Raw genomic sequence first — 72,089 nt, 5'->3', positions numbered from 1 at the left:
TTGCAAGCATTTCATGTCTATTCCAATAAAACCCTCAAAAAATATTTTTGTGAAATCCCAAATCCCAAATGCAAACCTTAAACTCTAAATCCAAACCTTAAAGCCCAAATCTAAACTCTAAACCTAAACCTAAACCCAATCCTTAAACCTTAAACCTTAAACGTAAACCCAAACGCTAATCCTAACCTTAAATCCTAAACCTAAACCCTAATCTTAAACCCTAACCCTACAACCTAACCTTAAATCATAAACACTAAAATCCAAACTCTAACCTAGACCCTAAATCATTCATGAATTTGCATTCCATTTTATCTTGTCATCACATGCATTTTTATATGATCATGCATTCATACTTTATTCATATTATATTGTCATGCATTTATCACATGCTATAATATTCATGCATCTCATGCATTTTTTTTTTTTAATTTAGTTTTCAAAGTAAAAATGTTTTAAAATAAAATAATATCTTAAGTAAATATGATCATCAAGATCTTACCTAAAATATGGGAAGACTCTTAATAATAGTTATTTAATTTTGAAGATCTACATAATTATAGGAGAGTAAAAAAAGTATTTTGATATTTAAAATATTTTCATCTTAATCCAAAAATTAAAAAAAAAAACTTGTTTTTTTTAAATTTGTTTTGTTTTTGTTTAGCAAAAAAGAAAAAAGAAAGAAAAAAATGAATTAATTTTAAACATTAAGTAAAATAATACCATTTTAATTAAAATTAAAAGAATAATATGTAATAAATTGGTACTGTCTTCGAAGGACACTGTAGGGTTGCTAATCTTTTTCCCCTCATAATCGACTTTTGGACTCAACTCTGATTTCACAAACCGTAAATTTGTTTTTTTTTTTACTTTTTAATCCTGCTTTAAAATGTTTACTAAAATGATAAAAATTTTTGGATAGTCAATTACACTCTAAAAAAGATTAGTGGCAACTCCTTATTTAGTTGTTTTTATTGAAAATATTTTAAGCCCTATTTTTCCAAAATTTTCCTATTTGTCCAGCTTTTGGGTTAGCTTGCCTCTAAATCTCAAAACATCTTGATAGACAACATGATTGTCAAATTCCATGAAGAAAAAGATCATGTGGCTAATATGAAAAAGTTATTAGAGAGATTAAGAAAATTTCAACTTAAGCTTAACCTTGCTAAATGCACTTTTAATGTAACTTCAGAAAAAACTACTAGGATTTATCGTTAGTAAAAGAGGAATTGAAATAGATCTGGATAAAGTATGTGCTATTTAGGTGCTACCACCTCTGCGTATGCAAAAAAAAAGTGAGGGGATTCTTAGGTAGGTTGAAATTTATTGCTCATTTCATTTCTCAACTTATTGCCAAATGTGACCTTATATTCAAGATCCTCCAAAAACATGGGTCAGGGGAATGGGATACTTATCAAACTTGCTAGTATTAATGTTGCTTGTCTTTGGAAGACTTTTTATCTTCTACTAAATAGTGCATGAAAAATTCATGGGATACATGTTGGGGCAACATGATGAAACAAGAAGGAAAAAAACAAACTATTTATTACCTAAGCAAAAAGTTCACCAACCACAAGCCTAAATATTCATCGTTAAAAAAAATGTGTTGTGCATGAGTTTAGACAACTCAACATCTAAGATAATACATGTTATTCCAGACCACTTGGCTTATTAAGAAGTTGGATCCAATTAAGTATATATTTAAAAAACCCTAATTGTTAGGAAGAATAGTAAGATGATAAGTGTTACTTTCTTAATATGACATTTTGTATGTGTCCTAGAAAGCAATCAAAGGAAGTATTATTACTGAATTTCTTATAGAACAAACCTATAAAAATTACGTACTAGTGACATTCAATTTCCTATATGAAGACTTAATGTTTGTATTGCTCATAGATGAGGATGAGTCTAATGAAAATGCATGGAAGATATATTTTGATGGCAAATCAAACACTTTGGAGCATGATATTAGAGTAGTCTTGATATCTCTGAAAGGAGATTACTACCAAATCACTGCAAAACTATGTTTCGATTGCATCAACAATGTGGCAAAATATGAAGCATGTGTTATGGATCTTTAAGCTGCTTTAGAAAAGAAAGCCTATACATTAAAAGTTTATGGAGACTTTACCTTAGTCATATTCCAATTGCAATGAGAATGTGGAACCAAAGATTCAAAACTAGTTCTATACCCAAACTATCTATCAAGGTTAATTAAATAATTTGAGAATATATGTTTTAATCATTTGCCTCGATAAGAGAATCAGATGGCTAATGTTTCAGCTACATTGGCTGCAATGTTTAAGTTAAATGAAAATGCCAAAGTCTAACCTATCAAGTTGAGCTTATGGGAGTTACTACCTTTACTATTAAATGTTGAGGAAGAAGTTAATGAAAAATCATGGTATTTTGATAAATTACAACATGTCAAGTATCAGTAATATCCAGAGCACATATAAGAGAATAACAAGAGAACCTTAAAAAAACTGGTGATGAGTTTCTTCTTGGATAAAGAAATATTATATAAAAAAAGGTCGAGACCAAATACTATGGGATGTATGGATGCCACTAAAGCTAAAAAGCTATTTGAAAAAATCCGTCAAGATGTTTGTGAAAATCATGCAAATGGCCACATGATGACTAAATAAATTATGAGGACAAGATACTATTGGTTGATAATAGAGAAAGATTACATCGAATATACTAGAAAGTGTCACAAATATCAAATTTATGTAGATAAGATGCAAGTTCCTCTTATATCCTTACATGTTATGTCAATACTATAGCTTTTCTTTATGTATGGTTGAAGAGATATCTAATCAAATTGATTTAGATATTTAATTTTTTATCTAATCTGACCTATGCCAATATTTTATTTATTATCTATATCCAATCTATATAAGAAGAATATATGGATAAAACTGATCCGTATGAATTCATATCAATTCAAATTAATTATTTGAATATGTGTACATTAAAGTCAACTTACAAGGAAACCAAAGGGCAAAGGAGATTGGAAATAAGGAAAAAGATATCAGAAACAAGGCAAAAATTAGGAAACAGGGAAAAAATAGGGAAACTAAAGGGCAAATAGCAATGAACCATGTTCAGATAAAGAAACCAAATGAGTGAAAAATGTATAATAAGGTGACACAAAGCCTATCTAACCTAGCAGTGATTGTAACAATAAAGAGAAAAAATTGATAACTTTTATGAAGAAAAAAAAACCCAATGTGGAGCAATTAGTGCAATGAAAATGGTACAAAATTAAATTATATAAGCAACTATCAATTAAGAACAAAAAAAAATTAAAAGTTAAGAATGAATTTTGCCTGTATTTTAAATAGACTACATAAGTAAACTCTTTTGATGCATGGGCAAATGTTGCACATATTAACCTAAACTTAATCAAAATGCAAAAAAAAGCTATAATGATCATCTCATTTAGGTAAAATGATTTCTGTCGTATAGTAGAGAGATTGATTATGCAATTTTGCTCAAATTTATGCCTGTTCATAAACACCACCAACCAACCTAAGGAAACATGCATAACCCAACTTTTACTAATTGAGAAAGAAATGGGGGAGACCTAATCAGTATAAATAATTCACACAACCAAACAAGAATTAGGACCATGAAAGTTAAATAACTTATCTTCATAAAACTCATGTAGAAAAAAATAGGATGCCAACCATTATCTACAAGACAACAATAATATTCTGTTGGAAATTGAAATGAAAAGCCAAAAGATATCTTACAATAAGAAAAAAGGCTTAGATGAGTACTTATTTTGAGATAAGATTTACGCTTACTGTTACAAATATAAGCAATTCAATCACATGCATAAATATCAACAGAAATGTTAGAACCCTGTGTTAATCATGGTGTTAAAGCTACACTATAACAATTTGAGAAAAGCAGATCCAACCATAATTGAAGATTGAAGGAATAATGATGCATTATGATAACATGAAATTGCTACCACTTCACTCTAGCAATTACAAGATGACTATGGACAACAAGTACGTAGAAAATTCAAATAAACAACACCACACAAATTTGTGTCCATTAGAGAATAATGTACTAATAGATAAAAATAACTAGTGATGAATACAACTGCAAAGCAATTAACTCATCATGCATTATACATTAGCATTGTTTTCTAATAAATAAGCATAAATGACCATATGCTTACTCATGCAAACACATGAATTAAGTATTGAAGTATGTCAAGAATGAGACACTGTAAGTTTAGACATATGATTTAATGTGTTTTACATGTATCACCATTTACCTACAAGTATCTTTGTAGCTTCTTCAGATAAAACTACCAAAACAGAGCAAAGCTTTTTCAAATCCTACTTTTGAAAGATGTCTACTATTAGAGACCCTTTATTAAAATGCATAAGTTAGTTTCCTAAAAAAGAGATGAATACCTATAAAAACACTTCATTTACCTATATGTGAATTTTAATGGGCCTACTCCAACAGTTGAACCAACATAATAAACAGGCATAGAAGATAAGAAAAATGAAAGTGCAGAACATCTAATATGGTTTGCTTGATTAACATATAATATAAGAAGCAAATGTAAAAGATGAGCATAAAACAAAAGGAATGATGATAAAGCCTTTATGGTGACAAATGAAGTACAAATCAATTGTTAAGTAACAAAATAATGAGAATGAAAAAATTAAATTCACTAGCTGAGCATACATTCTTTTCTTTTAGAACAAAAGTAGTACTAACCTAAGACAAAGTAAAGTGTAATTGAAATAAAATTCATAAAATTTCTTTAAAGATAATTGTAAATAAATATGCATACACATGTATACCTTTACAAATTGTCCAAGCCTATGAATAGATGGATCCTTGGCAATTAACCTAAACAATTATTCTTGACCCTTTCTTTTCTTATATACTAAAGCAAATGCATAACGAAAAACCAATAGCTCCAGTTATTGTAACATTTGTTGCTTGTTGAATATAAGCAATATTATTGGCAAGGTCACTATGAAATATAGCCTGTCTCTCTTCACTTCCTTTAAAATTTTTATAGTCCATACATTTGAAATTTTTAAAGCAAAAAAGTCAGCTTGAAAACACTTACATTACTTTTTAAGGCACTACTTCATCCCAACGTAAGCTTGCTTTGCACAAGCAACACAAGATAAGAAAACAGACTCATTTGAGTGTCAATTTACGTTTAACTACTTTCAACTATATTTTTTAAATGGATATCCTTATCATAGAGAACAACAACTCCCATTTCTTCTATTATGATTGGCCCTGGTTTAATACCTTCTTTTAAACTAGGAAACTCATACCTTAGCCGTGGTGGGATAACTTGCAAAGGCATCTTTTGTTGTGCTTTCCCAACATTAAAACTTTCTCTGCCTCTTCTTAAAAATAATTCAAAACTAATCTATATAAAAACATCAATTGTAGCAAGCTATATGAAATTACAAAGACATTCAAGTTATACTTTGAATTTTATAATTTTCCATCAAATACTCAACCCAAGCCCTTTTTCATAAGATCATTTACTAAGAGTCTAACTTGATAGAATTCAAAAAAGTTGATATCAACCATGTGCTAGAATCATATGTATGGTCATACATTTAAATAGAAAGGTATCAACTTAAAAGATTCTATATATTCCAACAAACACATCAATGAGTAAAGGCAACAAAACATGTAACCCTACTAGACATGTTAATGGAGCCTTATGAATATTAGTATCTCCAATGATTAACCAAAAAATTTTGTGGCCTTTTGTTGAATTTATGCGCAAAATCTGCAAGGTAAAAAAAAAATAGGTTTGACCACTTACTATACTATTTTATACATTTAAATAGAAGGGTATCAACTTAAAAGATTCTATATATTCCAACAAACACATTAATGAGTAAAGGCAACAAAACATGTAACCTTACTAGACATGTTAATGAAGCTTTATGAATATTTGTATCTCCAATGATTAACCAAAAAATTTTATGGCTTTTTGTTGAATTTATGCGTAAAATCTGCAAGGTAAAAAAAAATTAGGTTTGACCACTTACTATACTATCTCATACACCATATGGACTATTAGCAATTTTTTGATTGAATGCATTTGGATTACACTCCAAAGTTGCTTCAACATCTTGTCTCGTAGCTTCATTCTCAACATTATTATAATAATTAAAATAGTTGCACCCATCACAATATATGCCAGATACAAAGCACTTACAATACTTGATCAAAGTAATGTGAAGTACATAATTGTATACAATTGTATAATATGAAGTACTTGACAACACAATGTAAAGTAAACAATTTTAAAAAGATGTCTGTCTATTGCCTTGATAGTGTAGCCACGTTGGAGTAATAGCTTAACAAGCCATGAAGCAATGAAATCAAATGCTTTGATTACACACACCACATTTTCTACTGCACTTAGTGATCTCTCCTTAACCTAAAGTTAAAATGTTAGAGCTGCAACTACAAGGTTGACCATTGCAATTAAAACTACCTTGCAACTAAAAGGTTGTAACACATTATATATAAAGTTCATCACCAAGGCACTAAACAATTTATACAACAAGCAATTTTAATAGAGTACTTTTTTCTCCACAGTCATCATACAATTACCTCTGAGTTGTGCTAAATATTTGTATCACCCAGTAGTTTTATGCTCATGAGGGACTTAACCCTTATAGTATTCAAGAATGGTTTTCCAACCAATAATATATTTGATTAAATATACTATTATAAACAAATAATTTAAAAAGCAATCCAATAATGAAAATAAACACCATAACAAACATTTAATCTACCACAAAAAATATAAACTAAAAAGTTTCCAAATAAGATAGCAAAACACAATGCAATAGTCTATAGGTATTAATAATTACATTAAGACACCAAATAACCCCATTCCACTTGAACCAAACCATATCAACTTACTAGGATACTAGAAAGCAAGTTCAAAATAAAATAATTATGCAAAAAATATAACTACAACTTTCAATGATATGAAATTAAGAATAATAAGCTGTAAAATTGAATTTCATATTCAGTAGAATTGTTGTTGTTAAATTCTTTCCATCTTCAATTTTATAAAAATAAAATAACAAGAATATCAATAATAAAATAGAAAAAAATTAACTTATAATGAAATGAACTAAAAATGTAATCAAAAGATTACGTTCTACTTTAAAGTCAATCATCTGTGAAAAAGCATATATAAAATTCGTTAAATTATTAAAGGAATGATAGATGATGAGCAAACAACATAAATATATCTAATTAAGTTATAAATAATTAAGTACTTACCGAGTTCAATGTCTTCCTAAACATCTAATTTTTCTCATTTTCAACCAAAACATGAGTAGATTTTAACCAATTATGTGCGCATATAAGGGTTTTAACCATTTTTGGAGTTAAAAAACTATGAAATGGATCAACATGCCCTCCAGTGCTAAAAGCAAATTCAGAAGCTACAATAAACATAAGAATGGCTAATACATCTTGCACCAGTATAGCAAGTATTAAGTATTTGCAACCATTTACCTTCTACCAAAGTAAAACATCAAAGTTCTTATCTTTCAAATTCTAACTTCCCTTTTTTGTATTGTGACTTTACCCTTTTCTTTTTGTGTTTTGACAAGGCATATGCCTCTAAATCATTAACATCAACATTCTTGTCTAATTACATTAGTGTTTGGGAACCAAAACTTGCTCCTTCATTAAAGCTACCAATAACTGAAGCATAATGCTCAAACAATGCATTTAATGTAACCTTTACTGGATTACCCAACTTCATGACCTTATTGTCATCATAAACCCATCAATGACAAACATTGTATAATCCATCTTGCATTTAGGGTATAAAATGACAACAATGAAAAATAAAGGATTGAGGTTCTTTACATTTTCTCAATATTTCTCAAACTTTTAATTCATTCGAGAAGCTGCCAATTGAATACTTGAACTTGGATGATGGAATTTGTCATTAAGTTGCATTTTAACACCAAACACCACCTAAAAGTAATTATTACTTGTGACATACAAAGAACCAAAGACACAAAGTGGAATCATGAAAGTTTTTCAGAAAAATCAACAATCCGCAAACATAATTCTAATCATTTTCAATAGGCAAGCCCCTATTTTTTTCTACCCTAAGCTCTGCTCTATATTTGTCATCTTATTCTTCCAACTTATCGAAAGCTTTTTGAAACTTCAAAGCAGCTTCCAACATTAAGAAAGTTGAATTTCACTTAGTCTTAACATCTAAACAAGTAAGACTTTTACTTGTTTTTTTCTATTACTCTACACTCAAATATTTGCAACCTTGCAGAGGATGACCTTACATATCTCACAAGAGAACATATTCGAAAGATTGAATCACCCAAATCTTTCAAACCCCTTTTCAAGGTAAGATTAAAAATATGTGCACAACACCTTAATGCCAATGCCCATTCTTTAAAATACTTTTCTTTCAATTATTAAGTCTTTTTTTACATATTAGATACCTCTATCATTAACACTTGCACTTTCTACCGTGATAATGAGTACTTTATCCATTCCACATTCAAGTAAATATTTCTCAATGCATTTTTCAATAACATCACTGGAATGATTAGTAATTAGAGTGAAACTCAAGATGCATTTATGTAATTTTCACTTTTGATCAATGAAATGAATCGTAAGATACATATAAATAAGATTTTACCTAAAAGTCTAAATATCAATAGCAAGATAAACGTTTAGTTTTGATTCTTTTGAAATACATGAAAAACTTCTCTTTCCCACTTAAGAAAAGGTCATTGCAATCCTTAGTCATAGTGAACTTCAAAAGAACTTGAAATCAAGGTTACATAACACTACAAAACATGAAATCCATCATGCTCAACAATCCTAAAATGTAAGTCATCTGAAATGATCATTCTAACACAATATTTTTTACATGTTTCTTTATCAAATTTCCATATAACAAGTGATGAACCATTACTATTTCTTGTGTCATCCTCAGATAGATTTTTAAACATAAAGGTCTTTTGGTTCTCATCAAATTTATTCAAAAAATTTATTTAATGATTTTTTTAGCATTTATTCATGTGGTTACACAATACAGTAGTTCTATTTATGCTAAAGCCTTTTACGATTTTACCATAATAGTTGCAATAGGCTTTCTGACTAGCTCTATCATTACAAGGCAACTTGGTAAAATGTTCCCATACCTTGAACATTAAGCATCCCAATTTACCACTTCGTGGTTTTTTTAGCATTTGTTGAAACAAGGGCAGTGGCATTTCTTAGAACATTTTTTGTTGTTACTCCTCTAGTAAGAAGGGCTTTAAGCAATAGTGGTAGGTTTTAAGTAACATGTAACTCATCACAAGCATTTTGAGTCAAAGCTTTACTAGGATTGCTTGATGCTGTTGAATCCATCCAAGTATTTAGATGATATAAAATAAAAAGAAAACTAGAATCATGAAAAAAAATGTAAAGCAGTAAAGGACTTCATAAACATAATAATTACTCATTCTTTGAGGCTTTAAATAATATCTACATATATAAAAATACTCAAATAATATCTTCAAGTTAGGCTAATTTAAGTGTATAACAAAGCAAAATAATGGTTTCAGTGAATGCATTGATAGCATAATACAAGCTACAAAACAAACAAAGATTTTCAAATAGAATCATGCAATATATAGTAGCAACGACGGTAAAAATAGAATCTTTTAAAAAATAAGGAAAATCAAGAAAAAAAAAAAAGATAACTAAAAATCAAAACATCAAAGAAACACTAGAACATCCACCAAGTTCCCACAAACTTATATAAGATAACATCACACAAAAATTGGGTTTTCATTTTCCTTTGACATATTATTATTAAAAATTACAATTGTTTTAAAGCATCTTAACTAAACATAGACTTACCTTAAAGATTCATGATGTTCTTTGAAGTTGGAGCTAGATTGTAAAAGTAAAAGGTATCGTGACTCAATGTGAAACAAAACATGAAGCTAAGAGAAAGTGAGAAACTAAGTCTAAAAAAGATTAAAGGTGACAATGTGCTATGTGAAAGCCTGGAAGGGAAGTGCCTAAAAAGAGCTTTTTAGAGTAGATAAAGAGTGAAAGATTGAAAGAAAATGAAATCACTTAGACTTAAAGCAATGTTGACAACACATGGGATAAAAGAATTAGAAATGACTTAAAAATTACAATTAATTTTTAATGAATAATTGAATTACCGAAAAGGCAAATGGGTAAAAAAGTTAAATGCTTTTTAGATAGGCTTTATAACCTTTAAATTTGAATTGAATTTTTAGGCCACTATTTGCTTTTAAACTATTTGGATTTTAATCAAGTTAATTTCAGTTTTCAAAAATTCAAATAAAAAAAAAACTAAATCAATCCAAATTTTTATAGTTTGATAACATAATTTATCCAAATTCGAATTGAATTATTTAAAATATGAATTGAACTAATTCAAACACCTCGGTTAAAGTTAGTTTTTTATTTTTTTTAATTTTTTTGCTCACCCCTAATGTTGAGAATGGATGTAATATAGCCCATTACGCTAAAAGCTTTTAACAGACATTGATTCATTTTAGTGGTAATCGACTACTTGACAAAATAGGTAGAGGTAATTTTATATGCTAATGTGACAACAACAATAGTTTAAATGTTCATTAAAAAAGATATCATATGTTGATATGAACTTTCAGAAAGAATAATTTCAGATAATGCTCTTAATTTGAAAAACAAAATGATGAATGAAGTTTATACTTAATTCAAAATTAAACACCACAATTTGGTACCTTATCATTCGAAAATCAATAGGGCTATTAAAACTGCTAATAAGAATATAAAAAGAATTATTAAATAGATGACAAACGTGTATAAAAACAAGAATGAAAAGTTGTCGTTTACATTACATGTTTATCAAACTTTGATTCATACATTCACAAGAACTACACCATTTACATTAGTTTAAGGGATAGAGGCAGTATTATCTATTAAGGTTGAAATTTCTTCCTTGCATGTTATCATGAAAGTTGAGTTAGAAGAAGTTGGGTAGGTCTACACTTGGTATGAATAATTGAATCTCATTAAAAAGAAAAGGCTAATTGCACTTTGCCATGATCAACTATATCAAAGAAGAATAATATGAGCTCGTGATAAGAAAGTTTACCTTTGATAGTTTTGAGAAAAAAAATTGATTTTGAAAATGATTCTTTTTATCCAGTAGGATCCTCATAAAAAATAGATTTTTTGTTAAGAAGGCCCATATGTGGTAAAAAAAGCTTTTTCTAGTAAAGCATTAATCTTGGCAAAAATGGATAGGGATAATTTGCTAAATTCAATCAATGTTAATGGAGTGAAAAATTATTATGCATAAAAATAAAAAAAGGCACATGGTGAAAACTGAAAAAGATAATATGACCTAAAGGGGTATCTAAGTTAAAAATTTGAAAAGGCGATTTAGATAAAAAAAAATTAAATAAAGTGGGGTAATCATCAACATTCACCAAAAAAAAATGTTTAATTGGTTTTAGGAAAGCTTGGTAAGCTATATTCATAGAAAATCAAAGGCATCAATTGAAGGGTTTTCATAAAAGAATCCTTGAAGAATTGATTCATGGTTCTCTAAGTGTTTGTTATGTGATTACTTGTTCTCTTTGTTATATCTTTTCTGGATAATGCATGAAACACTTCTTTCTTATTAAAAAAAAAATACATCTTTGTTTATCCTTTCCTTTTGTCTCTTCATTGAAAAAGAAATATGTGATGTATTATAATTGGCATAAGATTTATAAGATGAATAGTGAATGATAATGATCATGAAAGACACAAGCATTATTTTGAAAGAAATTTTAATGATGACCAAAAAAGTAAAGAGTAAGGGTCGATGAGAAAAAAAGCTTATAAGGTTATAAAAGCGAATAAACATCAAACATGATAAATCATGGTCATCAGTTAAGAGAAGCCTTACTTAAAATATATCATATGTTGGAATGTAAAATTGAAAAATCAACATTGAAAAATTTTGAAGACTAAAGTAAAATGACATAAAATGATAAAAAGAAAAAAGTGGTCTTTTTATATGCATCATAAGTTACATCTGTATCATGATCATCATTGATTGCATGACATCGTAAGAACATAAGAATGTTATTTATGCAGGTATAGAAGTACCACATAAAAAGAACATAAATCTAGAACAATCTAGGACTATCAAAAGAAAGTAAGTCAAAATAAAAAAAAATGTTTTTTAAGTTAATTACCTTTGGTTAGAAGAATCTTTAGCTTTTAGTTATATAAGTTTTTTAGGTACCATTACCATTGGTTAGAGGAATTTTTTTTTAAGCATCATAGTCTCTAATTAAAGTAGTTTTTTTTTTGTTAAATGTAAAAGCCTCTAAATAGAGGACTCTTTCAAAATTATGGATAATTTATAAAATCAATAGGCATAATTTATAAAACCTTTGAGAATTGTTTAATTACAAGTGCCTTTGCCTCTGGTTAGAGGAGTTTTTTAAATGTCATAGCCTCTGACTAGAAAATTTTTTTAAAGTATCATAACTTTTGGTTAGAAGAGTTTTTAAACTATCATAACCTTAAGTTAGAGGAGTTTTAAAGTATTGCATCCTCTGATTATAGGAATATTTTAAAGTACCATAGCCTCTATTTAAATTTTTTTTTTAAAATGCCATAGCTTCTGGTTATAGGAGTTTTTAAAGTATTATAACCTTTAGTTAGATGAACTTTTAAAGTTAATTACCTCTAGTTAGAGGAAATTTTTAAAATCAGGCTTCATTTATAAGACCTTGGAGGCATAATCTATAAGATCTTTAAATTTTAAATTCAAAATGGTGAAGCCTTTGGTTGAAGAGATTTTTAAATTTTAAAGTTGTAAAGCATCTGGTTAGAAGGGTTTTCACAAATATTTTACAAAATTATTTTCAGTTCATGGTGAAAAAAAAAAGAAGAAAGGTGTCCATGTTTATAACGTCATTTTGGTCTTTTAATTATGTTCATCCAAATAAATTTATTGTCATTTGGTCTTTGCCCTATACCTGATTCTTATCAATGTGTAAAAAAATGTAGTTATAAAAACCATTTTATTTGAAAAAATCAAATATTGTGTTGAAATATATCCAAATCAATTTTCAATTTCATTCGGGTCCGTTCGAGTCTCTTAATTGAGTTTATCAGAATTTTTTTCATATCGGGTCATTTTAAATTTTATTAAACTTTAACATTGTTTTTATTTCATTTTCATTTTCTTTTGCATCATCATCATCATCATCATCATCATCATTATTATTATTATAGCTATTACTACTACTTTTGACTTTTTCTTTTCTTTGTTTCTTTTGTCTTCTTTTTTTTTCCTTTCTTTTCTACCCCAAAGTCTATGTACATTCAATGCATCGAATACCACCTACCACTACCATCTTCCAAACTTTGTAGCAAAATTTCATACAATCTCAAAGTCTTCCAATAATCCCTTTAAATCTAAGATCTAATCGACAATTTGGCTTTATAAGTTGAGAGCCAATTCACAGAAAACATAAATAAAGAAGAATTAACAAAAATATCACACTACAATTTTGCAAAAAAAAAAAAAAGAAAAACTATCCAATTGCACCACCACTACCTCAATCTTCCTAAACTACACACCAAAAAAAAAAAAAAAAGAACAAAAAATCTAACACATCCCCTTTTAGAGAACTAGTTATAACAAAAAATATTTCAAACCCAAAATGAAAATATTGATCTAGACTACTTTAGTTTTTTTTTTTTTTTGGAAAAACTAGTTAGGGAATTAAGTTCAGGGGGCTAAAAAGATTTGCAAAGAGTTGTTTAGGATTTTTTTAAAATTTTTTTATTTTGGTGGAATTTGTAAAACTTTGTATATTTTGGGACCAGTTAAATTTTTTGACCATCAAAATCTAGAAAATCAATTGAAATCTAGAAAAATTTTAAATTTTCTAGCATCCATTAAAGTTTTCAATAATGGCACAATGATGACTAGCTAGAAACTAGGTTCACAGTGGTTGGCGAGAGATTTTAAAGAAAAAAGGTTTGAAGGAGAAAGAAAAAGAGAGAGAGAGAGAGAGAGAAACAGATTTAGTCATTTTATAAGTAGTTTAAAACAATGTCGTTTATGCATGCCTAACCTGCGAGTTAACCTATTAGTCCCAAATGTCGACTTGTGCTCTAATCTAACCTGTTTGTATTTTTTCTTTTTCATTTTTGATTTCATTTTATTTATTTTATTTCATTTTTTTGTTTTTTATTATTCATTTTTGTAATTATTTTTAAAATTTTAAAAAATAAATATTATTATGAGTAATAATTTTAATAAAAATAAAAAATAAAAAATAAATAGTAATTTTTTTAAAATAAAAAAATTAATAACAAAATAAGTATTAAAGAAAATTGAAATTTTTTAATTTCTTCTTTAATTTTTATAGGTAAGAAATATTTTTTGAATTTCACCTAAGCATTGGTATAATTCAAAAAATTATTTTTTATTATTTTTTTACTAAGAATAAAAATTTTATAGATAATGAATGAATTAAAACTAATGGATTATTTCAATAAATCTTTTGAAATGTAATTTTTAAGGGACATTGAAAGAGTTCAATTTTTTTAATTATTGTAATTAAAAATATTTTTTGAATTTTATTAGAGAATTGGGATATTTTAACAATTACTTTTAATAAATACAGGATTAGTCAATAACCCAAAAATAAAAACAAAATTATAAATAAGTGTTATTTTTTAAAATCTATTTGAAATGAAAAATTTTAAACATAATTAGAAGAATTATTACCAAGAAAAATCAATGTTTGGGATTTTACCAAAAAGTTGAAATAATCCTAAAATCAATTTTACAGATGAAAGTTTTATTTAATAATCAAATAATAAATAAATAATAATTTATAATAATAAAATAATCTTAATCAATCCTTTAAATCATACATGTAATTTGTAATAAATAAATAAATAAATATGTATATCTCATGATGAAATCTAGGAAATTTTGTGAATGATCAATTTTTTTTAAAATATTTTGAATGAAAATATTTTCTATAAAATTTTCCAAAGTGTAGAATTTATAAAGTGCATAGATAATAAATTTTATAAAAAAAACTTTTCCCATAAATAAATTTTTAGAGAATTAAGTCTAAATATAAAAAAAAGATCATATCATCAAAATTAAAAGATAACATAAGTCTAATTGGTACTATTTTTTGAATAAGCGATATGAGAGTACTAATACCTTTCTCATTTGTAACCAGACTCCTGGATCCAAAGCTGATTTCACATGCCAAAACATCTTTTAAGTAAATCTTAATTAATCTTAAGATTTTTATTAAAAGATGATATTTTAGATAACCAATCACACCTAGTTACAAAATATTTGTGGTAACTCTTGTAAATTTTTTCCAAATCTAGCAATTGAGTTAGACCTAATAATTCATGTCATTGTATCGAGTTTGGAATCAAACACAATTTCATACATGACACAAATAATCTTGAGATGAACACGACATAAATACATAAATGACACAAATAACTTAAACATGAACATGACATATTTATTAGACGTATTACACACGATATGATACAATTAATATATTTAAAATTAATTTATATTCAACTAACATAACACAATTAATACGATTATATATAAATAACATGATTAAACACAATTAAATACCTAAATGGCATGACATGACACAACATGATTAACACAATTATATATGAATAACATGATTAGACATGATTAATCCATTTATTTAAACAAAAATATCATTTAAATTAATATTTAAACAAAAAACTATTAAAAAATTAAATATTTATAATCTATTTAAACACCAAAAATGATATGATAATATGATTATTAATTTATTTTTAAATAAATTAAAATAATTTTCCAAATTTGTTTATGTTATGAACAATATTATGTCTTAAGCGAGTCATTACTATCTGACACATACACAACACAAATAATGTCATGTCTTAACCATATCAACACGATTAAGATATGAAATACGTTTACCCTAAACTCATATATGATTTTTTTCATATCGTTTTCATGCTATATCATCATGTCGTGTTTAAAATTACTAGGTGTAAATCAAATACACCAAATGAAAAATCGTTACAACAATAAGTAGTGGCTATTGGTAGGTATCTTAGTGGGATAACCTAAGGCTTTCTTTTCCATGTAGTTATTCCATTCACAATCTCTTTAGTTTGGAGTTCATTATCATTTGGAGAAGATGCGTAAAGCTTAGTGATGATCTACCTCTAATTGTTCCTTTGTAACTTTTATTATCTTGAACTTCATCCTTCAATACTCTTATTTTGATCAGGTTGACACAAAGATTAAACCTTAGCTGAACATCTGCATTCTTTTCTATACTTTAGTGTGGTGTCGAACAATTGGTAATCCTTAAGAGAAATTTCAAGGATGGTCCATAAAAGCAATTAACCTTGGTTTCCGGTTTATGGAAATAATTATTGGGGCATTGGTCCAGCAATGATAAATTGAAAATTGCCCTTAGTTTCTGTAATTGTTTGATTGGGATACATGAACATTTATTTTCATCATGGATAATATTACAAATCACTTCTAAAATATAATGAAATATTTAACGTGGTATTTGAATTTTTAAAATTTTTTAATATAATACTTGAACTATAAATCTATTAACTACTATAGTACTTGAAATATTATTTGTTAATCATGTGTCATTATTAGGAGCTAACAATGTTAGAGATAAGTACTATATTAGTTAATAGATTCATAATCTATGTATCATAATAGTGGTTTTTAAAATTTTGATACCATATTATATATTTTACTGTAGTTCAAAGACCATTTGTGACACTAATACTTAAAAAAAAAAATGGTTTCATTTGTAAAAAACAAAATACCAATATTGTGTGTTTCAATGAAACTTTTTTATACCAAATTTCTTCAAAGCAACAAATTTTTATTTTTTTTTTAGAGGATAAATTTTGATTTTCAACAAAATCAAAGGAAAAAATGATTTTTTTCATAAATCAGAATATTGATATCATGTCTAAAAAAAATCTTTTATTTTTCTCATTTATTATGAAAAAATTTGAATTGTGTACAATAGATGAACTTTGATTTTATTTTAAAGATGAATTTTGACTCCATGAAATAAAAAAATGAATAGGTTTTTTTGTAAATTAAAGTGTGTTTCAATAAATTTTTTTACTGTTCTTGATTTGCCATGAAAAAAAAAAAGCTTTTTTTTTTTTTTTTTAACTTTGGTTCATTTCAAGTATGAACTTTGATTCCAAAAAAATGAATAATTTCATCATAAATCAAAGTACCAATATCACATGTTAATTTTATATTTTACTTAGATTCTCATAAAAAAAATAAAGTTTATCTTACAAAATTATGAATTTTGATTCCTTAAAAAATAAAAAAAGAAATGCTTTTATTCATGAATTAAGGTGCTAAAATCACAAGTCACACTAAATGTTTAATTTTGCTTAGTTTATGGCAAAAAAGAAAAAAAGGTCAAAATATGATAATGGTTCATGTACTCTAGTGAAAGATAATTTAGTCATTTTACTATAATTCATAAAAATATAATTCTCCTATTAGTTTGATTTAAAAAAGAAAACAAGGTCAAAATATGATAATGGTTCATGTACTCTAATGAAAGATAATTTAGTCATTTTACTATAATTCATAAAAATATAATTCTCCTATTAGTTTGATTTAATAATCTTAATCCAATCATTAACATCATTAAATTTTTGTTGTTAAAAATACCAACACGGTTGTTGACTTAATGACATAGGCACTCATCTTACTGATATGGTATTAACTTTGCTAAAGTCACATCATAGATGAAAGAAATTAGTTGTCGAAATGTGCAAATGATCTCTGTATTCATATAAAATTTGAATTTTAATATCTTAAATATAATTTATAAAAATCGCATCTCTGTATAAATTGAATTTAATAATATTGATTTAATTACTAATATGATTTACTACTTTCCATTAACTTTGTTAACATAACCATTGTATTTTTTTTTACAAAAACAAATGAATTTAAAAATTTTCAAAATAAAATATTTGAAAACTTAAAAAATGATTAAAAAAAAGGTAAAAAAGTTTTTTTTTATGCTTTTTCATATTTTTTTAAAAACATTGAATTAATTTTTTAAATATTTTAATTTTGTTTAAAAAACATTTCTTGAATTCTTTTACGAAAAATAAGGTTTTAATTTAAAAAATTAAAATTTTTGAATGATTTAGAATTTGTCTTTATTTTAAAATATTAAATTTAATTTTTTTCCCATATTTTAATTTGGAAAGAATTTTATTTATTTTATTTTTTAATAATAATTTCAAATTTTAGAATTTATCAAAATTTTTAAAATAATAAATTTATTTTTTCCAATACCTTAATTTTATTAAAAATTCAAAAATACTATTTTTAAGAAAATAAAATATTGGTATATATTTAAAGTATTCAAAAAAATAAAAAATATTTTTTAAAAAATGAATTCTAATTTTTATTATAATACAAGCAATATTATTTTTTCAAATTTAAAATATTGAAAGAAATAAATTAATATTTTTAACAAAAATTCTAAATAATTCAAATTTTTTATTTTCTTAAAATTAAAACCTTATTGTTAAAGAAATTCAAGAAATATGATTTTTTAAAAAAATTAAAGTATTTGAAAAAAAATTAAATTTAAAGACTTTCAAAAAATTCAAAAAGAAAAAATAGATTTTTTTTTTATTTTTTAGGTTTTTTAAATTTTCAAATTTTAAAAATCTTTTTAGGATTTTTTAAACTTTCAAATGGTGCTATAAAAAGATAATAATCATGTCAGCAAAGTTAATGAAAAATAATTGATTACATTAGTAATTAAACTAATATCGTCAAATTTAACTTATACGACGATACTATTTACACAATTTGGCAATTGATTTTATTAATTTATATTGCTATTTTAGCAATGTCATCACCACATTAACAAAAATTAGTGCCATGTTCGCAAGATAAATGCTTATGTCATCAAATCAACAATCAAATTAGCACTTTTAAAGGTAAAAATTTGATGGAATTAGCAATTAAACCAAAATTATCAAATTGGAATAATATGAGGATTGCATTTATTTACATTATAATAAAAAGATTAAATTTTAAATTTTGTTAAAGTACAAAATTATTATCATAATTAACCAAAAAATTTGAGATTTTTAAGAAGGACTAAATTTAATTTATTTGCAACAAAATTGCTATGTTTTGAAAGGTACTAGTATTTTGTATTTTAAAAGTATAAATAAATAAACTTTTATATTTAATAAATTTAAAAAATAATTATTTTAAATTATAAATATTTGCAAAAATAATATTTATTCTAAATTTTCTTTTTTTTTTTTTTCTTTTTATGGTGTTTTCATTTTTTTTTCTTTCATTTAAAACTCAAAACTTTCTTTATTTTTAATATATGAGGTAATTATAATTTGAATCCCAATCAATAGTACTAAAAGTTTAGTACCCTGATTCAATGATTATTGACACTTAACTTTTTTCACTTTATTTTAAAATATAAATGTATATAAGTAATATATATATATATATATATTAGATAACAAATTTTGTTTTACATAGAAAAATAATTTTTTTTGTTAAAAAATTTAAGAATAAAACAGAAACAATAACAAAACATGAAATCCATAAAAAAAAAAAAAACTTAAAAGCTATTTTTATACATAAAAAACCTAAATTTATATTAACCCAATAAATTAATTTTATTTACTAAAAATTAAAATACCTAAAACCTATTATCCCTAAGCCCAAATGACTAAAACTTAAACCCTCATAAAAAAAAGTCAACTGGTGATTTTTTATGCAAAACTAGCCACAGTATATAGTATTCGTATATATATTAATAAAAATTTAGAAAATGACTAAATATACCATTGATTTTTCATTTTACACTTAGCTTTTTAAAAAAAAAAAAAATTTGTAAGTGAAATTACTTAAATACCATTCTCATAAGTCCTCGAGATGTCTATATTTTATAAATTTTATAATTTTTTTGAAATTCATTTCTAAAAAATCATAACATTTTTTTAAAATCTATTTTCAATAGTGTTAAGAGTGAAAGTATATGAAAAATTACAAAAAAGAAAATTTTGTTAAATTTTTTTATGAATTAGTGTAATAAAAAGTTATTATTAGAAAAAAAATCATAAATTTTAAATTATTAAAGAAGTTACTTTTATTATTTCGAATTTAGAAAAAGAATAAAATCTTATGAGGCCTGATATATTGATTAGACCTGATAGTTTTTTCATCATCCTTTGTAACATCAAAAGATGAAACTCTTTAAAATTGTATAAGTAATACTATTGAATACTATATAATTTTATCAAACTCTAATATATTAATTAGAGAAACCAATCATGATAAGTAGTTGGAGAGACTTCTCTAAAAAGTTAAGTTTAGTTAGAGCTATTATACAATTTTAATAACTGATATAAAATAATATTTATTAAAAAATGATAAATTTTTAAATTTATAAAAAAAATTTGCATTTACTATTTTATCTTTAATTTAATTAAGGTTTCATAATATTGCATTTTTCCTTAAGACCAAAATAATAAAAGTAACTTTTTTATTAATTTTAATTTTTTTCTAATAGTAATTTTTTATTACACTAATTCATAAAAAATTTTAACAAAATTTCATTTTTTATAAGTTTTCATAAATTTTCACTATTGACACTTTCGAAATGTATTTTTAAAAAGTGTCATAACTTTTCATAAATCCATTTATGAGAAGTCTTAAACTTTACTAGATATGGTTATTTGAACACTTATGAGAAAGGTATTTAAATAATTTCATTTATAAAAAATTAAAAAAAAAGTGCGATGCAAAGAAAAAAAGGGAGTGCATTTAGATTTTTCTTAAAAATTTAAGACAACTAAAAGAAAAAGACAAACGTTGGTGGGAAATCTGCTCTAGCCTCTAAGTGAAATTGAGCGATCACAAAAATACCAAGACAATTGTTATTTGCACCCCCAATATCTTTTTAATACACCTCCTACTTTTAACACCCCATTTTTTATTCAACACACCCCAAACCCAAAACCTAAATTTACTAAAAACCTAAACACCCTATCTCCTTTCCCTTACACCTTATCTTTTTTCTCTCTCTTTTTAACTGAAAACCTTAAAGGTTAAGCCCCAATTAAGCCACATTCAAAGGAAATTTTACCCATTTGAAGTTAGAAAGCTTAAAATCAGAGGTAAATCATTTGTTCTTTATGCCTTTTCATTTGATTTTGTTTTCAGTTTCATAGGATTTAGGATTTTCATTTTTGGTGTGATTCGAAAATTTCAAAAATAAAATTTTAGAAGTTCTTTAAGGTTTTCAAAAATTGTTGTTCGAAAGTATTTAAGAACTTACAAAAATTCATTTCTAGAATCCCTTAAAGGCTTTCGGACATCCATTTCCAAAACCCTTTAAGAACTTTTGGATGTGGATTTTTGAAATTTCTTAATAGTTTTTTAAAATGGATTTTCAAAAGTTTTTGAAGGCTTTCAAACATCCATTTTCAGAAACCATTAAAAAATTTTAGAATCCTCGTCCAAAAGTTCTTAGAGGTTTTTGGAAATGGATGTCCAAAAGCCTTCAAGAACTTTTAAAAATCTATTTTCAAAAATCTTTTACAAATGTCTGAAAACCCATAATACTTTGATATTCCATGTATGTGTTATTTATATGCTCATTGAGTCATGTATATTTGCTTTAAGCACTAACATTTTATCATTTAATATTTGTAAAAATAGATATGGCATGAACGAGAGAAGTGGGCATTAGTCGAGGTAGTGGATGTGCTACAGTCGACATTCAACTGACTCTGAGAGGAGGTGACAAGTTGATGATCATGTACATGCTCTAGTTGTTGATCCAATAAAATAGTCAAATGTTGATTTAATATAGTAGCCCGAAGAGTAGCCAAATGTTTATCTCACAGATCAAATTGTTTACCTCTAAAGCTATTTTCTGAAATGCTAGTAAATACTTTTTTGCTTTCGAACTTCAATAATTATATTGCAGCACAAACATGGAATGGCCAAGTAATAAATTAAATGAGATTGATTGTTGATGCTTACTTTTATTACTTACTTAATGTACATAACATTATTAATTAGTTTCTATTTGTTGTTTTTATAAGAGTGAACTATCTTAAAAACAATCAATCATGGGCTAAAGTTATAGCATTAGCCTCTAGATTCTTCTCAACAGTGTATTTGTCATCATGTTGTTCAGTCAAGATTACCATTTTAATTGCTGCACCAATTGTATGTCCAACAATACAATAGTATCAACATTGGATGAATGATGGCACTAGAAGATAAATACCTTTCACTTACCATTTGGTGAAATGACGATCATGTTGGATGATGTATACGTGATTCTTCATATAACATTGAAGGCAATGATAATAGTTCAAAAATTGACGACGGATGAGGTGAAGGCATTGTTTGTGAGATTGCTCGAAGTTTCAGATGATGTGGCATCCATTGAGATAAAGATTTTTTTTGCTTAATTTGTTAGGCTGCAATGGCCATAAGATGCATTTAGAGGTGTTATCGATAGCATTTTTAATCGAGATATGAAGTGGGCTACTTGAGCTTTCTTACTCCATCTTTTAGGATGTACACTTTTTGTCAATCATTGTGGAAATAAAGTATTGGTAGGGTACTTATATTTATTCAGCAACTTGAGTACCATCAATAAGTATGCTTAGAGGCATCTTGCTTGACATATTTATACAGGTAGATTAGCATAACGAGGAGAGCTTAGGTTCATCAGATTACTAGTTATATCGCACTTGTTCAAGTATATTAATTACATTAATTTAATGATTTATATATTAGTTATATTTGTTTATATTACATTTCTTCATGTATTTAAATTATATAATTTATTTTTTTAATAAATTTAGGTTAGGATTTATGAGCACTTTCCTATGTTTGGTCCAGTAGCCAACATGAGGTATTTTGATTATCAACCTCATGCTCAGCGGTGGAAGTCCCGTATGTATTTCGATTCACTACAATAACTACTAGAATAGTTGGATGACTTACCATCAACTCAAGTGTGTTAGAGCCTTTATAAGACACAACAACAACATCACTTTTTACCAAAAATTTCTTAATTTTTAGGTGTATAATGTGTGGGGCTATGGTTGGACATATCATCTAGAAAGGGTGTTACGATAGTTTGGTTATGTACAGACCATTTCTATGACCCCTCTTACACCGTATCTAGTTGACCGTGGCGTATCCTCTAATACATACTAGGTGGCATATAACTCTTTACATTAGTTATAGGATTGATAGGGTATGCATGTTCTACCTATCGATCACCTAGGGCATAGATCTATTACATCGGATGAGTCTTCACTAGATTATGATACTTGGTATCCATCAATTTCTCATCAGCACATTTAGAATCTGGAACATAGATATGAATTTTAGTTTGTCCCAATCACCTTGTTTGTTAGTAGGACTACCAAGGATACAATAAGTTATAATTTTAATACTAATTACTTATACAATATATCCAATTATATGTTTTGGACATTGATTTTTCTTATTAATTTTTTTTATAAAGAGATGTGGTTTTTAGAGCACATGACATCTTGTTTGGGTTACATACATCGATTCGCAAACCATCTTTGATTCCAATGCCTGATCTCACTCGTTCCTAACCTTTAGCCCTAATAGCAGCACCGTCTGTTTCCCCACACATCTCATTTCTACCATCGATGGGAGCACTGCTTAATTTCTCGTACTTCTTACATGCAACATCGATAGCAACATCGCTCGATCGCTTAGCATTAGATTCAACCTCTCTTAGTCCATCTTCTTCATCATATCATATATATGTTCGAACTAAGAGACCTAAGGTTTAGGGAGTATGAATATATTATTGTAAACCTCAAACGTACATTATGTTATTGTAATTATCTTTTCATATGATTACTTTTCATACTTTTATTGCTAATTTATGTTGACATATATGATATTTTATATATAACATATGCATTAAAAAAGTTGCTAAATATAAAAATATAAGACATCAAATAAAACATCTTAATAAATACAAAATATCCATCTAAAATCATCAATCAATTTTAATTGTTTCTTCGATGGCTACATTAAAGTTTTTGCTAAATTATAACTTAAAATCATTTATGTGTGCTACATATAGAGCCTCTCATCCTCAAGCACACTTATATCGAGGCCTTCGTTAATTGCATGTAATTGAAGGTATTGGTGAGAATGACTTCATGAACACCTACACAAAATAAATAGATATGATATGCATCAATTATATGTGATTATAAATAATAGAAACAATAAATATCAAATCTAATAAATGGTACCTATACAAAATGATAATAATTTATAAATTCAATTGTAATGACTCTATGCTCCAATTGTGCAGGTAGTACTAAGGACGACAATCAACCCCGTCCCCGACGGGTTCCGGCCCAACCCGACCCCATAGGGTCGGGTTTTTTTTTTGAATTTCAGTTTTTGGGTCGGGTAGGGTTGGGTATAGTTAGGGAATAATCGGGGTCGGATCGGGTTCGGATATACCTAAAACCCGACCCGACCCGACATTATATAAAAAATTATTTTTTAATTAATTATTTAATTATTTATATATATTTATATAATGATATTTTTAAATATTTATATTTAAAAAATAATATTTTATATTTTAAAAAATAATATTTTATTAATTTCGGATCGAGTTGGGTACTGTTTACATAGTGTAGGGTCGGGTTCGGGTATAAAAAATCGGGTATGATCAGGTTCAGGTATGTTAAAGCATAAAATCGGGTCGGGTTCGGGGCGAGCAAAACTCGCCCTGAACTCGACCCGATGCCATCCCTAGGTAGTACATGTCTAATTAAAAGATAAGTCAAGCACTATCTCAAACTAATGTGGACGAGCATGACATTATATCATAAAGCAATCAAATGAACCATAGTGGGTAAGGTCATCCATTTAATGTATAAGGCACAAGTACATAACATGATAATGTTTCTACAAATTCCTCAACATGCTTAATGGATTCATATAATGTGACATATTTGCCTCAATATTGAAACGGCTCATCATTTAAATCTTGTCACACTTATACTCAATCATTTATACCTAATCCAAATAATCTAGCAATAGAGTGAAAACTATAATATCCATCTACCTCAACATCAATGATGGTTTATATATATATGGATGTAACTCCACTAGAAAATAGATAAACATTGCATTTTTTATTTACCACGGGAATGCTTAATAGGAAATTTATTAATCCATGTCATCATTTTCATTGAATTAGTAATGGTTAATGGTGATGTGCTATCTTGTGTGGAAACACATTATCCCATTGTAATGGGTCACATCGTATAAATTTATTTACTTCAATTGCTCTACGACCTTTTGTCTTAGTAATTTCTAATGATGGAATCAAAACAGTTATTGATGGATCACCTAGTTCTCGCACCTTTCTTTTCGTGGATAATTTTTCAAATTCATTACACTCGTTGAAGTGTTGTATGATTCGATAAACCTTTGACACAATGGTTAACTTTTTTTGTATGACATCCACTTGTTTCTTCATTAAATCCAACTTTTTTCAATAAGGATACCCTTTAGATAAAGAATTTCCCACCTTTATGAGCTCTACAATCTTATCAAAATGAGATAATCAATGTGTGCATTGGATAACACAACTATAATATTACTTATTAATCCTAACCTGATTTGCTATTGAGTGCACTTTTAGAAACCAAACCTCACAATTCTTTAAACAAAGAAAACTTGTAAGTATACTTGACAATTGTAACATTTTTATCAAATGAATCCTTTATCTTTGTATGTTGCAACTCAATAAAATCGTTGATTATACTCCATGATGATTCGAAATCTTTTTAAGATAATCCAATGTGTTTTTCCATTTTTGAACGTCCGCTCTTGGATTTAAACGAATTAATAAAGGTATATTACAATGAAGGTCTTGTTATAAATTATGCAAATCCAAATAAACTTAATAAAAAATTATATGAAATCATACATATTTGTTGTAATATTCCAAAGTGCATTATTTTATCCATTTAAGTAGCAATAAATCCTTTTTTATGTTTTGTCAACCATTGCATTTTGACATATTTAACTGCATTTAGATAAGTTTGTTTATCAATTTTCAATGAACTTAAATGACTTTCATACTTATCACGAGTAGAAAAGAACATAAAGATACTCTAACTTAACATGAATGTCTCCCACATCTTATTTCGCTAAAAAAAACTTCTTAAAGTTCGCAAGCATGTTTCTTGAGATATGAAATCTGTATAAAAGATTTGTTGTGCTCGAAAACACAATATGTATTGCATTCATCAATGCTAAATCTTTATCAGTAATAATGACATTAGGAAATGTATTAGGAAGCATCAAACTTTTTAACCTCAACAATGCCCAATTGTAGTTATCATAGCGCTCGACCTTCATGTACATAAATGCAAAAGGAAATGTCATATTAATGAAAGTCACACCAATAACCTCTAGCAAATGGAGGTAGTATCTTATTGTTTTATAGGTGCAATCCATAATCAGGACACTTGAAAAAGGCATGCAACAAATCTATACTAATAAGGTGAGCCTAAAACAAGTCTCTTATACAGTCGCTTGACTCTTTAGTCTTATGCCACTCCACATATTTATAATCAAATAATTTTTTTATGAGTTATTGCATTTATGATCTACCAATTTTCCCAACATATTTGTTTATCTTATATTCATTGTATATAGTCTTTATAGTGGTGACAGTCTTCTCATCACGTTGTTTTATAATCAATAGTATGCTTTTTGGTCTTATCATATTGTTTGATGCATTAGCCATTATTTTTTTTTGTCAGATAATCAACCCACAAATAAATGTTCCTCTAATTGTTTTCCTAGTAGATAATTATGAAACCCACATACTACCTTCACACCCCACTCATCATCACTTGCCAATTTAAACTTACATAATTGAAATAGACAATCACACTTTTTTTTCTTGTTCCCTTACGTTGTATTTCTTCTACATTTTTCTTATTCTTTTGCTGCCTTATTTTCCACTAAATTCACATGCAAATCTAATTCTAGATTTTCTGCTTAGACCTCCTAAGTTAAATTTTTTAATAATTACCACAAAACTAATATCTTTTCTCACCTGTCTTGCTCAAGAAATCAATATTTTCTTATTACAAAACAATCGCACAACAATATAAATTGTCACATTTTGAATCTATATAAACCAACATTAAATTATAAATCTGTATACTTTCCAAAGTTTACTTTATAAACATAATCTTACCTCTTTAGTAGTAATTGAAGAACTACAATCATAGTTGGTGTTTAAATTCTCTGGTTCATGCCACTCTATCAGTGTATTTTAAGAATTATTTTGTATGTTAAACAAAATTAAAATTTTAAATAAACTTACTTTCGAAAATGTATTTCCAGATCATTGCATTACCTTTCGATAAAGGCATTTTTGATAAATTAAAGAAGTTTATGGAAATGAATTTTCAATAACTTTTATTTATTTCCAAAAATCAATTTTCGATAAATAGCTTGCTTTTTTAGAAATGAATTTTTGGTAAATACAAAGCCATTCCGGCTATGTATGTATGGCCACATTCATATTATTCTAAAAATTATTTTTGGTAAAACCTATCCGAAAACATAACGATAATTTCAAAAATTAATTTTTGAAAACTTAATGTATTTTCTGAAAAGCATTTCTATGAAGTTCAAAATTTCAAATTTAGGGATAAAATCAACTTACTAGATCATCATCCCCCAATCTTCATTACTGTAGTTGTTTCTCTTAAGTTCATTTTTCATTTTGACAGTATACAAGATATTATAAATTTTGATTGTGAATTTTGACAATAATATTATTACTTGCTAGGAAGAAGAAAAAAAGAAGAAAGTTATGTTGAGGAGAAGAGAAAAAAAAAAGAAAAAAGGGTGCAAGAAAGGCAAAAATGTAATTGATTAATGAATATTTAAATCATTTCATTAAAGGTTAAATTTGAAATATAATTTTTGAGGGGTTTCTAAATACACCACAAAAAAATCTTTTTACACCTTAACTTTTTTTTTCCCAAAAATATCCTTATATAAAATACTAATGTTATCCTTTAGTAAATAACAAATTTTCCATATTTACACTCCAACTTTAAAGTTTTCGAAAATGAATTTTCGAGAGCTTTAAAAGGCTATCAAAAATATATTTTCAAGAAGGTTTTAAAGCTTTCAAAAATGGATTTTCGAGTAAGCTTTCGGAAATCTATTTTCGAAAGCTTTAAAAGGCATTAAAAAATCTATTTAAATAAAATGAAAACATAGCAAATACACCACAAAATCTTCTTTATATGCCTCTTAAATTTTCTTTCAAAAATATCCACATAGCAAATACCAATTTTAGCATTTACTAAATGACAAAAATGCCATTTTCCACATACACTGAACCCTAAAATCTTAGAAATGGATTTTTGAGAATTGTATTAAATTTTTGAAAATGGATTTTCGAGAATATAATATAACTCTAAAAAATCCATTTCTAAGAATGTAATAAAATTCTTGAAAAAATTTGGAGGATTTTTGAAAATACATAATTTTTTGTTTAAATATATATTTAATTATAAAACTTTTTATAATGTTTAATTTTAATTTGAATAAAATAAATACATTTAATCTTAAACTAAATAATACTAAAAAAATTTAATCTTAAATTAAGTATTTAAACCATACAAATATTCTCTTATCCTTTCAAACAAAACCAATAATTTTAAAGTAAAAACCAAAGGAAAGAGAGTATATTCAATTTCTTTGTTGCATTAGGTATGAGAAAGTAGATTTCAATCTCTTGGCACCATAAGAGACATTGACCCTGATAATGTCCTTGCTAGGATCTCTAAACGGGTCTCTAATAATTTCTCTGAGATGTAACTGTTTAAATCTAGATTTGTCTCTTAGGTATGACTATTTAAACCCAGATTTGTTAGTCTACGGTTGACATTGTCATGGTCAATGTTTCTTACGGTGTTAAGTTATTGTGCCAGGTAGAAACTACCATGTCTCTTCTATCAATACACATGATCAAGTAAATGGATCCATAAGCACATATATTTTTGATTAAGTCATTCTTAATTGAGTTTCTCGAAAATAGATATCCATAAAACTTTAATGTTTCTTGAAAATGAATATCCAAGAAGTTTTAAGTTTTCTCGAAAATGAGTTTTTGAAAAGACTTGAGGTTTCTCGAAAATAAATTTCTGAGAAATTTTAAAGCTTCTCGAAATGATAATCCAAAAAGCTTAAAGGCTCACCAGAAATGGATATCTGAAAATTTTAAACTTATGGCTAATCAGAAATGGATAGTTTTCAAATATCCATTTTCAAAGAACTCTATTTCACATAAATTTTACTGTAAACCCTAAGTCAAAAACACAATTGAACCAAAATCAATAAAAAATAAGATAGGAATTTACCTTTAATCATTGAAAAACTAAAAAACACAAGTGATTTAGGTTAATTTGATGGACTTAGGGTTTTTTTTATTGAAAAATGAAAAGAAAAGAGGAGAGAAAGGATAGAAATGGAAAATGAAAAGTGAATGATTAGGGTATATCTAGTGGAATAGGAAATTGAGTTTTGAAATTGGGGTGTATTTAGAAGTAGCATGAATATAGTAATAAATGGGGTGTAAATAAAATTCACTTAACATTTTTCTTCCAAATATATCCATATATAAAATATCAATTTTATCCTTTAGTAAATAATAATTTTACCTTTTTTATACTCCAACTTTAAAGTTTTTGAAAATCTATTCCTAAAAAATCTTTAAAACTTTCATAAATAGATTTTTAAAAGTTTTAAAATTTCGAAAGTTTTTAAAATCCTCGAAAATATAATTTCACGAGCTTTAAAAGTTTCTCAAAAATTTATTTTAAAGAACTTTAAAGATTTCTCAAAAATTCATTTTGGTCAAAAAGCTTGAATTCAACAAAATGTTATCATAAATATAGATAATTTTTGCACAAATTTAAACCAACTTAATCAACAAATATATCAAAATCTTATCTGTAATTAATGAAATACTCAAATAAATTGTGATTTAGGCATTAGTTTGATAGTTTTAGGATTAAGTTTGAATTGAATTTGGATTAAGAGTGAGATAATGAAGATGAAACTTAAAAAGAGTATGAAAGCAAATATATTTTATTAGATACGATGTATTTAAAAAAAATAAAAATTTTTATTTAAAAGATTAAATGTATTTAGTAATAGAATATAAAAAAATTTTTGTGGGTATAAATAGAATGCCCCTTATTGGGGTGGACTGAGAAAAGTTGGGTCGCAAATAGTATCTCACCCAAATACAGCCGGTTACTAAATCGACATTGTAATTCCTTCCACCGCCCCCGCCAAAAAAAAAAAAAAAAAAAAACCCTCAAAGAAGCTTCCTTCCGCTTTTCCTCGATTAAATTCTGTCGTCTCCTCGAAATCTCTTCATCTCTTCTCCAAAATCCCAGAAAAAGAAAGTAAAAGTGCAAATCAGATCTGAAAAGTTATAGCAACCAATCGAGATCAGCTCATTCAAAAAGAATTAGAAATAGTGTAAGATCCAGTCAATATTGAAACCCAAAAAAAAAAATGGCGAGAACATTTGAGTACTTCGTGGTATGCGGGCTTGGTCCCGAGATTCGAACACTGGACGGGACAAAAGGGTACCATGGAACAGAGTTTATGTATTTGCCATCTCTCCTTGACCAGTATCCGCCTCTCAATCATTCGCTCTATCCGCCGCCTCCTCCTCAACTCTCAACGGTAATTCCCCAACTTTCCAAGTTATAAAATGCTTTTCCTAATTCTTGCGGTTTGTTTGTTGAAATCTTATAGTTGCATTTTGCAGTGCGTGTTGCCTGCTGGCATAGAGTTTTATTCATCAGGCTTTGATTCTAATGATCCCTCAACTTATCCACGAAGCTATCCCATTGTTTTGACCGGTATGATACTCTATCCTCCCTTGGCTTTACCTAATAATTTTTAGTTTTTAGTGTTGCAATGAAGATGATTTTGTTGTCATGAATCTGATTTCTATATAATGAAAATTTCTTGAGTTTAACGTAGTTTTTGCATGATTGGAACTTCCCCATTAGGATCATATCTATGATTTGATCTCATCAAATGGTGTTGGATTCTTTTAATTGGAGGGTTGGCTAGGGTTATGCTTACTTTTTTAGTAAGCTTGAATTTCTATAGAATGTAATAATTGCAACTTGGAGAGATTTTTGAAACTACTTATGTAAAATAGAGTAATGCAACAACTACGGACAAATGCTTGATAGAAATCAATGGTTCAAATGACATGTTGTCTCTTATGACTATAATCCCTTGTTTAGTTCTCTTCTTGTGTTGTTCTGCGTTGTTGCATGGTTAACTAGCCAGTCTAACAATAAAAAATTATGTCACAACTCAAAAGCTCATAATGAAGTGAAGGAACATAAATGATTTATAGCTCCTAAATTTTGGTATGTAGAGGGGCAGAAAGGAAGATGTGTGGAAGAAATCAAGTCCCAGTTTAGCAACAGAGAGTTATTGGAAGAAAGGTGGAAACTGGAAAGATAGTTTGCTTGATGAATAAGTTTTATTTCCATAAATATTTTGCATTGTGACATTCAGGTGATCCATTCTTTGAACCTAGTCAACTGTGACTATTTGGTCAGCATTTACTTAGTTATAGCATTATCTTTTTTTTTTTTAAATAAAATGGTGAGTCTCTTGTTGCAATGCTGTACTTTATCTTGAATTTTTTCACCTTATTGTAGATGGTGGATGAAACAGTTTTCAAGCTAACTTAATAAGTTAATACCGTGAATGCTTTAGGCCTTCTGTGAAAGTGAACACATAATTTACCTTCTGATGCTAGATAGCCCTTGAATTTTCAAATTCGGGAATTTCAGTTGGGTATTAGGGTTAGGTTTGGGAAAATATGTATTGGTCAGAGTAAATATTGGTGATGAAGGCTGGGTTCACTTCAGTTTTATTTGCGCTTTTCTGCTTGCTCTGAATTTGATCGTTTTGACTTTCAAGAAACTAAGAAACTCAGAGGAAAGGAGTTGGTAAAAGAAAAAAGTGGCAATATGAATTATAAAAGATACAGGATGAAGAGAAATCTGAACAAGTTTGCCTTCAATGATAGTTCACAGCATGAACATGAGTCTTTGTAATAATTTCCTTTTATCTCAAATTGAGGATTCAACAATTTTCTAGATTTACAACCATTGGCAATTTTAAAATCCCATCCATGCATGTATAAACATTAGATCACACTTGCCAGTTAAACCCGAAAAAGAGGTGAAACATTCCTGGATATTTTCAGTTAAATGAGAGAGTGAAGCTGTTATTGTTCACCTCTATGGCTCTACTTGATTTTGAGAATGATTCCTAGGTGTAGAGCCTAACATATAATGAATCAAAATGTCCTATTAGTACACATTTTCATGGACTGAAAATATTCTTTATTGGTGTTTAGTGTTTAATTCTGGAGGGGATTTTATTTCTCTGACCATTTAGGAGTTAGGTATTGGCTGTCATCTTGTTCATAAGACTCAATCTTGTGAGTGTTTGGAGCCCGTAATTAGTCTAACCTTACTCCAAAATCTAGTAACCAAATACTAAGTGCTCTTTCATTAATCTGCATCTGTCCCACGAGTAAATCATAATATTTTTTGGTAATGGGAATTCTAGAATAATGCTTCTTTCTTTCATCTACCGTTTTGCCATTGAAACTCCATGAATTGCAAATCCAAGTTCGTCTATTAATGCAAATCTGTTTATAATATAACGGTAAATCATAAATAATCCTTTTTGCCTCCTTTAATCCACCAAAAAAACCAGATATGTTTCTCAAGTGTGCCCTATATCAATAAACCTTTCTTGCTTGAAGTTGCCAAGAATTTATTGAAGGTAAATTGGATGTGTTTCTTAAAGTGCTTCTTCTCCAGTTTAATTTAATCTAAATGAGCTCAAAATGCATCTACTATATGTTAACTGCAAGTAGCTAAATGACAACAAATTTGTATTTGAAGATTGCCTATGCATAAAAGTTAGGACGTGCTTGTCCCATCAACAATTTGACCAAGTAGAGAGATTTCAGAGCTGACTCATGTGCTTCTAACTGGTATATTATCTTTCCAACATTGGCATGTTAAGTTGAATTGCGTACTACTGTTTGGAGCAATTGTCAAAATTCAGTCATTGATTTCTTCTCTTCCCTTGTTTTTGGAATTCCAAATCCATGGTTTTGTAATTTTGGTTGTTTTCTTCTACATATATTTCTTGTTCTGTTGAAGTCGACCTTCATAAGGTGCAGAACTCTACTTTTTTCAGATCATACAAATGAAAACAACTCCCCAGACTATGCACCCTTTCTTTAGAAATTTTAAATTTCTATTTCCAGAAGATCAAAAAGGTTCTAGGTTTGACATCTTTGCGTCCTGAAATTCTAGTTGTTTTCATGGAGGATATTGTGATCGGATTGAAGCTGCTATCAGTATCAAGGAAAGATTCTGGTTTTATTAGTTGGGGTGGAGTGAGGGGTGGCTTCAGCCTGATTTAGAGGACTTCAGCGCTTGAATTATTGATGTTTCTGCAGTCTTTTTACCCAGTTAGCAGCTAACTGCTGACAACTTCTATAACATTCTCTTCTCATTAAATGTAAATCTATTACTTGCTATACACATTTAAATGCCTCATGGTATCTGGGGAAAGCTTTAAATATTGAGTTTGGCATCAATCTTCTTTGTGATCGACTATGAATTTTATTGAATGATTGGTTTGGCAAGGGAAATAAAGTATTTTATGGAGGATCAGGTAGATTGTTCACACTCAAGGACTAAATTGATAGGGAACTGCACTTGTGGCTTCACAATCAGGCAACAGTTGAATTGTTTACTGTTTCTGCAGCCATTTCTGTTTTATTTTGCTTTTTCTAGATGGTAGCTTACAATATCTCCAACTTTCTTTATCACATTTTTGCACTTTTCACTTAGGGTCTCGTGGTTCTTAGAGATGTTGAACCAGGCATCTATTGTCATTGCAATTGATGATGGATATATTAGCAAAAGGGTTGTAGTTGGATTTTTTGCACTCCAGCACCAAGTGGACAATAGCACCTATAATGTTCAAATTACCTATAATGTTCAAATTATCTTCCAACAATTAGGAATGATAAAGGAATTAGTTCTATCATTTGGTGTGGGAAACATTAAGGATAACTAGGGATATTGAGGGTTTATTTTTGATCAGGCAGTCCCTAGACAAACATTTCTTAGCTGGTTTAGAGATTTTTCTTGGTCAATGACATGTTTCATGACATCAGATTAAGGATTTGCTCATTTTAGTTTTAGTTATCATTTATTATTACAATTCCTTTTCATGTGAATATGCTATAAAGATCAATTGCTATTGGTTATTGTTTTGCCCCCATAAAACCATTTACTTCATCAGTTTTTTTGAATTATTTTCTGCAGAAGGAGATGGGTCAAAAATTTATGTCAGTTGCATCGCATTTAGGGATCCAGTTAGTGAGGACATTGCGGAAGCTTATCGTATACAGACAAACTCATTTGCTGACAAATGTATCTGTCTTGTTTCACGTTCACCTTGTTTTCATGTCCTTCGGGATGCACTAGAAGAGCTATTTGCACTTTGCTTTTCCCCTAGTGGTTGTAGGTGAGTGTTCATTTTTCATAAATACTAAATAGCTTGTGGGACTCAAAACATTTTGTTTTGGAAACTCTAATTGTTTCCTTTCATTTTCTTTTCCTTAGTTTGGTTGAATAGGTTCCCATATCATGCCTTGTATGGTGCCTATGTGTAAACAAAAATTAATCATGATTTGCTACATATGTTGGATTGGTTATATAACAATAAGAAGACTCTTAAACAACTTACAATATTGAGTTTTTTTATTTTTGTCATATAGTGATGGTTAATTATAACTTTAAATTAAGAAGATATAAAGTTTAAGGCCAATCTGATTTTATTATCTTGATTTATAATAAATAGAATAAAGTTATGAATCTTTTTGCCATCTAGGCACCAACACAGCACATGCATCATAGGGTTGTTTAAGTTTGTGCCACCTAAGTGCCAGTAAAGACCAACTACAGGGTTTAAGTTTATGAATCCTTAATTAACCCAAAATTATAGTAGAAGGGGCGAGGGCCCAACCGTATGCAAGTAACAGATCAGTTGCAGAATCCTGGATAGTACCGTGCTTATTTTGGGTTTTTTGTTTTTCAAGATGATATCGATATTTTATATTCATCTTTCTTTTTTTTCTTATTGATTTTACATACTTGAATAACCTTACATGATCAATGAAGGTATAGAAATCTTGTTATCCTTCGGTGTATTTAATTTTGTCAGCTCTTTAACAATTTCAGCAAGCCATTGTGGGATGTTATTGCATACATGGTCTCGAATGTACCTTTGCCTACACCTGGGAAAGATCGGGTCTTATTTGCTATTGACAGTTGCTTGCTTTCTTTGGAGTCCCCTCCAAAAGATGGTCTACCTCATGCAGATGTATGAGTCGTTATTTCTTCTCTTATATGTTAACTGCATGATCCTTTTTCTTTTTCGCTGATTTTATCAGTAAGTAATTATTTATGAACAGCAGAACATAAATGATAAAATAGCTGACATCTATTTCAACTGCTGCAGGTATCATTTCAGCCTTTGGTACAGTGCTTGGATGTTGACAACTTGATTAAATTTTTTACAGCTGTGTTACTTGAACGGAGGATTTTGCTTCGATCAAACAAGTAATTTTCTAAATCTAGGGAAAAGGCAATTCTTTTGAGTTCCTACCAAGTTGTAAATGTTGGCACTTGTGATGGAATGTTAATGAGCTGTTGCAACAACTGTTATATGAAACTGTCTACATTGCTGATGACTTTTTAAAAGAAAAATATAAGTTCTGTTAACCTTTTCAGTTTCTTGAATCTTTTGTAATATTTATTTTATTTCCATTGGATGTTGTGTTTTTCTACAGTTTTTCTCTATCTAATTTATAATGTTAAATACACACGCTTTGATGCAGTTTTCATTGTGTTTATGAATTATGATTATTGTGCGCTTCTTCTTGAGAGTGTTTGACCAATTGCATACTAGAGATTGGGTTTTTGAAGGAACATACTTTCTACTCATAGCACATGGTAGAGCACCTCGAGAGACCTTTTATTCCATATGAAAGCACTTTCAAAATTTTCTTTGAAATTTACTTATTTATTTCCTGTTTAAACTTGGTTAAGTGAAAATGTGAAATCCTGAAAAGAAAAAGGAAAAGACAAAAAACTCCTTGGTCAAGTGATTAGTAACTCAAATCATGTTGTCCAAGAAACTGTCTGGTAGGCCCCATTTTTTTGATGTGGTCTTAGGTTAATCAGCTAATTAGATTACTTGCATCTAGGACTGATGTGGTTGCTGTGATAAAATGCATTTAATGCTTCCAAGAGATCTAATTGAATCCATATTGTCAGTATCTTCTTTGATGTTGATTTTGAGTCACCATTTTCATCATAATTCTTTAGGTAGTTATTGCCCTATTAATGAGTTTACCTTGCTTTATTTCATTTGTGGCAGGTATTCACTTTTAACTCTAGTATCAGAGGCCATATGCCATTTGATTTATCCATTTCGGTGGCAGGTAAGTTTATGTATTTGACTAACTGCTCTTTTAGTCAATTTAAAACTGGTTGGAACTATTTGTTGTATGATGGGTAAATCTGCATCTAAGCTTTCGTCCTTTCCCTTTTCATATATTTAGGTAAGCAACCAGCAACACCGAATGTATTTCCTTGTATGAATGATTTGCAAACCATAATCTAATCCTTGAACCTTTTTTTTTTTTTGGGTGCTGAAGCATGTCTACATTCCATTACTGTTTTTCAGTGGAGTAGACTACATTGATGCTCCTACACCATATATGATGGGTCTCCATTCAGGTGTTGATACATCAAATCTTGTTATGGATGGTGTAAGTAGTTTGCATGAACTTAAGTATTGAATATGTCTGTATGTTCTTTTCCTCAGTTTTCAGTTTGTTTCTGTAGTATTTGTATATTATTTTAATGCATTCTGCACTCAATAATTATTGTTGGTTCACAATTTTTCCTCTCTTAACTCATTTTGTAAATGACTTTCCCAAAGCCACTGTGGGGTGGGGCTTGGGTTGAGATCCTAGGTCCGAACCATGGCGCTCTCCCTTGTACAAAAAAAGTAAAATGACTTTGTAAAACACTTTGAAATTCATTTTATTTCTGCTTGTTGCATGGGCCGGAGGTATCTAAGACTTTTAATCATTGTGAAAACAACTAGCAGAGTACTCAATTCACAACTTTTACTTTATTAGATTCACAGCATTGAACAAGTCCATGATTTGGAACTAAGAAACAAGTATCATTCTGTGTTTCTGGCTCTGGCTTCTTTTTTGTCAAAAATTACCTTATCTATTTTTGAAAATAAATAAGGCAAGTAACTGCTTTAAAAGAATTTGGATGTCAAGCTAAATATCTGAATCATGGGTTCTCTTCATTTAGTTGTAATATTTATAGTTGAATGGATACTTAAATTCTTTCATTAAAGTAATTCTTCTTGTATATAATTGGTTAACTGATTTATTGGAAAAGATATTTCATTATATAACCTAGGATGGCTCTTATATGCTTATACATGTTCAGGTTACATGAAGTGAAGTTAGTTATCTAAAGATCAATCCCTATTCACTTGCAATAAGTTAAGGTGGCCAATTTACTAGAAGCATAATCTAGGAACTTAATGTTTTTACCGAAAGCATGGGGTGGTGAATGTTGGATGTCTTATGCCTAAGAATGTTTAGTACTTCATTTATCTTTCTGTTCTGGTAGATTCTTTTTTTTTTCCTAATATAGCATAAATGGGAACTTAGAATTTTAGACACTTTCCCAACTTTATTCCTTTTTCTAGGATCTTTTCAAGATCTTCCAATGCCATACCTTTCCATTTTTATTACTAAAAATGGGGAAATCAGCAAATGGAGTAATGAGGCTCGGTCCTTGTGGGACTTTGGTTCCAGGTCCTTTTTCTGGGATTTTTTGTCAGCATTACTTATTCATAGTATCATGTTTTGCTCTCTATCCACCAGAGAGAAAATAAATCCTGTGAATTGGAATATCTCAAGCATGTGATTTTCCATATGATTGTTCAGCTTAAACATTTTCTACCTAATATATAGTAACTGATTGTTGTGTAATTTTATCTTCTTCACATTGAAACTTTTACTTGATTTTTGAAGTTGCAATTTCCCTTGACTTCTGTTATAGGTAGTTGTTGTGGATCTTGAGTTCAACCAAATCACCACAACAGAAGAAATACCGTTGATTCCAGAACCAGAATTAAGTTTGTTGCGTGGTGAAATAGTGAAATTATTGTATCCAAATGTGGTGGGAATAGATCAGATGAAGGCAGATTTAGTTGGTTCATCTGATCAAAATTTTAAAATCTGCTATAAGCCTTGGGGAGAAGATCATGACCTTCAGCTTAGGTGATACTTGGACGCCATTTGCAATGTTTATGAAGTACATTTTACATTACTATTGCAAGTATTCCATATTAGTTTCATTGACATAAATTATTCCAAAAGATTTGCAGTTTTTCTTCTTTACAAGATTGTCATTCGTTTCTATACAATTTTTCTGTTTTAAACTGCATTGTCCTGTTTTATGCCATATGGTTTAGATTGTTGCTGTTACGATGTGGATTGCATACGTTCATATTTCATTCTCATTTTACTTGTAGAGGAGAAAATGGGGCACTAGGGGATTTTTTTTTTTTTTTGCCAGTATAAAGAGATTTATCAAATTAGGCAATTATCTTGGAAAGTTAACCTATGCTGGTTATGCTTCATTTATTATCTGACCTTTGATGGATGTCAATCCCAGACTGCATTACTGACGTTTAAATTATCATCTCTCTCTCTATAGAAGTAATATGTGAATGACCGCCATATATGTACTTAATTAGCTATTCCTTTAGTGATGCACATGATTTTTGCATGTGGCTTAAACTCTGCCTTCATAATTTTGAGACAAAAACTGAATTGATTGCTTTTTTACAATGATTTCAGATAATTGAAAAAAAAAGAAAGATTTGCTGTGGCTATTTATGTTTAAATCAATATGATTTAAGGAATACTTTTATGGCCTGCAACTTAAAGCGATTGCTTGAATAACATTATGTTTGCCTTGTATAAATCTTCAAGAGTTGTTCCATTCGCTGTACTGGGAACAATTATCTTTTGGAAGATTATTTTATCGCTTGAGCTATTCTTGTTTTACCTGCCCAGTGGAATGTAAGCACAGAGTTAACAGAAATAATTGCTAATGGTATTTTTTCTGATGCGTCAAAACTATTTGTAGTTTATTTCTCTTTGTGGAGGACTGTCTTTTACAGATATTTTAGGGTCTATTTTAAGCAGGAATATTTGGGAGTTGGCTTTGTCTTAGGGTTTTATGGCTTGGATCTCTGAATATTTCGGGTTTTTTTTTATTTTTTTGGGGAACTGGTATTACGAATTATTGAGATTTGAATAGTTTGAGTGCAGAGATTTTCCCTCTTGATTTTATGCCCTTCCCGAACTGCCTCTATCTCTCTTTATGCTTCTTGTGATTCTTACCATGTTTTTCCTTTATTTTCTCTCTCTTCTCTGTTCTATATTTGAAACTAAGCTGTAAATATGCATTTGATTAACCTTTTATAAAAACTTTTTTGTGAATGCTTATCTTGTATATTGTGCACATTCAGCATGTGATTTAAGGCTTCTTACTTATACATCTGATTAATGTGGAAAATTTATTGTATTTTGCAAATTTTTTGTATGTGCAGGTTGATATTTCTAAAGTTCTTTGCTTCAATTTTAGGTGGCTACCGCAATTTCATAGTATGAAAATTTCTCACCAATCTTATATAAGTTGGTTTTTTTGCTTTTGAACCAATCTAACCTGAGTATCTTGGCTGAAATGATTTGTGTTAGGAAAACAATGCCACTCAAGCCTTCAACACTCAAGCATTTTTGAAGAAGCGATCTCGGTCAACCAATCAGCCACCAGAGCCTATGGTGATGCTATGCCTACTTGCTTACTTATCTTTCATAAATGAATTTGTTCGTGATGATTTAGTTGTGAAGTTTATTGTAATAGAAATGTTTTGTTTGCCAATTTAAAAAGCATGTTCCCTTCTTTTTACTTCATTATTCTACACTGGTAGTACAATTATCATTTTGGGATTCTGGAAACAAAGTTAATGCTCTTGATGTACAATAGTTTTGAGAAGTTTGCTTACTTAGGGTTCAAAAAGGGTAGGTTAGACATTTGGATTTTAAGATTATAGATGGGACATAAAATAATTGTTAACACTTTGTTTATGAAGAAATTCAAGAGACTTTTATTTATGAATTCTAAAGAAACTTTCCAGAGTACAAGAGTATATATATAGCTAAAACATCAAATCTGGCAAATCTCATGATATCCTAGGGATAATAACAAATCACCTAAAAATCCTTTAACAATAAATGGAAACTACCAAGTAGGAATTGGTGAAGGAACCAAATCCCTTTTATTTAGGAAACAACCAAAATACTAAATGAATGACACCTAATCAAATCTGGTTAGGAATCGGTTTTCCACACTGCCCCTTAAGTTGGGTGGTAGATATCAATTATACCTAACTTGGACTTCAAATTCTTGAAATTGCCACGATGAAGAGCTTTGGTGAGGATGTCGGTTGTTTAATGTTTTGTTGGAGTATAGACCAGTTTGACTACGTCATTTTCAATATTTTCTTTGATGAAGTGGCGATCAATCTCTACATGTTTTGTTCGATCATGATGAACAGGGTTCTTGGCAATGTTAATAGCTGCATTATTATCACAAAACAGTTTCATTGAATTCCCAACTGACTTCTTCAGTTCTTGTAACATTCTCTCAAGCCAAATTCCTTCCCAAATCCCATGAGACATAGCCCTAAATTCAGTTTCAGCACTACTTTGAGCTACCACTACTTGTTTCTTGCTCCTCTAGGTGACCAAGTTGCCCTATACCCTGTAGTTGACTTTCAGTATGTCATAGAATCAACTCAATCTGCATCTGAGAAAATCTCCACATCTCTATTTAGTGTTTTTCTGAAGTGCAACTTTTTGCCCGGATTTCTGGAGCTTACACACCTTGCCGATGTTGTCCTGGTTGTCAAACCTTAGAGGAATCTTCATTTTGACCTCTTCCACTAGATCACCATTCAAAAATGTATTTTTGATTTCGAGTTGGTGAGGAGGCCAATCTAGGTTTGTAGCAAGTGATAGTAACACATGGACAGAATTCAATTTTGCTATAGGAGTAAACGTCTCCTCATAATCAATCTCGTAAGATTGAGTGAACCCCTTAGCCATAAGACGAACTTTGAATCTATTCACACTTCCGTTTGTATTATGTTTAATAGTAAAAATACACTTACATCCCATGGGCTCTTTCCTCTAGAAGATCAGTAATTTTCCTTGTGCCATTCTTTTCTAGTGCTTGTATTTCTTCTATTACTGTAGCCTTCCACTTTGGTTGGTCAAGCGCTTCTTGGATGGTGTTCGGTATATGAGCGCTTCTTGGATGGTGTTCGGTATATGAACATCAATTAATGATGTAACCAGTGCTTGGTAAATAGGAAACAACCCTTCATAGGAAACAAAGTTACTAATAGGGTGCTGAGTACATGATCTCACACTTTTTCTTGGATGGTGTTTGGTATATGAACATCAATTAATGATGTAACCAGTGCTCGGTAAATAGGAAACAACCCTTCATAGGAAACAAAGTTACTAATAGGGTGCTGAGTACATGAATCATTAGAGATTGGTTCACCTATATTAATTTCAAAAGTCTTTGGATTTGGTTCAGAATCTTGGTTCTGTGTTGGAGATATACAGCTCTCTATCTCCTTTTGAGATTTCGGTCTCGTTAAGTATACAATCATTTCCTTAGCTTTTGTTTCTTGCATGATTTCAAGAGATTTTGGAGACTCAAGATGACTAGTTGACTCAGAAGAAGAAGAATTATTTGGAATGGGAATTTGAATTGGCAGACAAGTACAGGAAGGATAAGATGATGGCTCAATCTCCCAAAGTTGATATTCCCTAGAACTCTCCCGTTGAATATCGGCTTTGGGATAGAATGGCTTATTCTCAAAGAAGGTGACATCCATAAGGAAATGATTTGTACATGAGGGTAGGTTTTGAGAAGTGTTTGACAGGGGGTTTGGAGTTTTAGTACTTGAGAAGGCATCCTATTGATAAGAAAGACTATTGTCAGGATTGCCTCTCCCTAGAAATGTTTCGAGACATGAGAGGCTCGCATTTTAGATCTTGCAACTTCTATTAGGCGTCTGTTCTTTCGCTCAGCAACTTTGTTTTGTTAAGGAGTTTCAATATATCAGCTCTGATGAATGATTCCTTGATCTAACAAGTAAGATGCAAGAATTGAGTGATAGTATTGCTGTCCATTATCTGTTTTGAGCACTTGAATTTTTGCTTGAAATTGAGTTTGCACCATCTTGTTAAAATTTTGAAATATTGAAATAGCCTTTGACTTGTCTTTCATGCGAAATAGCCATGTAACTCTGGTATGATCATCAATTAAGGTAACAAACCATCTAGAGCTTGTAATATTGTTAACCCTTGATGGTCCTTAAACATCACTATGGATCATAGCAAAAGGATTAGTTGATTTGTATGGTTGACTTGGATATGAATTGCGACTGTGTTTGGAAAACTAACAAATTTCACATCGATAAAACTAGGAACCTTTATTGAATAAATTAGGGAACAACTTTTTGAGGAACAAGAAATTTGGATGTCCTAAACGATAATGCCATAACGTGATTGTATTTTCTTTACTCTTACTACAAGATGAAATCGAACAAGCACTCTTACATGATTGTCTCTTAGATTCTTCATATCTAAGGAGATAGAGTCTAGCACATATCTTAGCATTGCCAATCTTTTTCCTCGAATCGAAGCCCTGAAATTCACACATGTTAGAAAGAAATATAGTAACATAATTAAGATCTCTCGTAATTTTACTAATAGACAGAAGGTTGCAATCTAAATTAGGGACATGAAGAATAGAGTCAAGTGTTATGTCCTTTGAAATACTGATTGAACTTGTCCCGACTACTCGGGAGAGTGACCCATCTGCTATTCGAACTCTAAGGTTTTCAAAACATGGGGTGTATTCATAGAACAACTATGCATACCAATCATGTAGTCTGATGCGCCTGAATAAAAAATTCAAGATCTTGATTTTCCACTTTGCACAAGTAGAACATTGAGAGAGTTACCTTTTTGTGCAACAAACGCTGTGCTTACAATTGACACAGTGTTCTAAAGAGATTGTTGAACAATTTTGTGAAGGAGTTCCAATTGCTCTTTACTGAACGGGCTGGATTTTGGGGGTGTTGGAGTTGTCTCAGTGGGGGCAGAATTTTCATGACTCTCAATTTCGAGTAGAACATGGTTTGTAGTTAGCAGGTTTCTCATGGATTTGCCAATAAATTTCCCGTGTCTTGTGTTCTGACAGTGGTCACACCAAGGTCTATTATCTTTCTTCTGTCGATTTTCCCTACCTTGGTAGGATTTTGGTCCTCGTGCAGCAAAGGCTGAATTTTCTGTTTCTTGTGGATTGTATGATGTCTCTAGCATTACTTTCCTTTTACTCTCTTCTCGGCAGACCTCAGAGAAAACTTCTCGAATGCTAGGTAATGGCTTGATGCTAAGAATTTTCCCACGAACATCATCACGGCTCTTGTTTAGACCAAGTAGAAAGTTATAAACTTGGTCCTTCTTCACTATTTTTTGATGTTGTTGGCTATCGTCAGGGCACTTCCATGCTATTTCTTCAAAGATATCTAATTGCTCCCAATAACGAGTTAAGGAATTAAAATATTCCATGATAGAGGAGTTTCCTTGCCGCAAGTCATGTAGAGTGGTTTTGATCTCGAATATTGCAAACATATTGTCTACGTTGGAGTAGGTTTCTTCTACAACATCCCAAATCTCTTTGGCAGTTTTTTAGTACATGAAATTCTCACCAATCTCGTTGGTCATAGAATTGATCAACCATGACATTACCTTGCTATTCTCCAACTTCTAGGGTTGGTACTTCGGGTCATTCTTGTTGGGTGAAACAGCTATTCCCGTGAGATAATCCTCCTTTTTTCACAAACAAATAGCATCACTAATTGAGACCATTGGATGAAGTTTTGTCCATTGAGCTTGTCATCAGTGATAGGCAAAATAGGGGGCTCGGACACATCTGTACTGCTGGCCATGGCGTAGATAGAAAGAAAGAAAAAAAAAATATATATATATATATATATATAGGTTTTGATGATTCAAGATGAATGCTTTGATACCATGAAGAAATTCATGAGAATTTTATTTGTGAATTCTTAAGAAATATTCTAGAGTACAAGAGTATATATATGGCTAAAACATCAAATCTGGCAAATCCCATGATGTCCTAGAGATAATAACAAATCACTTAAAAATCCTCTAACAAGAAATGGAAACTACCAAGTAGGAATTTGGTCAATGAACCAAATCCCTTTTATTTAGGAAACAACTAAAATACTAAATGAATGACAACTAATCAAATCTGGCTAGGAATCGGTTTTCCACATTTTACAATTAGGGTTTCATTAAATTGAGATTAGATCTCAATAGAGGGCTAGAATTGAGGGGTGCTTTATTGGAATTTTCGGGCAGCAGCACTAGAAGCAAGTTTATGGGTGCTGTTACTATGCTGTCTTGAGTAACTTGAGAACAGTGTAGCTATAGAGGAGGAGAAAAAGAACACTCAATACTTTTAGGCTTCCATGCCTCAACAAACCAAAACATGAATGCTACATAGGTATTTATTAAGACTTTTTTTTTTTTTAAATAAAATCCTAAATTTCTGGTACTGAAATTAAAACGATGAAAATAACCAATTTCTTCTTCTATGGATGCATTAGCTCATTTGTGAATTAAGAATCTTCATTTTTAGTTTTATCAAAATTTTCTCATCTTTGTTTGTTATTGTTGTCTTTTTTTCTTTTGGGGCAGATATCACAGTTTCTAGATTCTCACGGTTTTTTGGATTATCTGGAGAGAGTTATAGGTTCTGACGAACACAATAATAATCTTCTTGACAAATTACAAGATGCCATAGGAAGAGGACAGAATCCTCTTTCCATTCTTCCTTCATTATTGGTGGAGCCCGAGATCATAACAGTATCAGATCCAGATGTTGGAGTATCAGGTAACTCGTATGAATCTTTGTCAAAATTCTAGATTCATTTAGATCAATCTTATTTGAAGGGTCAAACACATGTGAGATAAATAAAAAACCATTTTTGATGTTTTTGTTTCTTCAGGATCAGGTGCCAAATATAGCTATGACAGGTTCCCTTCAAATGTTAGGACAGAAGAGCAAGAAGAAAAGAGAAAGCAGATTCTTGCTGCAACAACTGGGGCTTTTGAATACTCAGGAAGGCAAGCTCCAAGGTATATTATAAGTTAAGGTCTTTTGTGTGCTTGCTCATTCTTTTTAAGCTTGTTTCTAAGAAGTTCATCCTTGCTTTTCCAGCTCACCTTCCGTAAGTTCGTTGGAGAGGGCTGTAAGTTCTTTTCACTATGAGTCTGATGTTCGGTATTTTCAGCATCAAGATTAGAACTGCTGTAAATGAATTTAACTATCATTGTTTTACAGGCAGAAAGAGAACGCATGGTTTTGGACATAAAAGTTAAGTTGCAAGTAAGTTCATGAGCTTTTTTCTTTTCAATTTGTACTCTTTTAGGGAGTTCTTTTATACATTTTGTTTTCAACTTTTTAGTTTGATTTCATGTCTATGATTGATATTTGAGGTGTGAAATAGCCTTTTGTTTGATTTGATTGCTTCTACGCTATTGTGTCTTTGTTGACATGAGAGTCAACTGGAGGATTTGCTTGTATATGTAGGAGATACACCAGTTGTCATTCCAATATGAATCTGAAAGTAGAAAAATTATTGTTTTTTTTTTCATTAATTTGTATTATTTCTTAGACAAGATAAGATCTTGGTTGGTTTCACAATGTCACCCTTATGCCAAAATTGTATACTGGTATTTTATTATTGTGTCTTTATTGTTATGACAGCCAGTAGGAGAGTTTTCTTTGTATGTGTTGTAGAGAAACAGGTTGTTCTTAAATATGAACTGCATAGAGGAAAAATATTGGTTGTCTTTTTCTTTCATTAATCTGCTTTTTTTTTTTTTTTTTGAAACAGCACAAGGAAAAAGATATTTTGTTTGGTTTCATAATGTCAAGCTGATATACTTAAGTTCTTATGGTCTTTTTGTCATTTTCTCTCATATTTTGCATCTTGTGCTTTTCTTCTTTTAACAGGGATTATGGCTACGCCTTCTGAAATTGGGAGCAACAGATGATCCACTTTCATCATTTGAATATGGCACGATCCTGGGTATGTTCCCAGAAGAGCTCATCTCTAATTGGTATTTTAGGCAGACATCTTAGGTCTAGTTGAAAATTTTATCTGCTTCTTTGTTCATAGATATTTGTAAATTAACAATAACATATGCTTTGGTTTTGCAGCTTTGATTGAGTCTGATGCAGAGGGAATTGGTGGTAGTGGTTTTGTTGAGTGTATAAGGGAGCACATAAATTCAGTACGTATAGCTATTAGAAGCATACCCTGTTAACTGTTACAGTTCACTAGTAACTTTATACTGGATTTCATTCTCAGGGATGGCATGGTCAATTGACTGAAGAACAGTTCATAGCAGTGAAAGAATTGGTATGTTGATGCAAATTGTTGCTGTTCTTGGGGTTTTAATAGTGGATATAATTATTCAGGTTTCACCAGTTTTCTGGGATGTTTTTCCATTTCCAGTATGTAATGGTTTCAGAATTTGATTAATTTACAAATCATTAATATAAAAATATTTATATATTTTTGCTAATGAAATAAATTGTTTGCTAACTTCCTGTAAGCTGTTTCTTTTTACTTTATGCTTTGACGTGTTTTATGTTTGATATTTATCCAATAATAGTTGTTTTTTTTTTTCAATTATCTTGTTTCTCCTTTCCCCAAATACATTAATGCACAAATTCAGCTCAAAACAGCTATTAGTCGTGCAACCTCTCGAAATGATGTTTCAACAATTAGAGATGCTCTGGAAGTGTCTGCTGAGATGCATAAGAAAGATGCTAATAATGTTCCAGACTATGTCCAGCGTCATCTTATTTCTCTGTCTATATGGGAGGAATTACGGTATGCATTATTGGGTACTACTTCAAGTTTTATGGTTATTTTTTCTTTATGCCAGTAGGACTTTTCTATAAATTGAAAGTTAAATCAGTTGTGCTTTATGCAAGATCTACTTTTAGAAGTAGCATATTATTTGCTTCTTCTGCAATTCAAATTATTATTTGTAGAAATTTGATTCTCCTACATTAGTGCAAATATGATTCTCCTACATTAGTACAACTTGATTTCTTAATTTATTTTGGGAGCATTTTTCATTTACTCTTCTGATTTAGTCAACTGTTCTAATTGCCAAGTTTTTGGGGATTTGTTTTTATTTTAGAATAGAATAATTTCCTTTTATTATTTTTTGTTTTGTGTTTCTTATAAGTTGTTTCCTAATAAGGAACTTCATTGTTCCTATTTATTTAGATGTACTGCTTCATTGTAGATAAGAAAAAGAAGAAATAAGGACAATTATTCTTTTAAGTTTTCTTCGTGGTATCAAAGTAAGTCGGCCTAAACCATTAGACTGTAGCCACACGAGTTTCCGTTATGGCTAGCTGGAATGAGAACTCTTTTTCTGCAAAGGTATGGCATGAGGAAAGTCACAAAAAGGTGATGCTCCAACAAACCCTTCAAAACAAGTCTGCAATCTTTGGAACTAGTTTACTAGCAAAAAAAGGTAATTTCCTAAACCCCTTAAGCATTCAACGGGGAAATACGCAATCTTGGATTGTTGATTCAGGAGCATCAGATCACATGACTAGAGATGCATCCTTGTTCAACACATATAGGCCTTGCTATATGCATCCTTATTCAACACATATAGGCCTTGCTATGATAGTTTTGCTGTAAAAGTTGTTGATGGCTCTCTCTCAAAGGTGGCAAGAACAGGTTCTATTGTAGTTTTGAAAGACATAACACTCAACTCTGTCTTCCATGTCCCTAATTTAAGTTGTAACATACTTTCTATCAGTAAGCTTACGAAGGGTAGATGTTGTGTCACTAAATTTTTTCCTAACTTGTGTGAATTTTAGAAATTGGACTCAGGGAGGATTATTGGTAGTGCTAGGATGTGTGCAAGGCTCTACCTTTTTCAAGATGATGCACTTGAGAGACCATAAAACTCTTGAACAGCCTTAGCCTCTAGTACTAGTAAGGATGACCTTATCATGTTATGGCATTATAGATTAGGACATCCAAATATTTCATACCTAAAAAGGCTATTTCCCTCGTTATTCAATAACATCTCTAAGGATTTTCAGTGTGAAATTTGTCAACATTCGAAGTACACTCGAAATATCTACCCTAGTCTTTCCTATAAATCAACTCAGCCTTTCTTAATGATTCACAGTGACATTTGGGGACCGTCAAGAGTTAACAATATCATGGGTTCTAGGTGGTTTGTTACATTCATTGATGATCATACTTGACTCACTTAGGTATTCCTTATGAAAGAAAAATCCGAGATTAGCCAAATCTTTCAAAACTTCAATAGCATGGTACAAACCTAATTCCAAGTCCTTAAAACTGACAATGGAAGGGAATACTTTAACTTTTTTCTTGGCCCTTACCTCACCAATCATGGCATTATCCATCAAAGCTCTTGTGTTGACACTCCACAGCAAAATGGGTTTGTCAAACGCAGAAAACAAACATTTGATAGAATTGATTAGATCCCTCTTGTTGACATTCAATGTGCCTAAATATTTTTAGGGAGAAGCTGTCCTCACTACAACTTATTTGGTTAACCAAATGCCGTCTCGAGTTATTGGCTTTAAAACACCTTGTCAAATTTTTCTTGCTTCCTACCCACAAACTCGATTGATCTTTTCCATTCCTGTCAAACTCTTTGGTTGCATTGCCTTTGTTCATATTAGCCAACAATATCGTAGCAAGCTTGATTCCAAAGCCTTAAAATGCATCTTCCTTGGTTATTCCCCAAACCAAAAGGGCTATAGGTGTTACTCAACCATCACAAAAAAATTCTATAGCTCTATGGATGTCACCTTCTTTGAGAATCTTTCATACTACAACAAGAATGATATTCAGGGGGGGAATGCTACTCAGGAATATCAATTCTTAGCTGTTGACTTGTCAATTTCCCAACCAACCCCTTCAAAACCAGATTCCCAACCTGCCCCTTCAAAACTAGAATCTCAAGTAGCCCCTTCAAACTAGATTCTCAACCTAGCCAACCTATCAGCCATTCAGATTCCGAAACCTAACCTGTTTGGACACCTCTTGATTCTTCAAACCCTAAGGTTGTGCATGAAAAAACAAAAGAATTGATAGTCTATTCAAGCAAGCAAAAACCACAAGTAGAAGTGGACAACTGTACATAGCTCAGTATTAAAAATTAACCTGATCCGAGTCTCCAAGAACCTGAAACTAACACAAGTAATGTCTTTATTGAATTTGAAACTGAAGCTTGTGAGCTAGCTGGTGACCTTGACAATCCTATTGCATTAAGAAAAGGTGTGAGATCATGCACTCTGTAACCTATCTGCAAGTACATCTCATATGACAGAAGGTTAAATCCAAACTTTCGAGTTTTTACTACTAATCTTGGCAATGTGCAAATTCCAAAAAATATTTAGACAGCCTTCAATGAACTAGATTTGAAGGTAGTAGTTCTTGAAGAAATCAAGGCACTAGAGAAAAGTGGGACATGGGAATTTTAGATTTGCCCAAAGGGAAAAACCCGGTTGGATGTAAGTGGATCTTTACAATAAAGCACAATGTAGATGGAAGTATAAATAGGTCCAAAGCTAGACTTGTTGCAAAGGGGTTCACTCAATCCTATCGGATAGACTATGAGGAGACATTTGCTTCAGTAGCCAAACTCAATTCAATTAGAGTTCTATTGTCACTAGCAGCCAACTTGGATTGGCCTCTCCACCAACTTAATATCAAGAATGCATTCTTAAATGGTGACTTGGAGGAAGAGGTCTCATGGAAATTCCCCTTGGTTTTGAAAGGCAAGACAACATGTACAAAGTGTGCAAACTCCGAAAATCTTTGTATGGACTTAAACAGTCTTCTCGGGCTTGGTTTGAACAGTTGACCAAGGCAATGAAGAGGTATAGATTCCTTCAATGTCAATCTGACCATACTATGTTTGTTAAGTTCACGAATGAAGGAAAAATAGTTATTCTTATTGTTTATATGGATGATATCATAATCACTGGAGACCACAAGGAAGGAATAGATGATTTGAAGAAACTCCTTGCAAAAGAGTTTGAAATGAAAGACTTGGGGTTCCTTAAATATTTCCTTGGGATGGAAGTGGCTTGGTCTAAGAATGGAATATTAGTGTCTCAGTGTAAGTATGTACTTGATCTACTCAAAGAAACTGGCACGATTGGATGCAAACCTATCGATACACCCATGGACTCAACTAATAAAATTGGAAGTGAAAAAGGGTGATACCAAAGACTAGTTGGGAAGCATATTTACCTCTCCTACACGTGACCTGATATCGGATTTGCAGTAGGGATGGTGAGTAGATACATGAATAATCCAAACAAGGAGCATTTTAAGGCTATTCATCGCATCCTACAGTACTTAAAAAAGAGTCTTGGTGAAGGTCTATATTTTAAGAAGTCAATGGATAGGACAGTCGAGTTGTACACAGATGTTGACTTGGCTGGATCAGAACAGATAAAAGGTCCACTATTGGATATTGCACTTATGTTTGGAGCAATTTGGTCACTTAGAGAAGTAAAAAGTAAGCTGTTGTAGCTAGGAGTAGTGTTGAGGCTGAGTTTAGAGCAATGTCCCATGGTATTTGTGAAGCAATTTGGCTGATGAGGTTACTTGGAGAATTAAAAGTTCAGACTGTGTCATCTATGACACTGTTTTGTGACAATAAGGCTACTATAAGTATTGCCAAAAAGCCTGTTTATCATGATAGGACCAAGCACATAGAGCTGGACTGACATTTCATAAAGGAAAAGATAGAGAATGGGTTGGTTAAACTCGCCTATATCCCTACAAGTTCACAAATTGCAGATATTTTGACTAAAGCTCTTCCTGGAAGCATTTTTTATGGATTGAAATCCAAGCTGAGTATGATTAACATTCATAACCCAGCTTGAGGGGTAGTGTAGAAATTTGATTCTCCTACATTAGTGCAAATCTGATTCTCTTACATTAGTGCAGCTTGATTTCTAAGTTTATTTTGGGAATATTTTTCATTTACTCTTCTGATTTAGTCAACTATTCTAATTGTCAAGTTTTTAGGGATTTATTTCTATTTTAGAATAGAATAATTTCCTTCTTTTTATTTTTTTTTGTTTTCTGTTTCATGTAAGTTGTTTCCTAATAAGGAACTTCACTGTTCCTACTTATTTAGATGTACTCTTTCATTGTAGATAGAATAAGAAGAATAAGGACAATTATTCTTTAAGTTTTCTTCATTATTTCTTCCTTCAATTGCCTCAGAGAACTCTGGTTAGCCGTTAGTGTTCTGTACTAAAAAATTGAAATCTTAGAAAGCTAATGCAAGATTGTTTCAGGTTTTGGGAAGGATATTTTGACTATCTTATGGAGCAGTCTTCCAACAAGTAAGTTGATAAATTTAATATTTTTAAAATGTAATTTCTGAAATATTATTTGTTAGCTTGTTATCATTTGCATGAAATATAGTTATCTATAGTTATCTTCTAATCTTTTTGATACTATTATCTATTTTTATAGTAGTAATCTGTTTTGAACTTTGGCTGCTCATGGAACTGGGTATTCTTTAGGATGAGGTTTTTTGGCTGAAAGCATGTGGAATCATTTTTTTGCATTGCAACTGTTGTTGAGGGTTTTACAGAGTGTCCTTTTAGTTCTTTTTTCTGCTGGATTTCAACTTATTTTGCATGTTGTTCAATTCAATGGTTTTTTCAACCACTTCACAATATATCAGCTCTATAATTGCTACTTGATTTGAGATAATCACACCAGTAGCTAAGAATTCTGGTGTTTTTTGTTGGTTGGAGCCTGCTGAGTCTCTGCTCATTGTTGAGATTTGGCTGGATGAATCTGCCTACCCTAATATTTGGTAAATCTATTGGGATGCATTCTAGTAAGTCTAAGTCTCTAGCCTGCATTTGTCCAGTTTATTTCTCAATGCAAACCCCAATGAATGATAGGGTTTCAAAGGGGAAAGGATGCTCGAAGAAAAATGCAGACAAATTCCCTTGGTGGAGCAGAGCAAAATTGGTATAGCCTACAAATGAGGGAGAAGAACATAGAGATTAAAGAAATAGATTGAAGTATTGTTGCTACTCTATTTGCCTTACTGGATTTCCCTGATTTAAATTACATACGATCTATCATACTTGTGGATTTTCACTGCTGGCATGGAATCTCATGTTGTTAGGAGAAGTCAACACAGTAGCTGCAAATTTGGGTTTAATTCCATTGCATAAATCTTAAAAGTATGATAAGGCAGCCACTAACCTAACAGTAAAACACTATTTCGGATAGGGTTGCTGTGGCCTTACAATTAGTACTTACCCCTTTGCAATCTAATTTAGTCTAAGCCACACAAGCGTATTAAAAAGCTACATGCTATTACCTTTTTTTGAATAAAGTTACATGCTATCACTTGATTCTTTAATATTACCTCCATCCCTTATTGTTTGTTCCCGTTTGGCTTTCACGGAGATCAATAAAAAAGTTGATTTCAGTGTATTTTATTTAAAATTTTAATGTTGTGTTTCAATTGGTTTCACTGTTAGCTATCTGGGCTTTATTATTCTAGGAGACCAGCCATATTATTCTGTTCATTTGGTCTCTGTTGCTCTCGCTTGAGTCTGTTTTCTAGATTTATTTATCTTACATCAGAATCTCATGTCCATGGTTGAGATGGTACCTCTTTCTTGTGCTAAAACAGAATAATGTTCTTCAGTTAGGACTTAATGTCATTAGCTAATGCTATGTAAGGCACTTTTGTTGGTATAATCAAACTACTTCAATTTTTATAGAAAGTAATCATCAAGAATGAGCTGTTCTTTCTATTTCCTTCCATTAGAAAGGAGGAGACCAGCCCCTTTAGTATCTCTATTGCTCAACATCTGTTTTTCCTATATTAGATATTCGAAGGATGGGGTCTGTCTGTACTATCTACTGCCAATTTTTGTCTACGATGCCCCATCTCTTCATGGTTACAGAGGGGAGGGATTTGTGGATTTATAAAAAGGGTGTTGGAATAACCTTTTTTCTAAGAAGAGGTGAAAATTCTTACAAACGAAGAGAAACAGTGCATGACGCATCTCATCGACAAAGATGACCATGGAATAAAACACCTGGGTAAGATGACAAGGACAACTTGGTGTAACATATCCATATGAGAATGACTAGCAGAAAGTATTTTGTATCTGCTTGTTTGGTTCTGAATTTCATGCAATTTCTGTTGTTCCTGAAGATGAGTTTCTGGGTTTTATTCATTATATTTTTTCCTTTTTATTATTGTTCTTTATCCTTCCTAGATTGAGAATTCTAGCCAATATGTTGTCTGTTGTTTTTACATTCAATTTCAATACACCTCTTTATTTCCCAAGCTAATCTGCTAACCCAGTTATTTGAGAATCTATATTAGTTTTCTCAGTTAATAAGAAAGTCTTAAACTTAAAGAGAGAGCAAAAAACAAACGGAGAAAGGGGGGGGGGGGGGGGGTTGGGGGAATGATCTAAGAGTACTGGAAAGTGGATTAATGCTTATCAATTGTGGTTGATTTTTTTCTTTCTTTCAGATCTGCCAATTATGCAACATTGGTTACAGCACAGCTAATTGTATTGGCTTCGCACATGGTAGTTTGTTTTATAATTTTCTATCCTCTTCTGGCAATTATTTGTTTTTTGTTTTCAAATGTCTAAGCATTAATTTTATTTCCTGTTATCTTAAAGGCGGGGCTGGGACTTCCTGATAATGATGCCTGGTACATGATTGAAACAATAGCAGAGAGAAACAATATTGGATATAAGTTGCTCGTAAGTAAATCTTCTACACTGTAGTGTGTTATTATGATTGATGATAAACTACATGGTTGATGGTAGTGTCTTGGCCTTTTTTTTTTCCTGTAACTTCAACAAAATCTGAATGCTTTGGGATTATCTCTGCTGCCTGATTTGATTACTTTTGATGTATTACTTGATCCAATAATCCTGTTTTAAGTTTTTAACTAGTTCTCATGCCATAAATTACCATTCAAGTAACATATATTGGATTTAAAAGTCCAATCTATCTTTTTTGGAGTTTTTGGGGACACAGATAGCATATGAGAAAATGATCTTCTAAGCTATGAAGTTGAGAACAATTATAAACTGCATAAGTTCACTGGGGATTTTTAAATCTAAGAGTTCCCTATATTCCCTTAATTCTATACGTGATAAGGAAAAGAGGAATTGGTGAACAATGTCCCATGCCTTTCCCAGATATAGGTTTATCAATCAGATTAATGGCAGAAGTGGTACTTGAATTTGTAACTTGATGTTTAATTGGGTACCTGAACTGAGCTTTTGTTAGTGTGGGGCTTGAACTATTACATTCTGTTTAATTTGCTAACTTAACTCACACTATTTGTCATGGATGATGGTGTGGTTTTCTATCAATAATATTCGAATACATGTCAATGTGGAAAAAATGTTTGATAACCTGCAATTAAAATGCCAACATTTTAACCTCTCGTTTAAAAAATTATTTGCTTCAGTTTTTTCTTTTTCTTTTTTCTTTTTTCTCTTTATTCTTTCTCCAGGTTTTGTAGAAAATTCATCACTATGTGTACCATACTCTCTGTTCCATTTTTTCCTCTCATCAGCAATGTTCATAGAAAATTTTGGCACGTTTTCCTCTCTCATGCCCTTTTCTTTTCCTCTTTCTTCCTTTCTTTTGCCTTTTTTGGCCCTTTTCTCTTAATTATGGCTCAATGTCTTTCTTCTCTGGAACCACACCCAGTCCTCTGGCTTCAACTATTTTTTACTTTCCTCTATTCTAGTTGCAAAGGCTCCATTAATCTGCTGACAGCTCCTATATCAGACACTGCATTGGCATAGAAGAAAGTGATACTGAACATGGACTTGTGTAGAAAACTTAAAACCATGTTGAACACTACATTAGTAAGCTTGCTCTGATACCATGTTAAGTATCCAACTTAAAACCAATTGGCTGTAAGTGGAGGGATCCAATCTGAATATAGGACTACAAGATATTGAATATTTATTAGATGTGGGATAACACCACTTTAACAAGCCCCCATCACGTGTAGGCGGAGATGGAAAGAGCCTATCACGTGACAGATTTGGAAAGGGCAATGGAAAGAAATCCTAGCTCTGATACCATATAGAAAACTTAAAAAACAATTGTCCTTATTTCTTCTTATTCTATCTAGAATGAAGAAGTATATCTAAATAAATAGGAACAGTAAAGTTCCTTATTAGGAAACAACTTACATGAAACAAAAAATAATAAAAGGAATGAGAATTATTCTATTCTAAATTAGAAACAAATCCCAAAAAACTTGACAATCAGAATAGTTGACTAAATCAGAAGAACAAATGAGAAATATTCCCAAAATAAATTAGGAAATCAAGTTGCTCTAATGTAGGAGAATTAGATCTACACTAATGTAGGATAATCAGATTTCTACTTGTCTAATACATCTTTCTCCTTCATGCAGCCTTGCCCTCTAACTCCTTCATTCCCTCTAAGCTCATTGTAATTTCATTCCTCATTCCTCCAACATGGTGTTCATTTTTTTTTTTTTGGGTTAATTATTGATTTAATTTTGATTTCTATCCAGCACCTTCTTGATTTTCTGTTGATGCTGTTATTTGGGGTTGCAATAGTGTCAGTATATGGACCTTTATTGTCCTTTTTTGGTCTTTTCTTTTAGTTCAGCTTTTTAGGTTTCTGCTTATTGCATAGAACTAGCCTTTTGCACAATCTACAAGTCAGTTCTTTTGCTCAAATCCATCCTTCTTTCTCGTTCGTGTAGTCTCTAATTGTGTTAGTCTAGAGTATTTAGGCGAGCAATTATCTCATAGTACCTATGCTTTCACACAAGCAGACACTAGTTATTGAAATTAATTTCCATGTAATTGACATGCATTGCAATTTAATTTGGTGAAGGACACATCATCACCTTTAACCAATTGTGTCAGTTAAATCAGCTTAATTCTATATTGCATTAAGAAAAATTGCTCAAGTGCCTTATGAATTGTGTATAGCTAGGTACCATTTGAGTGCTGATCCTTTTTTGTCATGTACATTTTGTGAAACCTCGTCACTTCTTTCGTTGCTTAATAGGTATGGTTACATGTAAGTTTCTTTCATCATCCCATTCAAAAGTCATCTTTTTTGAAAGGTAAATTTCAGCATATCTAACTTGGTTTGTGGTAATGGAAATGAATTGGTTTTCCTTCATTTGTTGAGTGGTTTAGTAATTTGATTAGGAAGTAGGAGAAATGTCTCTGGAAGGTTGTGTTTATGAATGGTTATGGAATACTGTCACCATTAAGCTTGCAAGCTCAGCTATGAAGAATAATTTAATCTACTCTGACATTTCGGGAATTTGGTTTTAAATGGAATATTCATTCAAGTCATTCTGTCCTTTTTTGTTTTAACAACTCACACTCTGTCTCTCTCTGGTATGAAGCACTTCATTTATGTTGGAGCTGAAGCTTATGACTAATAATTTGTTCAATATTCCTGATCGGTTTGTCCATGCAACTTTTGCTTTGACCTCATAAATGTAATTACTAAATTGATTGTTTCCCAATATGTTTCAGATAAAACTCAGAGGATTTTTGTCACATATCCAGCAACTTCGTATCAGTTACTGGGGCATCTCATCTGTGAAGTCACAATCACTATTGCCTCCTGGATTGTCATCCCCACGTCCGAAGGATGCTGCAGTTGAGAATCAACAACCTGCAGAGGCTTCTGGTGTTGGAAGGAGCTGGGTGCAGAGCATGTTCAGCAGGGACACAACATCAAGAACAAACTCATTTGCTCGTGTTCGTAAGTGGGCTTCTGATGGTGGTGCTTCAGGTTTATCTTTTGTTAGCATTTAGATGCCCGTAATGTTTTGTATTTTGGTCATGAACCCTATGTTTTCATAGCTCATTATCTTCTAACTGCATCAGAAAATGGGAATGCTCGCAAACAAGAATTGTCTGCAGCAGGTCAGAAGAAAACACAAACAAATGTTCGTATATTGAGGGGCCATAGTGGTGCTGTTACTGCTTTGCATTGTGTAACAAGAAGAGAGGTGTGGGATCTGGTGGGTGATCGTGAAGATGCAGGTTTCTTTATTAGTGGAAGCACTGACCGTTCAGTGAGTTACTACATCGTTAATTTTTTGACGCTCATAATTCATGTGCTACATTGCCTGTTCATTGTTATTAATCTTGTTTTTGCTTTTAAATGGCTGAATTTCTTCTTGAAAGCAACAGGGTGGGGAGTGCCTCCAATTTTTGGGCTTGGTTCTATTGTCTTCTTCTGGGCATTTTGCCTATCTAACGGCTATTTACTGAAAGAAGAACAAAGGATCAAACTTTGGCTGGTTTAGTCTTCAAATCATTAAATATTGTTTGTTCTGGTCTTTGGTTATGTTTCTCAAAGAGTATTTCCATTGTCAATCTCTCACTCTTTCATTGTTCCATTCCTCCCTATCTTTGGATCATGTTCAGATCAAGAGGGACATATAGGTGTTTTTGTGCAGTCATATGGTCTTTTAATTTCTGTAGGGTTTCATCGGTTGGTTTTTAAGCTGAACAAAAACTCACTGGACAAAATTTGGATTCTTGGATCTTCACACTCAATATTAGTCGCTTTTATTGTTTGTAAACTTGATCACATTTACATCCATATGCTGGTAGCTTTTCTCACTTTTAAAGTGTGATTATGACATATGGTCTCTAGTACAGACATGCTTTCGGTATCTGAAATTGTATTCAATAATTCACTATCATTGCTTGTGTAATGGAATTGAACCAATGTGTTTCTTCTGTATCCTCTATAAAATCTTGCTTCATTTATTGGTGCATGTATTTATGATTGCTTATTATTATTCGGTTCAACTGTAACCCTGAAAGATTTAATTCGGCATGCATTAAATTTTTAAGTTCATTGCTTTATTTTGTGAAGTAAATTTCCAGTGGATATGTAAAACTTCCAGGTTAAGATTTGGGATCCTAGTCTACGTGGTTCTGAACTTCGGGCAACTTTGAAAGGACATACAAGGTCTCTGTTATGTAATATTTTAACCTTTTTGTTGGTTGTGCTTCTCATTAAAATGTTCCTTTGTTAAGTTTTCATTCTTGTTCCTGGTTATTTAACATTTTCCACAACTCTTGCTATGCAGAACCATCCGAGCCATTAGCTCTGATAGAGGAAAAGTTGTATCTGGTTCTGATGATCAGTCTGTTATTGTATGGGACAAGCAAACAACCCAGTTGCTGGAGGAGCTAAAGGGTCATGATGCACAGGTTTGCTTGTTCATAATATCCTTGATTGCAAACTGGGCTTAAAACTGGAGTGGCCCTTTTTTATGGAATGTGTAAATGGTGAATACAGCTTTTACTGCACCAGTTGGCATTGTATCAAAGATATATTTGCATATATATAGAATAATGCCAATTATTATCAGCATTATATTAGTCATAATCTAGTAGATCCTAACTTTTTACCTTGATGGTAGTATCAGCAGGTTTTGAGCCAGTCAAGGATTTGCTTTGATATCCAAGAATGTTGTATAAAAGAGTTCAAAATTAGTTATATATTATGTTTAGAAAGAAAACAAGTGCTATTTTTCGTGATAAAGTGGATCTATGATTGTAGCTTTATGAAATGATTTCTGTTTTTGAAATTCACCAATGTGTACAACATTGATCATCATTGACTGTTTCTTTTACAATGCTGGATACAAAAATAGCCAGAATGTAAAAATTCAGAAGGGAAAGGGGGGAGTTAAGGGGTAGGGTTGGTTGGGGAGGAAGATGTTTAGGAAGCATTGAATGGAAAGTAATGCAAGGAAAAGAATGGGTTTTTTGCCCAACTGGATTCAAGCAGAAGACCTTTCCCTGTCACTCTGGTCTTTTACCATCTTTTTCTTTTAAACCAAATCTGTAATTTTATCAATTCTCAGTAAAGTCAGGAATATGAAAACCTGCATGCAAGTATAGACTTGCATATCTGATTATATGCATTCTAGGAAAAATCTGTAATTAGACTCGAAGAAATTTCTCTACAGCCCTATATTTTTTTTACCTTTGTCAGAATTATTTATTATGCTTTTAGGATTATTAATCATGTTCTGAATTATTATCTATTAAATATGATACTTGTTTTCCCTTTAGAGATGTCTTTTCTCTCATGATAAGCAAACTGCTTACCCTATTTATTGGGCTTCTCATTGATAGGGATCATTTCTGTGCAGCCCCTTTTATAAAAAAAGTGCTGCTGAACGTTTTACTCAGTTTCCATCCTTTCAACCTCTTTGGAAAGCTTTTTGTTTTCTTATTTTATGAATTATTATTTTTGTAATTCCTAATTCTAAATTCTTTTTCTTTGATGATGAACTAAAAGAGAAATAATCTCAGCTGTTTGTCCTTTTCTTGAATGTACATGAATTAGATGATTGAATCACAAGATCCCTGTTTTACTGTTACTGTAGGTCAGCTGTGTGCGGATGCTGTCTGGTGAACGTGTCCTAACATCTGCTCATGATGGAACTGTTAAGATGTGGGATGTTCGAACTGATACTTGTGTGGCAACAGTTGGTCGCTGTTCTAGTGCTGTTCTATGTATGGAGTATGATGACTCGACTGGGATCTTGGCTGCTGCTGGCAGAGACGCGTATGTATAAAATTAGATTTATGGCTTGTCACCTTGAAATTCAACTGATGGATCCTTTGCATTGTCAGAGTAGCAAACATCTGGGACATCCGTGCTGGTAGGCAGATGCACAAGCTTCTAGGGCATACAAAGTGGATACGGTTAGCAAAGAAATGCTGAATTTTTTGAATTTTTGGTTCATTAGTGTGTGTGTGTGTGTATGTGAGCCTTGGAAGGAACAGTGCGATCATGTTTCAGTTATGCAGGTCTATTAGAATGGTTGGAGATACTGTGATTACGGGGAGTGATGATTGGACTGCTAGAGTTTGGTCTGTTTCCCGGGGAACATGTGATGCTGTTCTTGCTTGTCATGCTGGCCCGCTGCTTTGTGTTGAGTATTCAGCATCGGACAAAGGAATAATAACTGGTTGGTCCTGCTTCTGTTTATTTTACCGTAACCTTTACATGTTTCATTTTTAAAAATATTAATGATTTGTAGCAACAATTTTATCTCAAGAGCAGGAATATAGTAGTAATACTTTGAAAAACATCCTCTCAGGTTCAATGGATGGGCTGCTCCGATTTTGGGAAAACGAGGAGGGTAAGTGCAGCAATTCAATTCTTAGCATGATTCATGCTTCTCTTAGGAGTGCTTTTATCCAACCTGGTTAAAGCAATTGCTGAAGATTTATTCAGAACTTGTTTGACTCTTCATTGTGCTTGTTGATGACAATCTTTCAATAGTTTTCTCCTCAAGTCATGTTTCACTTTCAATAATGCTACTATTTTATATTTTGTTATGCATGCAGGGGGTATAAAATGCGTGAAGAATGTAACCATTCATAGTGCTGCTATCTTATCTATAAATGCCGGGGAGCAATGGTTAGGAGTTGGAGCAGCTGACAATTCTATGTCTCTCTTCCATCGGCCTCAAGAGAGGCTTGGTAGCTTATCTAACACAGGATCAAAAATGTCTGGGTGGCAACTTTATCGGACCCCACAAAAGACTAGTGCTGTGGTATGCTTATTTTCCCCTTTGCTTGTTTGTTCTTCCTTTCACTTTTTCTCATGCACTTTCTTGTTTATAATTTATTATATTTGCACTTACAAATACACAAAAGAACATTAAAAACGAAAGGAAAATAGCCCTTGATATTTTACCTAATTGGGATCATCCTGATGAGGGTAGGAATGCAACGTGTTGTGTCCTTATGCATTGAAAATTTTGTTACCCTGGTTGCAGCCCTTACTGAAGGCATTTTTTCAGTTTATCTCCTAACTCTGGACTTTCTAACACACAAAAAACCTAACAGCTAAACAAAGGGGGATGAATTATGTTCAAAAAATGGACTTAAGGTTGCATTGGGTGTGTGCATTGGATGATGGATATGATACAATGATATTAAACATGTTGTGGATAATATTCATTTAGAGAGTGGAGTAGGGTTGATGAGATGATTTTTTATCTGCTTTTACCTTATAACACTATCCAGTTGAGTTAGGTGGGATCAAAACAATCCTATCCTTTGCTGATCATACATTGTATTGCTCACTAAAAAACAAAAAACAGCTTCTTCATTCTATGGTCGTATTTTGCCCTTAACATTGGTTTATTTTTAACTGGAGAGATTCTCTCTTGGGTGTTGTACTTTCATGATGGTTTTAGTCAATCTCTCTCTCTCTCTCTCTCTCTCTCTCTTTCTATTTTTAATCTTTTTGGGATAATGTCCTATTTGCCCCTTAACTATTATAGTTTGTTGGATTTGGTGTCTAAACAAAAATAAAAAAAAGTTCTAATGATGTACCTAAACTACATTTCCGTATGTTAATTATTAGCCCCAACCGTTAACACCGTTAACCTTAAATGTTGACGTGACATGAACATACAATAAAATGTTGACATGTGTCAAAAAAGTCCAATTAGCGTCACATCATCAATGTCACATCAGTATTAAAAGAAATTTTTCAAAAGAATCTTAAAAAGATTCTAAAAAATTAAAAAAAAAATCTATAAAACATAAGTTTGTTTTTTTCTTTTTTTTTTAATTCATTTAAAACATTCTCTCTAAAAAAAAACTTCAAACACTTTCAACCCCTAAGAACACTGGCCATTCCCAAACCTAGAAATTAGTGGCTCGCTGCCGTATCAGCTGTTGTCCATCGATGCCTACCACCAATCACTAGTACCAATTTAAGCTCAAATTTCACCTGCCGATTCCGTTTGACCTTCTCTTTCACATTCCAGCCTTAGTTTTTTCAAAAATAACCCCTAGAAACCTAGATCTGACCTCAAAGATTTGGCTTTTTTTTTTTTTTGCTGATTCTCTCTTCTCTTATGGCCCCCATCTTTTACTATGTTGTTTCTCTCCTCAAAGCCCTCCTACTCTCAAAAGATTTAGCTTAAAAACCATCCCAAACACCCAAACCTGAATCTCAATTTCAATGTTAATTTTTTTTTTGTTTGGCTGCTTTTTTGTAGTTCCCCTTTTGTGGATGTGGTTTTTTGGTTTTTTTTTTTTTTTTATAGGTCTGGATGGGGTGTTGATAGAGAGGGGTTGGGGTAGTATTTGTTGACGTTTTGTTTTGGCTGTGAATGGGACTCACGGTCTCGGTGGTTGAGGGCTATCTGGCTCGTATGCGATGGTGGTGAGTATAGGTTCCTGTCTTTGGGTTGTTGGGTTGATTTAGTTGTTGAGAGGGGGTCTCGGCAGGGGTGGTTTTTTGTGGGTGAAGTAGGGTTGTGATAATGGATGGTGATGATCAATTGGCTTGTTTGCTGTTGATTTCATGAAGGTACCAGCTTCGATTTCACAAGGTAGCAGCTTTGAATTCACATGCTTTGACTTTGCTAAAATTTCAGAGTTCTTCCAATTTGGGGTGGATGGTTGCATGGGTATTGAATTTGGGTTGTGCGGTTTAGGGGAGAATTAATTTTTTTTATCAGTTAATTTTTTTTTTTAGAATATATGGCCACATAAGTATGACATGTAAGCAACAACTTAATTTAACATGTCATTTTGTGTCCATATGGCGGCTTTTTATTGGCTAAAATAGCCCAGTCAACAACTCTTTTAATGGAGTTAACTCTTGAACCAAATTGATACACGATTTGAGAGTTTAGGTACTTATATAGCAACATTTTTAGTTTAGGTATCAAATTCAACAAACTATAATAGTTCATGAGCCAAATAGGACATTATTCCGATAATTTTTTATTAAGGGAAATACAGTTAATTTGTTTTTGAGTAATTAAAACTTTGTATCTCTTACTATTATTATCTTTCTTCCTTTTAGTTCGAAATTTGGTTGAACTCTTGACGAAACTATGGAGTGAGAATCATATATGACTTTTAATGCTAGGATATTTTTGTCAATAAAAAGAATCTTAATCGTATCATATAATTAATCTCTTATAAAGTAAACATTATAATAAAATAATTAGTTTAGTTGCATCTTTTTCATTATCCTATGCGGATTGAGCAGCACAATATAGGATGGAAATCATAGTGTCGAATCCTTTACTTTAACTAATCTTATCCAATTCTTTTCATCATCTAGTGTTCAAATACACCATAACTTTGAAGGATGAAGTTTAAATGAATTTCCCTTGTAGAATGATAACACACAAAAAAAAAAAAAAAAGAACTTTTATACCCATAAAATAACCATAAATTAAAATCAACATCTGCAAATTTTCTAATTTCTTTCTTTATCCTTCCTCATTATCATTTGGAGCGTATCACCTAGACAATTCATTGTGACTGGACAATTATAGTCATTAATTGTAAATGACATGCTTCCATTGTCCTTAATAAAAGTCATGTAATAAATGCCCCTGATGTGTTAAAAATTATATTTATTTCATGTGTATGCTTTTTATTGTTGCTTGCTAAGTATATTTTAAGGTAGTTTAATAATTCTGTAAGTCTTCAACCAGAAGTTTTCATTTTCTTTACTTTTAGTGGCTATTAGGTCAAGAACTGTGTTAGTTGAGATTAATGTGTTTTGCTGGTTTTGCTCTGGCATATTTTGTTGGTACCCAGGTGAGATGTGTGGTTTCAGACCTTGAAAGGAAAAGGATATGCAGTGGTGGTCGTAATGGACTTCTTAGGCTATGGGAAGCGACAATCAACATTTAAGTCTCTCACGCTGTGTATTTCTGGCTGCTTGATTATAAGAGGTAACAGAAGCAGAGGCTGTAATGACTATGGTCACCTTTTGCATGGTTTTCTTGGTTGATCTCCTGGCTTGTAGCTATGTAATTTTTAACCATCTGACGAATGGTTTTAGTTTTTATTTTTTATTAAGCCTTGCTGTTTGTTTGGTCTCTGGGAAGTTTTCCCCTGCTTACTTGATTTGTTTGGTTCATCAATATGTAGGAAGGGTCTATGTTCCTGCAGTTTTAATCCTTGCAATGTTTACCAGTTATGCTGTCCATCAAATTATTGGTGTCACATGATGAAACTGTACCTCTACCATTAACAATTCAATTTCATGCACTTTTTTTTCTTTGAATAGTAGCATTGAAAGGAAGGTGCAGTGGTGTGTAATTTATTGAAGAATTTGTTATCCTTAATGGTCACTTGTGTTTGTTATCCAGAATGGTCACTTTTGTTTAGTTTCAGTGGTAGAAGTCCCTCAATCATTTTTTATATACCTCTTTATGTTAGGTTATGTACTCTAAAGATTAATTTTGACCTAAGCTTTTCAGCCTTTGGAACAAAACAAAATAGAATCCAGTTAATGGGGGAAAAAACAGTGAAATTTGTCATCAAACTATGATTTAATTTTGGATTTTACTTAATTTTTTTATTTTTCTTAATTTTTTATTAATATTTAGTTTTATTGACTTTTATATAAATGGTTTTTTTGAAATATTATGTCAACGCCAATGACAAATTTTATCATTATACTCTTAATTTCATTGCTTTTGAGAGAAAAAGTAGTGAAATTGAAATATTTTATGGAATATATTATGTTAATGAAAATAATAAATTTTTATCAAATTTGTTATTTTAATTTAAATAATTAATAAAATAAAAATACAATGACAAAATAAAATTCAATGAAATCGACATACAGTTACAAAATTTAATATTGACTTATAATACAATATGAAATTTAACTTTAATATAAAAAAAAAAATTCATTAATCTTGCTTATGCTTGGTAAATGGTAATGGTTGGCTGAAACTTAAAATATGGATAGAATCACCTTGCAAATCACTCTTATGATCTCTTCTTGTACTTGAGCGAAATCTTGGTGGTCAATGGTCCTTCATCCAAAACTATTACTAACCCATTCCCATGTTTAGTTTCAATGTCGTCAAACATTTTTTTGCTTTTAAGCAGTTGATGAAGAGGTCTTAGGACTTAGGAGGGAAGGAAGGCCAGGAAGGCTAAGAGAATTACTATAGTGGTTAAGGGTGAGAAGCTAAAAGAAAGTGCTAAGCAGAGAAAGAAAAAAAAATAGGAAGAGATTGAGGGGCTGTTTACAAGTGGATGAAGGCAAAGGCAGAAGCGCCATGGCTTACCTGCAGGTGATTCTGGACTAGGACTTGGAAATTATTAAAAGCTAAGGGTAGCCTCAGGGGATCGCTCTGGATGGAATTGAAAGCAAAGTTGGTGGAGAGGGTAAGCATTGAATAACAAAATCAGGGGATTTGGAGGGAGCAAAGGTTATGAATTATACATTTGAATTTTGAACTCAAAAGTGTTCAATTAACGATGTTATGAATTTCTCATGATGAAGAGGTTTGATTTTGATCTGCCCCTCGCTTGACGCCCTCGTTTCTCTCCTTATTTTCCCCGTTATTCATAAAAAACAGAAAGATTCAACAAGCATTGCCTCGTTGTAATTGCAAGTTTTTAAAGCTACCCAGAAGTTACTTATAACACAAAAAGAGTACGGAAGAGCAGAGGAGGTTCCATTAACCTTCTTCAACTCATTAACGATTATGGGTTTTTCATTTTATTATTAAATTAAAGATTTTTCTCTCGCCATTTTTTAAAAGCTTCTCACATTCACTCTCTTCTTCAACCATGCAGCGCTTAAACTCTCACGTATTGCCATTACAATTTCCAAGCCTTGAACTACTAACTCTTCTGATTCCCCCATTTTGTTCTTAACTTTAATTTCTTCTCCCTTTGGCCTTTGTCTTTTCAACAATGTTTCATTCTACTTTGGATTTGATCGCCCGAGTTACTTCCAGTGATTTTTATGTATTCTGTTTCTTCAATTTGATCATTCGTATCATCTTCATGGGCTCAAAGCATGACTCCGACTTGGATCAGGATTGTGAATTTCTTCCCCATACACTTGCAAATGACAGCCATGGCATAGAAGTTGAGCATTCACTTGAGAGCAATGAACAAGGAACGAATGCCAGTGGAGTAGTGTTATGTGTCTATGAAACAATAGTTAGTGAGAACAGCAAGGCAATTGAAGATGATTATAGTGACAACAATTACGATGCCGATCATACGGATGAAAATTATGAAGAGTTGGATGATGATGAGCTAAAGAAAAAATAGAAGAATTTATTGCCAAGGTTAACAGTGAATGGAGGGCAGAAAAGTTTAGTATAGAGACACTCAACTGAACCAAGAGTAATCATGGCTTCAGGACAATATACTGTCTTTTTTTTTTTTTTTTTGCTGGTTAAAGCTTCAGGCCATGATCTTGGAATGATAGTTGAGAGTATGAAAATCTTCTGCAAGCTAGAATACTACTCAGGCTTCCTATTTTGTAATGCAAGAGTACAGAGGGTCAGAAATGGTCAAACCAGGAATAAATTAGTTTGAGTGCTTTAAAGCATATGGTGTTTAAAATTCCTTTTTTTTTTTTTTTAGGCCGAATCAAGAACTTTATATTCAGAACTCAGAAGCTACAAAGTGGTACTACTTCCAAAGGTTATACTTTTCTGACCGGACACAATCTCCTCTTTGGTTCTGTCTGCTTCTATAGATCAAACTCAACTTTTAGGTTTTGATGATATTCCTTACGAATTCAACATATATTTTTTTATATACATGGAATTAAATCTCCAACGAGCTTACTTTCTAAAGAGAATTTGACAACCGGTTTCAGAAACATCCTCCTGAACTTCTTTACCTGTGCCATTACTGACCCTTTTTTCAATGCTTTGGCTTCTATAACAGAGCAGAATCCACTACAACCTCATTTTCTGTACCATCTGTATCCATTTCCTTACTATTTCTTGCAATAACAAACGCCAATTCCAATAAGTCAGCCGTTAACTCAATCTGGTTGAAGGCTGCATCACAATTTATTTTAACCCAGTGCTTCTCAGCTGGGCTTATTCCGTTGGTCACGTACTCAATGTTAGAATTAGTCTACAGCTCACTAAGTCGCTAACAAGCAATTAAATCTAAATAAAAGCTAATCTGGATACTAGTAAGAGCTCAAACCCACGTTATCGAAATCCTCCAAATTAAAACCATCGTTCGTATTCTTTCCATTTGCCTTTGATTCTTTGAATTCTACCTTGAAACAGAGGAAGCAAAATTTTTAATTCATATATTAAATAAGTAACATTGACTATTAGTAATTTTATATATCATCTCATTTTGATGATAAAATTTTTTTATTTTTTTAAATAAGAATTAATTCACCTTTTAAAACAATGATACAATCACTTTGGACGATCTAAAATCATTATCACGTAAAATTATAAAATACTTATCAAATATAATAATTTAATTATTACGTATAATGATGTGCCCCAAAAGCGAGAATTGTATTGTGGTTTGTTTAAGTTCAGTTAAACAAAAAAAAAAAAGAATATAGAAAACCAAAATTCAATTGACTAATAAGTTTGCACACCCTAATAAACAAGATAATGGATTGATTTCGTCACATTCTTAAAATTAACAAAGAAAGAGTGATAAGAATCATGATTGATTTGAAATAAAGAAATGAAGAGAATGCAAACAATTCTTAAGTTTCTTGATGAATAATCTAAAAGTACTTTCTATTACAATCATAAAGCTTTTACACATAAAGCACAAAAAGAAACCCTAACTCTTAAGATGGGTCGGCACATTTTTAAAAATAATGAAGAAATAGTGATAAGAATTTGAGTTAATTCGAAATAAAATAAGGGTATTGTTTTAATAAGAATTTAAGAGAATGCAAATATGCAATCCATAAGTTTATTGATGAATAACCTAAAAGTACTTTTTATTACAATCATAAAACCTTTATATATAAGGCACAAGAAAGACTAACTCTTAAGATGGGTAGCAATAAGAGAATAAATCTTAATTAATGAGATGTTTTGTAGATTTAGTAAATCTAGAAAATCTTCAATATTTGCAAATATTCAAAGATTTAGCAAATCTAGAAAATCTCCAAAATATGTAAAGATATGCCAAAAACAAAAGAGAAAAAAGAAAATTACAAAATATCAATTAAACTAAATAACTAATATGATAAATTATCATGCAAGTCATTCATGCAAATCTTCTAGACGTAAAGCCCATATACTAGACCCACAGTACGTTTAAGGCAATAAGCTCAAACATAAAAAATCCAAAAAAATCTTATTCGACTTGGTTTCCTACGTAAGTGATCATTGTGATGAATGTAGGCTTTTTTTACTCAATTTCACTATCTAAAGTATTCAATTAGGTCGAATTCTACCTAAGAAGCACTTCAAGGGCCAATCGTAGTTTCTTAACCTTAGAACGAGTAATTGAACCAAGTGATGGCATAATAGGATCTTAATTATCCCATCATCATCATGGATCATATACTCTATATTGACTTCATGGGTCTCATCATGTCAATTAAAATTTTTTTTAGAATGATCATACGTACTAAACATTACTTTAGTGATTATATGAAATGTTGAACTAAATTAATTTTTTTTATAAATGTCAAATTTAAAATCATAGTTTTTAATTAAATAATAAAAAATTTTAAAAATAATTTTTAGTATTTTTTTATTAAAAATAAAGTTTTTCTATATTAACGTGTGCCACATGATAAAAAAATTTAAAGAAATCAACAACAAAAAAATCCTATGATCAAATTTAGTTGTTGACATTTAATATTATTAGTAATTAGTTAGCAAGACCATGCTCTGCTGAGAACTTGTTTAAACTATGAACATAAAGTGTTTTTAATATGAAAGAGAAGCTGTTAAAGTGATAGAAGTTAAAGTCAAAGTTTATAGCATAATAAATTCTAATACAAAGTCAACTGGCAAATTTCCTTTCAAGAAATTACAATGGTTAATTAGAAATTTGAACAAAAACAGAGGCAACACTTGTAAATTTCAAAATCCAGCATTGCAATTTTTTTCTCTAATTCTCTTCCATCATGGTTAACATCAATCGTCGTCTTCCTTATCGAAAGACACGTCACCTGTTTTAAGAAGTCAATTCACATATCCAGATAAAACATCAACTATTTTTTTTGTTTTTTTGGAAAATAACTATCAATATCTTTTTCCTTCAATCTCCTTAGCTTTTACTTCTTGAAAAGGATTTGAAAATGATAGGTTAGGGAAATGGTAACCAAAAAAGAAAGGTTTAAAGGAGATATATGAAGTATTATAATAGCACATTTTGCCTACTTTTGATAAGCCTCGTATTCGGCAACAACTGCAACATTACAACCAATTCCTCGATTTCGACAATTCATTGTTTCAGGCATATCTCCCTTAAACCTTCCTCTTTTAGTTTATTACTTGTTTTTAAAGCATATGTTCAATAAAAAGAAGTGGTTATTAGTAGTATATGTTCAATAGGTAAAGCAATTGCTTTATTTTCTTTGTTTTTAGATAGACAAAGTTGTCAATAGCAATTAATCATTAGGCTTAACAACAATGCAAGTACAACAATTAGACATCATGTAATGACAGATAAAGGAAATTGAAGGGTGAAATAGAGAGAGACAAAAGATACATTTTCCAAAGGAAATGTTACCTGAAATTTCATCAAGAAGAAGATGTAATCTCCAATCTACATTTTGATATCTACAATGGTTTGACTAATCCACCTTAAGGAAGATAAAACCAATGATGATCAAAGAGAAGAGTAGTAGCAAGTATAAAGAAGAAAAAGAAGATCAAACGAATTTAAATAAAGACATCCTTTTTGTTGGTAGTAACTCTACAAAAGTGTTGTAGAAGATACTCCAAACTATTTCTTTCTATTTTCAAGACCCTTGAGGCCTGAGAACCATGCAAAAGTATAAGTCAACATATTGGTAGAAGTCCACCAGAAATTTTAACTTTAAATTCAAAAATAATCAATTTATGTATGTTCTAATTGCACTCAAAACAAAACCTAAGCATATCCATCTAGACAATGGCATTTAAAGTATGATAATTAGGCTTTATGAATCCGTTATAGTTGGTAACTTTTCCAAGCCTATAATGCATTCAACTTTTTCAATGAAATCCAATTGAGATTAGCATCATCGTGATCATGCATAAAGCTGGTTAAGTTAGTTCAATTGTCTAAACCTCACGTTCAGAGTTGTTATGTATAGTCTTAGACACCAATTTCTTTTCCCTTAATTTATTGTCACATGCTAATTAACCTTAGCAAATAACTTCATAGAAAAGTTAATATGGTGCCAAATAAACTTAAAATATTAAAATATACTAATAAAACCAAGAATTTAACAAAAAAATATCATATTAAATACTCAAGTTCATAGAATTAATGGGTAGAAAGTATAATACATGTCCAATGTCAAAGAGATTGTACAAATATATGCCAAAGCCTCATTGAAGGCACATAGTATTTCGGCTTACTCCATGTATAACCTAAGTGAATTAAGATATCAAACAATGTAGTAGGCTAAAAAAATTATAGCTATCTAAAAGACCAACCTTTTTTTTTGGTAGGATCCTTAAATACTTCACCAAGATATGGACCAACATGAATTTATAGCTTCAAAGTATCTATAATAAAATCTTCCATTTTGGTAGAAATTTACATCAAGCAAGTCAATCTTTGAAATGATCAATATTGGTTATGCTCTAAATCAACTTAAAAATAATTACACAAAAATTAAACTACATGCAAAGAGGTAACCTGGCATGAGAATAAAGAAAAACAATCCTATGTTTGATGCATACAAAGTCCACTGAAACTAGTAGCCTTAATACCCAAAGATATATACATTTTTATTCAAACTAGGCAAACATTTTATTCTATATCTTATCATGCCATTAAAGCAGCATGAGCATTATCATATAAAGTCATATTAAAAGTTCTCAGATTTTTACCACAAATTCATTCACACTTTGTAATTTAGTTGTTAACTCTTTTACTTCCTCCACCAGCTTGAATGGGGTAGACTCAATTGAAAGGAGTTTTACAAGCTCAATATCCATCATAACTTTATCCACAAAATCCATAACAAAAAGCTTCTCATATAAAAAAAGCAAAAAAAAAAAAATTTCTCTTATTTTGGCAAGCACCACAAATTTACCAGAGAAAAAACCAACCAATTATTTAAAAGTTATTGTTAAATATAGTTGGATGTGTGTGAGATATTTAATTATAACAACAAGAATAAAATTGAAAATTTTATCACATCCATATCTAAATATTTTTAATAAGGTAGCTTTTAAAAACATGATAACATTCTTAAAAATAATTGTGGCCTACCCTTCTTCTAGTTACTATTAGTGACATCACCATTTACACTGATAAAAAAATAAAAAAATGACCTT

General features: G+C 30.9%; 1 protein-coding gene across 11 annotated transcripts; it reads left to right on the top strand.

Annotated features, from left to right (window-relative positions):
- The first annotated feature begins 30,511 nt into the window (after positions 1–30,511).
- On the top strand, positions 30,512–64,966 carry LOC111281733 (DENN domain and WD repeat-containing protein SCD1-like). 11 transcript variants are annotated; one of them, XM_089746455.1, is made up of 32 exons: positions 30,512–30,997; positions 31,083–31,176; positions 34,705–34,906; positions 35,623–35,764; positions 35,903–36,003; positions 36,824–36,887; positions 37,104–37,217; positions 38,542–38,762; positions 40,103–40,157; positions 40,251–40,334; positions 45,363–45,558; positions 45,674–45,803; positions 45,886–45,916; positions 46,009–46,053; positions 46,684–46,759; positions 46,891–46,964; positions 47,042–47,092; positions 47,412–47,569; positions 52,066–52,113; positions 54,291–54,348; positions 54,445–54,528; positions 57,325–57,556; positions 57,682–57,872; positions 58,716–58,780; positions 58,902–59,025; positions 60,213–60,394; positions 60,463–60,534; positions 60,640–60,800; positions 60,933–60,974; positions 61,183–61,391; positions 64,417–64,553; positions 64,753–64,966. In XM_089746455.1, the coding sequence occupies exons 1-31, from the start codon at positions 30,824–30,826 to the stop codon at positions 64,510–64,512; spliced, it is 3,576 nt and encodes a 1,191-aa protein (XP_089602581.1). In that variant the 5' UTR covers positions 30,512–30,823; the 3' UTR covers positions 64,513–64,553; positions 64,753–64,966. The 11 variants fall into 11 exon arrangements, 10 of the variants coding, with proteins under 10 accessions (XP_089602581.1, XP_022725109.2, XP_089602583.1 ...); XM_022869374.2 differs by having other exon boundaries at positions 57,325–57,586; XM_089746457.1 differs by adding an exon at positions 33,262–33,353 and having other exon boundaries at positions 57,325–57,586; positions 64,417–64,966.
- The last annotated feature ends 7,123 nt before the right edge of the window (positions 64,967–72,089 follow it).

Source organism: Durio zibethinus, chromosome 17, assembly GCF_047325235.1.
Source record: "Durio zibethinus cultivar Kanyao isolate XHJ-2024 chromosome 17, ASM4732523v1, whole genome shotgun sequence".
Lineage (NCBI taxonomy): Eukaryota > Viridiplantae > Streptophyta > Magnoliopsida > Malvales > Malvaceae > Durio > Durio zibethinus.
Note: the sequence above shows the minus strand (reverse complement) of the source record. Positions and strands in the feature narration are given on the sequence as shown.

Excerpts from the sequence above, each read along its gene's own strand:
- LOC111281733 (XM_022869374.2), top strand. The coding sequence starts at position 30,824 with ATGGCGAGAACATTTGAGTACTTCGTGGTATGCGGGCTTGGTCCCGAG. Across the intron at positions 47,093-47,411 it reads TCATAGCAGTGAAAGAATTG|CTCAAAACAGCTATTAGTCG; the intron begins GTATGTTGATGC and ends GCACAAATTCAG. Across the intron at positions 54,349-54,444 it reads TTGTATTGGCTTCGCACATG|GCGGGGCTGGGACTTCCTGA; the intron begins GTAGTTTGTTTT and ends GTTATCTTAAAG.